The sequence below is a fragment of the Photinus pyralis genome, unplaced genomic scaffold (assembly GCF_008802855.1).
Source record: "Photinus pyralis isolate 1611_PpyrPB1 unplaced genomic scaffold, Ppyr1.3 Ppyr1.4_unclustered_Scaffold693, whole genome shotgun sequence".
Classification (NCBI taxonomy): domain Eukaryota; kingdom Metazoa; phylum Arthropoda; class Insecta; order Coleoptera; family Lampyridae; genus Photinus; species Photinus pyralis.
This window is the reverse complement of record NW_022172055.1, coordinates 1-70,618: the sequence shown is the minus strand read 5'-3', so window position 1 is coordinate 70,618 and position 70,618 is coordinate 1. Positions and strand designations below refer to the sequence as shown.

Below are 70,618 nucleotides of genomic sequence, written 5' to 3'. Positions count from 1 at the left end.
GGAAAAAGACTAAGCGCATTAGCTCAATGCCCAAGACATGAATTTGATGAATTTTTGGCGAAAACGTGGATTTTGATCAAAACATGTCAAAATCGTTATTTATGCACCAAGATCGTTGGGAAAAAGATCAAGAGCATGATCTCAATGATCTAAACATGAATTTGATCTATTTTTATGGACCACATGGATTTTGATCAAAACATGTCAAAATCGTTATTTATGCACCAAGATCGTTTGGAAAAAAACCAAGAGCATTATCTCAAAGCCCAAGACATGAATTTGATGCATTTTTGTTAACTATAAAATGTATTTTGTAAGATTAAAATAAATTGTCGTTAAAAGTGATTGTAATACTGAGGATCCTTCGATATTTCGTTGTATCGGTTTATTCATATTGTTTATCGGTTTATTCATATTGTTTGCAGTGCAAATTATTCTCACGCCTCTTTCCGCTTCCAGTGTAAACTTTTCATTCATCTCAGAGAAATAACACATTTAATCTCCAGACCTAGACATGTTCGTAGAAAATATCAATTACTATAACGGTCGCATTAGAGAAAGTACGTACATCGCTGCACGTGACGTATTTTACAAAGATTAGAAGAGATAAGTCCAAAAATAATAGAACGGGTTTGCCCATTTAGGAGAGATTCTAAAAGATTTACCGACCCTCATTATACTGGCAGCAACAGAATTGTTATCTCACGATGATACCCATAAATGCCTCTCATTCTGACACCAAAAGGTGAACGTAGAGGGAGAGGGTCATTTGTCATGAAAAATGCAAAGAACTTGTTTCGTCAAGCTAATGTTCATAGTTTAGCTTGTAGGGGTTTTACAACGGGCGAATTCTCTCGTAACTTTTATATTGTTACTCCTTATTACTTCTACGTTAAACGCGCTCTCTTGTACTCACTAAATATCTAAAAATAATTTCTCTTTTTACAGTTTAGCAATGCTGTGTCTTTTCTTCTAAGTGTTTCGAACTACTATTATACTTACCTATTTTTCTTCAATAGTAATGAGCTATAGATCGTTGAACTGCGACAATTAAAATTACATTTAGTAACTTTTTAGTGAACATCCTGGAAAGTTAAAATAACTCATCGGAACGTGATGCGCCAGCAATGCATCCTTCATTATTATTTCAGGGCACGCAATCCTCGACCGGTTTATTTTCGTAGTTTGTATTTTATAGCGGCTGTTACACTTAAAACCAAACTAAATTAAATAAGTCAATTGCAATTACGAAATACAGATACTTTATTTTAAAATACCACCGCGATGATGATGGTGTTATGCGCACGTGAGAAGATAGTTTTCGACTCTGTTTTCGGTACCTATATTTGGTAATTTCACTCTTGTAAATAAGTAAATGAGATATCTATCTTACTAGCACATTCTTCTAGTGAGGATTTCTAAAACTCATGAAAATGTGAATTTTGAAGATGAAGGTCCCTATACTACAATTCCGACATTCAGAACGAAAACAATAGTTTTCTAAAACGAAATATCACCGAAACAGTCGACTAAACACATTTTGAAAGGAAGATTACGAACCATTTCTTAAGCTCTCCCTCGTACGAGCCACGACAGATGTTTTGTTGATGCGAATCCCTTAAATAATTGTTGTGTTTCATTTCATAAAGCTAAGTAGGTACCTACTTAACAAAGTAATTCACATTGTACTGAAGCGTCGAGTGTAGAAGGATCACTCCTTTTGTAGTTTTGACTTCTATCTAGAAATTCCAAATTATATTTAGTATTTTCGACTTCGGTTTTCACTTATGAGGATTAGGACTCGGGATTGGAGACCACGTGAAAAAGCATTGCGTTGTCCTTCTATTCATATTTATTTATTCAAAAAAATAAATATAAGTTCAAATGACGCGATTCAGTATGTCCCGAGCTGAGGTTCACTCTACTTACCTATAATCGACCATTTTTTTCATCAAGTGCCTCACTTGCGTTTATCTGTCAATATTGGGCTCTCGATTGGGACTACGGTCTATTATAGGTATAGACACTCATATCGGGACATACTCGAACAACATAGATCTAAAGTCCAAATTACGAGATTTATATTGAAATTACCTCGGAAATTACGTTCTAATGTGGCAACAAATCGACATTAGCACCACATCCATCTTCAACGCCACTGTGCCACACAGGCCGGTTAAAATCTTATATGGAATGTAATTGGACCGGTAATCTTCGTTGGATCTTTAACTGCTCGCACCATGATTTACAAATTCTCCAATAAACTTCCTGAAAGGATTTTTCTCGACAACGTATGTTTCGAAGAAAGGGTTGGTTTATGCTACCTACCAACAAGCTGGCTGCTCAGGTTCAGCCTTCATTTTTTATTTCTGATCCACAAAGTACATTAAAAATAAAAAGACCCGTGTGTCCTCAATTTTCATTTGCGAGTAAAATAAACCCAAAATAAATTATTGAAAAGCTGTGTTCTTAATCCGAATTTGAAACGCTTCAGACTAAATACGTCACAAACCTACAACCAATCACGTAGAAGTGAGCTGGCAACCTTACGCGAGGGTCTGACGTTTGTCACATTTGACGTTTTGAGAGGGATGTTTAACTGCATCTAGCACGAAAGTGACAAGTGCCTGTGACAGATGACGCAATTTATAAATGCCATTCTCCTGCAATATTGCCAAGTCGTTATGTCATCTGAATGGTTCTAGGAGCTGATTGGTCGGGCTTATTACGTCACAGAGCCCGCCACAATCATATCGTTTTGAATAAACCTTTAAAATCGCACATGTTCATTATTTTTTTGCTAATCAGCCTCTATTTTTAAATAAACTTTTACTGCCCAAAAAAGTGTTTTATGGTTTCAGGTACACGCTTATTAAATTAGAACTGCGGAATTCAACTATACTGTAAACCCCCATTCACGAATTATGTACAGTACATTAAATTATAAAAGTAAGTACTTAATTAAAAAATAAAAATAAAGTGGAAGTAGCTACCACTACAATAATAATAATCATCAATGGCAACACGTTGCCTAAACTAAACTGTCTTGAAGTGAGTGAATTTCACTAATAATGGCCAGTATTTTAAACATCTGGTGTAATTGTTTTCATTGTTTTGTTGCCTCGAATAGATTTTGTTTTGTTTTTTTTATTCGTCACAGACTACTTGATTAAAATACAAAAACCGTTAATATAACTGGTATCTTATTTTCAATCTTATGTTATGATGGCTCGTTGAAAAGAGAATTAAAAAATCTATCAAGTAATCTAAAAATCCAATATGGCGCCCATTTAACTTAGGAAGTTGGTAAATGTTCCTCAAAAGTGGCCATCTTAAATTTTTTTTGACATCAATTCTAAATTAAGCGTATCAAAGACAGTCACTTTTATATAAAACTTTTTTTTATATCTCTTATACTTTCGATGATATAAGACATTCAAGGAAATGACCAATTTTAGTTTTTTTGAATTTACGGCGAACCTATGCGACATTTTGAATTTCCATAAGGAAATTTTAAATAAGCATCCAAAACTGCAAAACATTGCCTATCTTTAATAATAACAAAGTTACCCATGCAATCCCACGCGATCTGGGACACACTGTATTTCTTCTTTCATACTAGCAATCCGTCAGGTTGATATCTTTCAAATCGTATATTGGCGCTTCACTTGTCAACTCATTTACCATTTAGTCATTTCTGTCTTAAACTTTCAGAAACAGAAAGCACTGTAGTTCTCCTGATTTAACGACCTCCTCTCTCCCAGCTAAACTTCCGAAAAAACCGAGGAAAAAACTCATCCTGTAAATGTAATAAATTATAATAAATCACGTAATTTGACATGCGGTGCGCGTGTTCTGTTATAAGTGCTTTCACTATAGCTTTCACACCAAAACTTCGAAGCGTCTCGAGTAATTACCACACATAACTGCCCATCGTTTGGCCATATCATTCAATATTTCTAAAGTAACTTTGTTTCCACTAACAAGAACCGCAATTCTTAGCGTACGACCTCCAGTCGACAGCGAGACTTTTCAAATCATGTCAAGCTGATGATCATACACGAGTTAATTGTAAACACTTGTATCAGCAGAATGTAATTAAATTTGAAATACGTATAACGGAGTTTTTATTCCAATATTGCCAATGCCATCAACGACAATGTGTGCGTGTTACATTCATTACGATAATCAGTCGGCATTTGCTATAACCATTCATTAAAATTTAATCATTTATATAACTGCCAACTTCGGATTATTAACGCATGATAAACGAGAGAGTATTCCATCAATGAACATTGTAATTCTATTAAAGATTCAGATAATTTTATACGACGGTAAATTGTGCGCCTGGGGGCGTTTAAAATTAAATTAAATTGAGTTGAGAGAGATATAAATCTTGCGATCATAATTAGAGAACGCGGTTTACATTATAATAATTAGGGTAAACTGGATATGTGGTGGTTTTATGATGAAAGTCATACTTTAATGGCACATTTTGGGGCTGGATGTGCCGTCCACAGTTCTGCTGTTAAGACTGCGAGTATAACAACGTTTAATTTATGTTTAGTTTACCTAGATCATTAAAGCGTTTTTTTATCATTTCGATGGAATTTTTGATTTTCTCTAAAACCTCGTCCTATGTGTTTTCAGATCTCCGTGAAGGCTATACGGGGTGACTTGCCGAACGCACCATAGAATTTTTTTTAAATCCCAATTATTGGCTTCCCTAATTATTTTAGAAATAAAGTATTTAGCGAGGTATTTAGGTTTTTTGTAGAGAAAAAAATTACGAATCCGTAAGTACATACCTACTATTGTTTCCTGTTTTATAAATTTAGAAACGGTAAAAATTTAAAAATTAAAAACTGTCGCGTTTATAAAGTCGGTAATGCCATGGAATTATGAAATCCAACAAAAACGGCTGCATTTGTTATTAGTTAGCTTTGTTTGATATCATACTGCCATGGCACCACTGATTTTCTTAAAAGCGCCAGTTTTTAGTTATCCAATTTCTTGGATTCAAAGTACAAACAATTAAAAGCTATAGTACTTATACTCGTACATGGATTCGTAATTTTTTTCTCTACAAAAAACTTAAATAGACTGTATCTCTAAAATAATTAGGAAAGTCAATAATTAGAAATGAACAAATTACTTACTATTGAAATTCCTATGGTGCGTTGTTTAAGTCACCACCCGGTATACCCGCAAAATCTAAACTCTAAAGCGACTCTTATCGATGAAACAAAAAAGCTACAGCGTACACACAGGCTCGCATATACAGGGTGCCGATTATCTATGGAATATATTATCTCGGTAAATATGAGAATGTATAGAAAAATTTTCTATATGAAAGTTTAACATTTTAATTTCCATAATAATGCAGCATTCAGTTGTTTTTATTTCAGAAAACAAATGAGTAACGAAAAACAATTGAATATGTTTAAATAGTACCTAGTGCACCTTTTCCTCGACCTTTTCATTAGGATCATTTGATAGAGATTTTTTTTCTCTTTTCGGTGTAATAACATGTTAGTACCCTTATTTAAAAAATTTTTTTATTATAATTAGATCAATAACATTAGTCCAGCTCCAGATATCCTACATCAAAATAAAACAAATTAACGTGGACGTTTCTTATTAATTAAACCAGTACAAATGTGCAGGGAAAAAGAAGAACCGACCAAGAAAAAAATCAGCCAACAAATTACTATTAAACTTAATAGCAAAATTAGTTGTCTGTAAACGAAAGGGCACAACGAGAACACGTCGCACCGCTTTTAGCAAAGTATGTCAGTTCTGAACTGGCTGGCTAAAGCCTATGCTTCGATGTTTTCAAATAGGTACAGCTCCTTCCACGAATCGCTATAATATTTATTATATTGTTTAATTCTGCATACTCGTATTGAATATCATCCCTAAGTGAACATACTATATCTAAATATAAATAAAACACATAAATCGGTCAGTAATTCATATTGCGGGTTGGCAGGTAAAACCAGCCCTAGGAGCAAAGGGATACTGTAAATTGAAAACCAACATATTTACGTAGAAAATAACATGGAATCTTGCATTTAATTCAAAGTATGACCAGCATAAGTATAAAAAGGCAATTTGTATTTAGATTGGGTTATAAATGGCAGTACTCATGCTGTACGGAAATACCGTTAAATTGGCAAATAATATAACACGATCATATCATTACTATATGGATGCAATAGACGTAGAGATAAAAAGGAGTACGTCACTTTTGTAATTGTCAAAGCTGCACTCACTATTCGAAACGTAAGAATTACTTCTGCCCTCAACAAAAGCACAAATACATCTGCCTAAATTTCCCCTTTTTAAGCAAATCCTAGAGGAAATATCGACCTCGATATCGACCATGCTCCGAGTCGTCGGGTCGATAGGGATCATTAAGTTTTTTTTTTAAAATTTATTTATCGTGCCCAATTATAAGAGTGACCCACATAATGTTTTTTTGAGATGGCTCTGCAGAAGGTCTTCAGTTGCTCTATACTACTCCGGTATTTACCTTACGAATTAGAAAAACTGAAGGAAAAGCTAATTCGGAGTAGCCGGCAGAATGTTCGAAACTGATCTAAGGAAATTCCCATCTCTGCCACAGATTAAAAATTCTTACCTTGTTCCCGCTATGTAGCCCAACGCTCTACCACTGAGGTTTTCCTCAGACGTACGCAGCTTCTCATAATGCTACAATCTGTTCACTGAACAGAAATAGTGAAGCCACTTCCATTCAATTTTGTCCAATATAAGCGTCAGTTTTATACCCACAAAATGATCAAAAGCGAGATATTGAAAAAAGTTCATATGAACACAAGAAGTCGTGATAAATTTTCAGTCTCATTAGTGTCATGTATTCAGCATTGGTTATTTATCACACCACAGAATCTCATTTAATTTATTATTTACACCAAACATAACGTGAAATATCATTTAAAGCAAGTACAATATCATTACCGTAATGAAAATTTTGAAAATTACACGTGTATGTGTAGTATAGTACCTATAAAGAAAGATTCATTATAATTTCAAGATTACACGGCTTTCAACTCCTACAGTGATTATCAAAGGCTTCACTTTGATGTCCATTACGATCTCAATTTGCCACATTTTTTCTTCTTCGCGATGCGTTCCTCCAATTGTCTATGGTATCATTCTCTACAGCTTGAACGCAGGTCTTTAATTTAAAATGTAGTGTTGTTTCTCGGAACTTCACCTTTAAATTTGCCCCCCTATCAATTTAGTCTATGGGCCAACTGGCTAAATTTAAGGAAATGGTATAATTTGGGGGTACCAATTTTCCTTTTTACCACGGTTAGACACATGCATTAAGATTTAAAAAAACGATAATTGCCATCTCAAAGTGGTAGCTAATAGAAATGGCGGCCAATCCAAGATGGCGGATGTTGAGTTTTATAAAATTAACTATACCTATCTTTAGAACTATTGGTCCGACTTCATCATTTTCTTAAATGAAAGCTTTTGTGTGTGCTACAATATTGTCATAACTACATTTCCGATAAAATCAACAATTAGTAACTAATGCATGAAGTAAACGAACGGAATTTTTTTTAACTCTTAACATTTAATGAAAACTAAATTAACCCCATCGGTACTTTCAAAAGTTTCATATACACTAAAATCTGCTCCTTCTTCCTTTTCTTCAGTGACGTATCCACAAGTTGGCAGTTTGCATGCGCTTGTACACTTTAAGTTATTAGCATTACGTAATGGTAGTTGTCAAGAGCCAGCTTGGTAATTCTACGTGGTGATATGGAAGCCAAACTTAGGGTTATCTTTCATCTTTTTGCTGCTTCCGGAATAGCATCTCTTTGATTTTGACGTACAATTTTCCAATGTATTTTTTGTTTTATATAATCTACTTATGTCAAATTATCGGCACAGTATACACCTTTCCATCAATATTAACAAACTCTGACGTTATGGCTAAAAGCCGTATTTGATCGTATTTATTGCAAGACAGTCAGTCTTGCCAGTTGTAAAGTTCTTGTTTACCGTTAAGCGGAAACGTGTGTCATGTTTTACGAGGAAGTTAGTGGAAGTGCTGTGTTTATCGAACAGGCGTCGCTTATCTGAAGCCTTTCTTTAAGGTTTTCCCAGTACTCGTTAAAGGGAGTTTTTTCACCATTAAAGAGCCAATTTTACATCTGTAATTACAACGAACCCAGTGTCGTCCAAATTGAGATACAAGTTCAATTAAAGTAGAGAAGTGAAGGTTTAGAAACATAATCCGCACATACCAATTTCATCATCATTTGTTATTTGATCATGGCTCTTCAGCTACAATATATCTATAGACGTAACTACAATGATTTTTGTATTTAGTAATTATTTTAATTTTAATTCAATTGTTTGATCAGCTAAAGCGTTTACTTTTGGTTGTCTTATGAGATTTTGTGTATCTTCGGTTTGCAATATTTATTGCACATATAGAGCTTTCATTAAAAAAAAAGATTAATGAAATTGGATCAATAATTCCAGAGATATAGTTTACTTTATACAACTCTACATCCGCCATCTTTGATTGGCCGCCATTTCTATTAGCTACCGCTTTGAGATGGCAATCATGATTTTTTGGCATCCTAATAAACCTGTATAACCACTGTAAAAAGGAAAATTGGTACCCCCAAATTATACCGTCATGTCGACTGGCCCATGGACTAATTCATTTGGATTCAATTCACAGTGATACGGAGGTAATCGCAAAACTGTACAGTTCTTTGTACTTGCAATTTCGTCAACCACGTACTTGTGTAACAGCCGCCTGCTTGACAGCTACAGGAGTTCAGCTCTTACCATGTCCTCTTTGCAAACTATCGATTTACTTGTCAACCGAGCTTATATATCGGCTTTCTTCGTGCCTGTGTTTGGTATTTGTTCACTTCTCCGGCTGTGGTTCGAGGCGTTGTCCATCACAATAACAGATTGTTCGTCTGTGGCGAGGTCTGTGGCTTGTAATTCCCGTAAACCAGTTTTCAAATAATAAAGCTTATCTTGGGTTGCGAATTGTGACGCGCTTCCATACTTTGCTTACAGTATGATCAGCATTCACCCAAGTTTCATCTAAAAAATACAACTTCCTTCCTTCTTCCCGGTATTTTCTTATTTCTCCCCTCCAAGTAATGATCTCATCGTTTTCCCTAAGAACACTATTGCTCAACCTTTTCCAATATCTATAATGAAAACCAAAATAAGTGTATTACAAGTAAAAAAAAATGTGTACTCACTGGAAACCAATTCGCTGTATACAATGTCCACAATGTGGCCCGCTTCAATTGTACATCTTCATGTAACGCGGTTGTGTTGGCGGTCCATTTCTTTCAAAAAAATAATGTATCAAACGTCTGAGAGCACTTTTAGTTCCAACATCGATGTTGTCCAAAATTGCACTCGGTCTGTAATATACTTCAGGTGCTTGAAGTTTGTGGATCATTTTATATTCTAGAAGAATCTTGTAAACACTCGCGACATTAAGGTAAGCTGTATGTAAATAAATCTTTATCGGCCAGGTGCACAAAAAAATAATCCAGGATTATTGTTTAATTCAGTATTAAGACATTTGATTGGCATTATACTGCAGTATGCAGCGAATCAAATGTCAAAATTCTTGTTTAAACTCAGATTTGGCAAATAATCTAGGATTTTGATTATAATTAGCATAATAGCATTATGTTGAGCTACGAGGCAAATGCTGGAGCCTCGGCTGGAGCAGTACTCTTGCCTCTCCGCATCCTAACTCCGTTCCTTCCGTATAGACTCATCCTTACATTCCCGTTTTCTGGCTGAAGAGGGTCAGGCGAGGGGTCAGGAAACCCTGAGCAGCCCGCCTCCGATATACCTCGGGGTGTCGGAGGAATAAAACACGTTGACCTTTTCCTTTTTAGCGTATTTCCACAAAAATTTAAAAAATGTGCTATTGTGGCCACTTTGTCCGTCTGTCCGCTTGTTCTATGAGATAGTTCTTTATCTTAAGAGCTATTGTTCTACTTTTTTCGCTATTTGGTTCGTTATGGTGTCGAGGCTTGCACCAAGGAAGGAATTTTTTCTGCGTTCATTACTAAAAAAGTTATTGTAAAAAAAAACAAAAAAACCGTTTTTTACATGTTCCATAATTTTACACTTTTGCCGTTTATTAACGATCCTAGAGATCGTTTATAATTTTGTATTGCTGTCTGTCTGTTGGTCTGTCCGTCTGTTCCTTTGTCTGGCTGTCCCTTTGTCTGTCTGTCCCTCTATCTGGCCGTGTGAACGATAACTTTGTTTAGAAATGTCCGATCGCTTTGACATCTCCGTTAGTTATGAACTGAATTGCATGAAATTCAATATGGGCATAACTTTGGCCATATAATACGCAATGCCAAAAGTTGAGTCGAATCGATTCAAAATTCACAGTGCCCTTTTCGCATCTCGACCATTTATAAACCGAATTGCAAACTTTTTTATTTATAAAAGTATTTGAATGAAATTTGATACATAGGCACTTGGAATAAAGGAAAATCTAACGCCAGTTTCAAAATTTTAGTTTGCGCATGTGCAGTTCCAACTTTCCTATTTAGAAAAGCATTGAAATGAAATTCTTCTTATAAACAGAAATTGAAGTAGCACGTCAAAAATGGATTGCACATGTGCAACGCTATCTTTCATATTTGTGACCGGATTTTTACGATTTTAACGGAAGTTGCATCTTACAAATGGGAAATGAATGCAAGTGGAAATGCGCTTTGTGTAAATCGTTTACGATTACTTTTTAACTTCTTCATATTCCATTCTCGAATACCATTCATTCGGTTATTCACTCAACTGTTACGTTGCAGACAACTAAAGAATTTAATATTCCAGAACCATTTCCAGTTAAAATAATCGCAATCTCACTATTACAAGACATTGTGCATTGCACACCCGAAACGATTTGCGTAATGCGTATAATTCCTATTAATTTGCTCAATGGTAGAACCTATAACGCATTGTATAGCGTGGTCATGATTAGAAAACTGTTTTAATCTTTATTAAATAAGCGGCCGGCTTAAATAACTGCCAAAAGGCATAGCGATCAAGTTTCCCAATGACCCTATTTTGCGTGACATATGACAACGGCATCGATTGCTCCCCTACGGTTGTACCCGAACGCGTGTTTAAAGAGAAGGGTAGATGAAAAGAGGTCCCTATTTACTGGTTTAAATCTGTTGCAAAAATGACCGATAAAATATTTATATTCTGTCGCAGGGGCGTGAAGTGGACTTTTGTGTACGAGTGTAATGTTTGCACAAGAACCGTGAATTCGGTAATTCATGAGTGCAGAGAACGCTTTACGCACATGTTTCTGGTTCTTTTTGTATGGTTTTACCTCGGGTTTTACGCTGAACCGAGTTATGAATACTTGAAAAGTTCGCAAATGCATAGTTGTGGCGCTGCTATACTGTCATTAACTCATTATTATTAAACAAAGTGCGTCAAGTAAATTGTTTCAAAAGGATTAAATTTACGCACGACTGCGCAAAGTTAAGAGTTTTAATTTTAACTTTCTGTACCTATTACTTAATTGCTTATTATTAGATAATATTATTAGTGAGATAATTTGTAAGGCAAGCAAGTAGGTACTTCACGAAATCAATCTCAAATACCTGGTGTTTCAATCATGAACCTCGTCATGAACAATACTCACGATTTCAATGAACAGGTTGTGTATAATCGATAACGAGGTGTATAATAACGCAAAATAATTAAAATTTTAATACCAATAATCTCGCCAATAATATTAAACATGCGTCATTTGACAATATGAAAACAAATCTACCAAATTGATTGCATCCTCAATAGCACGCAATTTGGTTAAGACTTGTATCATCTTCCATTGGACAATGTTCCATCCACTTCTTGAATTTTTCTAAAAATGCGGGCCCACAACTGTTGTTCATTTGCGATTTCCTATCAGTTGGCGTAAACTTTTCAACACAGCAGCAACCAAAATTCTTCCTTTGGCCGAGCTTTAATGGTACATCGGGGGGGGGGGGGGCATCCTCGAGTAACTCTTATTTCTAATTCTATTAGTATACAGTGGGCCATGGGAGGCCTCACAGGGCACGCGCTGACACCACAACTCATTGTGAACCAACCTTCAATTATTTGTAGGTCATGTGCACCTGGTGTTCTACTAATTTGATCTATTCAATATATTAATGAAGAAAATAAGAAAATAAATAAAATGACAGCTGTCAATTGTATCTACTACTCATTTGAACTACTCAATAGATTGATGTGTTTTTTTTTAAAATCGAACATAGGGAAATTACCGAGGAAATTACATTGCATGAAAACTCCTATGTTCGCATTTAAAAAAAAACTCACTGTATATCTCTGTAAATATCGAATGTATACAAAAGTTTTCTATATGAAACTTGTTTAACATTTTATTTCCGAAAACAAATGAGTAACGAAAAACAATTGAATTTTTTTAATGGCAGTGCACCTTTTCATTAGGCTCATTTGATAGAGATTTTTTTCTTTTTTCGATGATATAACATGTTAGCCACCTTATTAAAGAAAATTTTTCAAAAAAATGTATTATAATTAAATCAGTAACATTAATCCAGATGTCCTATATCAAAATAAAACAAATGAACGTGTACGTTTCTTATTATTAAACCTTGAAGACAAAACGAAATTAGCAGTAAAATGGTTTGCATCGCATAACCTATCAATTCTATCACAAAAACCAAAAATTAATTTTTTCTACACGAGTGCTAACGTGTTAGGCGGTGTTACGTCATTGAAAAGAGAAAAAAATCTTTTTTCTATTTCGGTGTCACAATGATGATTTTGTACAACTGTTTTCGGCCGAAAACAGTTGTACAAAGACAGTGATTATAGTCGTGTTTTTTTGGTAACTCATCTCTTAAGTTGGCAGTTACTAGTTAGTACAAGTAGGTACTTCGTTGGGTACTTCCATGTTTGAACTTCAAAATGTCAGTCTTACTACGCTGCCAACCTAAAACTTAACGGCATAAAAAGTGTTCCCAACATAAAACATGTTAGTTCTAATGTTCCCTATAGTTTCTGATAATGATTTTTTTAATTAAATTAAAGCACCGAAATAGAAAAAATAGTATGAAAAACGCGTGTTACAATGCTTTATTGTAATACTTCTATCTTGTCGCATTGTAACACTTGTCTTTCAATATACTATTTCCTCTTTATAATATATTAGTTAAAAAAAAACTTACATCTATCCTGAATATGCATGCAATTTAAATTTACTTAAACTATACTCCTTAATTAAATATCTACAACCATGAATATAATGGCTACTAACTTATAACTAACCTAAACATTTTTACAATTTATACATTGGTATTAATCTCCGTTTGAGATGGGTTGCTTAGTAGTGGATGATGATTTAGCTTATGGTGTCTCGGATAGTTGACTTCTGAAGATAGTTGATATAGTTGAACAGTTTTATCTTATAACAGAGGCAGTTCGTTGTTTCCACACTCGTAATGGACCTCAAAATAATAAAAAACCTGCCGCGAAATAAATGTGTCTCCGACACGTTAGTCTATTTTTTGACGAGCGCAATTACTCAGTTTATAACACCCTCGATAACACCCATTTCGCACTTTAAATAATTTTCCGATCGAACCTTTTTCAAGTGTACGTTAAATTGACACGCAATTTATATATTCCCGGATTCGTTATTTTAGAGACCTATGTTTGTCTCTGGTCAAAATACAGGGCGTTTCAAAAAGAATCATCCGATTTTAAAAATTTATTGCTATTCATCTATAAGTCCGATTTGATAGAACAATGTACTGTTAGTAAGAGGAAGCTCTCGAGTTTCGCGTGGTTTCCGCTAGGTAGCAGTAGCGCGCTTCTGTCAACGTACATTAATTCAAAATCCAAACTCGCGACAATTCTATTCAGTTTAATTGGACCTTTTTTACTTCGGTGGCCCGTAGCCGTGTTTTCAGCAGCGACACTCGCCCGTGCGAATATCTGCGAACAATCTCTAAGTGTCCCGTCTCCGTGTTTTCCGCGGTGATATACACGCTCTGATCATTTTGTTTTTATATCGTGAGTAAACCAACGCCCGTAATTAACACTCCCAACGAGTTTCCGGAAATAAACAAACTCATAATTTTTTAGACTTGCCGTTTTATTACATATTTTTCTTAGAATCGATTGCGTTTTTTAACCGGTGACCTTTTTTAAATGACGTACTAATCATTAACTAGCCCAAAATAGGAAGTCCAAAACCAATAACTCATCTTATATTTCACGATATTTGAAACTTAATTACATCGAAAAAAAATGTTTGTTAATTTTAATGAAAACTACAACTTCCCAGAAATCTGAATCATCGATACGCACTTCTACCCGAATAATTTTGAAATCCACAAAACTTGAAAAATTTACCAATCTTCCGTTACAATACGTATTGTAATAACCCAAGTCCAGCCGATAAACCAGTACGCAACTCAAAAACAAATATCAAACTTTCCGCCAAAATGAGTGTGTCGCTATAAGGTTCGGCCAACATAAATAAAACGCAAAAAATGGGAAGAGTGAAATTTAATTAAAAACGTTACTAACAAAGACAATCAAATCCAAATTCAATTCAGGGTTGCCCTCTTAATCACACGTGACACGATCATAGCTCTAGATACAAGGAAGGAAGAAAGGTCTATTGAATTCCGGCCTCTGTGGCGCAGAAGCGTGATTGCGGTACTAAGGGTCCCTGGTTCGAATCCGGGCATGGATGTTTGTCCAAAAAATAAAATAAAATCTTTATTATAAAACAAAGTCGTGTATGTTACACCACTTATAACTCAAGAATAGCGGGACCGATGTTCATGATCTTTGATTTGTTGGATTCGTCCTCCATCCGCATAGCACAATAACTGAAATATCGAAAAAAACACAAAAAAATAAAGAAAATGATTATAAAAATAAATCAGAGAAGTAATGACATCAACCGTCAAACCAAATGTTTTCCATCTCGTGGAACGTCAAATTAAAAACTATCAAAAGAAAAAGTGAAAGGTATATGTCGAGGTATAGGTTATTCGCAAACCTCAAAGAAGGGTAAGGGGGAATTCACATGCCCTATTCGTTACTCTGAATCGTATCGGTAGTAGGCACACCAAGGAGGGCCATAGGGTTTGCCCCTTTTATTTTGGCTCGCAATTCTTATAATACCACATAATGAAGCGATATTTTCAATGGAGCTTCTACGTACATAATAAAACATTACCTATGTATTTCTTACAAATAAACAAAACTACATACCCCTCTCCTAAATACGGCCCTTATACGTTAACTTATTTTACGAACATTGCTCAATGACCTTGCAAATTCAAATCTATAAAAACAAACACCCCAATAAATCGACAAGCAAGTAATACAAAACAATTGCCCTACATCGTATGCTAATTACAGAGGAAATAATAAAAGATATTATATTAAAAAATACATATTATACATGTGTACTTGGTGACTGGGCAGCATTTAAGCTTACTGTACAGTCGCTGGACGATCAGGCCAAATGATGTAATTTCAATGGTCCGCTCAAGGACGGGCGGCGACAGCAATCCGAATGAGACCGATAAGAGCTGCCTGCAATCGCGCAATAATTCAGTGTTCGTTTTAGCAGTGTAAATTATGTTGAATTGTATTAAGGGGTCGCCACACTGAACGCGGTCTGCCCGCTGGGGGGAATCACTTGCGATCAGCCGCGCGGTCTGGTATGTCACACAGGATGCGGTCAATGCCGCGGTCCGCAACAAAATTTGATTAGTATAGTCTCGTTCGTTGCTTAGTAAGCATGAATGAATATCAAAGTTCTTTTACTGCCTGAGTGTACCACTCTGATATCTCGTTTCTGATTGGAGACCGCCAGAAACTGTTGGCGAGGCGATCCAAATCTGCCCGCGCGACGGATGGCGAGTGGACAAGTGGTCTACCGCGTCCTATGTGACATGCTTCATAAGAAAAGCATTAAACAATTCAACGCGACGGACCGCCAGCGGTTGCCCGCGCCGCAGACCGCGTTCAATGTGGCGACCCCTTTATTGTTTTGTCCAGATAAAAAAATAATATGAGCCGTTTTTTGCTTCAAATAAGTGATGATGAATTCGAACCAATATAAAGACATTTGATGAAATTAATTAATGGATTAATGAGTTTGCCTTCTGGTAGGCCATCTACTAGAGAAAATGTTACAAGAAACGTTCTAGGAATTTTCAGTTGAATGTCAACGTTAAGAGACCCAATGCATACACACCTGCATAAATATTAAAGGGAAATTAAAAAAAAATGAATTTCTTTCCACGTTGCCATGAGTCATGACACTACATGTTAAAACATAAACAGTGTCCTCCATAAATAACGCGCGCCTAACCATTAATGCGATAATTCATAAGCACTCGTGGTATTACCCCCGAATGTTAGGTAGGTATCCTTGAGCATTTTCAAATTTAATAAACGGATAATGTACATTTAATAACTACACTTCGGCACGCGTTGTTCCTCTATTTCATTTGACCAATGAAATTGCATTATTTGGCCTGATCGTCCAGCGACTGTACAGTATGCTTAAATGCGACCGGGCATTAGGCCGTCAGACATTAGCACGCGTCAATTTTTTTACAAATAAATGAACAAGCAAAACAATTCGGGCGTCACTATGCAACGGTACCGGATTCAAAGGTGATGCGACTAAACATGACATGTGTTATGTAAAAGAATCAAAAGAAATCTCAAAATTGAGACAGTATGAAATAAAATTTTGTACGATACACGGCCGTGAAGTGATTAAAGCACTCGTTTAGAAATTCCGAACTCGGCTCCTTCGTCGCCTCGTCCGTAACCATCTAAACTCGTACTTTAATAAGCCACTTCCTGGCCTTATAACGTGAATAACTAATATCGATCTGGAAACGAGTCTGGAAAGTATAAACAGAGAACAAAAGAGGCACGAGTATTGAACTCAGTGATTAAACCGAGGAGCACCCCGCATAGTCATAGTGGATTGATTTGCCAGCAGAGGGTATTTCATTGTTGATGGCCATTTGCACCGACCAATTTAAGCGGAGCTTAGCTTATCTATGACAAAGACAACCATTATTGCGACAATGGTTGTCATGGATACCATGACAGCTTAAATTTGTCAGTGCAAACGGCCATAAATGAATTAAGTAATTTTCTAACTTACCGTATCAAAGGCTTTAATGAAGTCTAATAAAATTACAACTATTACCTTATTTTTGTCCATATTCGTAATAATGTCATCTTAACTTTTAATAGCGGTTTCACAACTATATCCACTTCTAAATCCAGACAGAGCATAATGTTAAATTTGGCAAGATGTGATTCTAATTGAAAGTACAAATCTTTTCATATATTCATTCTTGTTCTCAAGTTACTTTTTGGGAAGTTGATTCACCATGAAAAATTTATCAAGTCTATAGAAACAGGGAACAAAATGAGACAGCATAACTTCAAAATTTTTAAAGATATTTCATCTCGTATTTCGTCTATTCCCGCCGTATTAGACTTAACTATTGTAACAATACTGTTTGCATCAATCAGTGTAAATTCCAATTTGATCCAATCTATTGGCACGACAGAGGTTGATCTATAAGAAGTAACTAAATTATTATTGTCTTTAGGAAATTTATTTGTATAGCACGGCGAGTAGCACGGTATATTTGCTGCTCGATTTGCTGTATTGATCAATGGCACTCCTTACTCCTATGAACAGTCTTGTAGCAAATTGTTAGTTTCCGTTTCACAAACGGAATTGTCAACAATGGAATGTTCGATAACTTCCTAAAACTGTTTTGACAGTCTAGTTTCTAAACACACAAAGAGTGCACCAATTAAATTTCATGAAATTCTAACTATTATGAAAATCGAGGTGAAAATGCATCAATAAAGGTTCGGTACCTACCTCGGTACCTACGGGTGTTCATTCGCATACAAACATTTTTGTTGTCCAAATATGTATACCACTATACCAGTAAGTTCAATTCAACATTTGGATAGCGTAAAGTATACACTTTCAGTGATGACGACTGTGGAATGCGAACTTGAGAAGTAATTAACTTTCATATGTAAATGTCTGAATTAAGTATGTTATTAAAGTATTGGCATTAACGCAATCTATTAAATGAGTACAGACGTTTATTTATGTAATTCGCCACTTGTATACTTTAAAACACTTTTTATGAGATAAACGAAAATTATTCAACAACTCCAAAATACATTTTAATAGAGCACGAACCCTAATAGTCCGAGAGCTGGTGGACATTTTTTGGTAGGCATTTGAGGCACGCTGAAAACTTGCCCAATACTTCTCCAATAATACCCAAACACAGAAATGCGGACCTGGCTGAGGAGTGGCGGAGCTAACACTGCCAGGGGCCTTCAAAGTTTGAAAAAAACAATGTCATTGATTTGTGAATCAATTTCAGACATACACTAAAACCGAGACTAAAACGCTACAACAACTATCAAGTATGCGAAATCGATAAAAAATCTTGTCTGAAATTGATTGACAAATCGATGACGCAGGCCCAAGAGACTCTTGATTTGAAGTGTATACTGGCCGCAATAAATACATGAACACCTAGTGTACTTTGATCACTTTTTACGAAAGTTTCAGGAGAATTGTCTTTATGTCGCATGTCGGCATAAGAAACGATAAAAATTTTAACATGATACAATTACAACTAAATCAGACGACACTGTGTAGATCATCCACTACTTCATACGCATTCAGATACTCGACTGGGCATACATTCTTTTTTCAAACTTTGAAGGCGCCTGGCAAGGTGTTAGCCCCGCGTCTCCTCAGCCAGGTCTGCATTTCTGTGTTTGGGTATTATTTGAGAAGTGGTGGACAAGTTTTCAGCGTGCCTCAAATACTTACCCAAAAATGTCCACCAGCTCTCGGACTATTAGGGTTCCTACTATAAGTACTGTTTGTTTGCAATTGTATTATAGTATATTGGAAGACAAGTGTTACAATGCGATCTATTGTAATACGACACTCGTGCTACAAGATGGGCGTATTACAATAAAGCATTGTATGTAACACGTGTGTTTCATACTATTTTTTCTATTTCGGTGCTTTCATTTAATTAAAAAGTAATTATCAAAAACTACAAAAAACTTTAGAATTAATGTCTTTAAGTTGGCAACACCTTTTACGTTGACAAATTTTAAGTTGGCAGCGTAGATAAACACAACACTGACATTTGGAAACTTTATTTTTGTGGATGTGTAAACTTTTGGTTTAATTTCAACTAATAACGTCCATGTACTCCCCCTGTAAGACGGCAAGCCTGATGGATTAAGTACCTTTACCTTGCCTAGGTAACCTCTAAAGTCACTCATTATAATTATAAATAACAATTATATTACTTTTATTGTTAACTTATCTACACATGACAAGAATAACTACAATCATTCACGAAAACGCTGCTTAATTTCACAATGCAATACACCGATCTATTGAACATATTATTGTAGCAAAATGATCGCATTGTATTACAATTTACATACATATATACAATCTCAATATAAAAGTAGCGGACAGAAACTAAGGAATTCTGCCAAGTTCCCCTACGAAGAAAATGATGAATTACAAGAGCAGCTTGAAATTGACTAATTTTAAAGATAGATACGAGCGAGGATACGAGGATAGATAACAATATTAACAATGTTTCTCGAAGCGAAAGCAAAAAGATTACCAAAACTAAGAGAGATGCATTTAGGTACATTTGAAGGTACACTTATGAACTCGCTTATGAATAATGGACATTGTGTTATGCTTGATCCGAGGCTTGATCTGTCAAATATTTGTGACTTAAAATAAATAACGTGATATGAGTTGTATCATCCTAATATTAACCTAGTTAATATTGACTTAAAATTTAACAAATCTAGAGACTCGGTGGCCTCGATTAACTTCTGAGAACTCCAAAGAATTTATTATACAAATTTTGATCAACACCTGAAATAATTCTTGGACACCAGTACAAAAAATCTGACATCAAAACTCCATCTAAGTTATGCAAAGATAAAGGATCCGAACAAACACAGATTACTTAATTGATTGGCAACATTTGATAAGCCGAAGAATGGCCGGCTCAAATAGATTTCAAAGCGACTCCACTTCTTTCCCATTTCTGAAAAATAACATTCCGAAGTCTTACCTAAAATACAAGAAATGCATTGTTAGTCAACCGGACCTTCTCCAGTCCAGAAAGTATGTAAAGGTCCTGTATACGATAACCTTAGGCTAAAGTTGTATTTCCAGATAAATGCAGCTAAGTAATTTTACACTCCGGCATTTACCTCTGCACAGACGCAACAGTTAAAAGATATTAAAAAAGGCCTATTCGTACACAAAGAATTGAAGTCGCTAATCAATCTGAATGAGTTTAAACATCGAGTGAACATTAGCAAATGGCTAGCCGGTGTCTCTATACATGCTAAGGGTGTCTGTAGCTTCAACTTTGAAGTCGCACATCTCAAAATCTTTCAAATATGTTCTTAGAATGTTCTCGAGCGCTCAAGGAGGCTTTAGATGTTCGCGAACAAACATTTCATATTTCTAGAATTACGTCACATCCGCCTTCCTTCTTTATCGCCGATGACTCATCTTTCATGGCGCCTCGATGCCTATCGAGATTTCTGGAATGTTCGTTACAGTAGATTGGTATCTTTTCCCTGACGATTGCACTAGTTCTGCGTTCCTAACGAAATTGGCCAAAAATTGACCACGACAGCAAGAACACATAAGTTAGTTGAGGTTATTTGTGCATTATAGCAATACATTGTGCAGTTTCCGCGACGAAATTATTAAATAAATGAAGATTGTATTCTATAAACTTAACCTAAAGGGAACTATGGCAGGAAAAGCATAAAATGTAATTCATGTGCGCCAAGCCAATGTATTTTGCCGTTTCGATATTTGTATCGTAGAGATTGCACTTTCCAGTGTTGAGAGCTCGCCCCTCGCACTGACGAACGGACGAAAAAACGACCGCATAAATGTATTTCATTGTTTCAAAACTGCGCTAAAAACTGAGGCGCCGAGAGAACGAGAAATTGGTACTACATTTATAACTACGTGAGTATTTGAAAGATCTCGTGAAGGTGAAATACAGAACTTTTGCTAAAATCGCCCTACTACTGTAGAACTATTATGAATAGGGATTTCCAAATTTTCAATAATGAATTACAAACACGTAAAGTCCACAAACGCTCAAATCCTCGGTTCTAACATTTCAGTTTGTTGTAGCTAACTTGTAATCAGTTACCGAACTAGGTAATCAGCAGTATAAGCAATTACTAACATGCAATCTCGCATGCAATTTTTAATGCTAACGTTTCAGGACTATTTTATTTCGATTACTGTTTGACAACGTACCAAAGATGTTTGCATTATAACTCCACAACTGGAAGCAGTGTCGTAGCGTAGCACGTTGGCGTCCGGGGCACAATCAAGGTTTGTCGCCCTATATACATATTTTAGGAGCGGATGAACATTTTGAGTTCTCTATCGTTTATTAAAAAAAAAGAGTTACAATTTCTTATTCTATTCTGAATTTGAGTACTTTTAGAGCCAGCGATTGTTTACGGGGAAAGGGGAATTCACCTCTTGACATTAAATCTATAAGCTTTCGTTTGATACCTATATGATCCACGTAGCAGATAAACAACACACTACAATAAAGACAGACAGACAGAAAACAGCATACAGTGGCACCACGCTCAGAAAGTCCCTGACAGGGCGTGTCCGAGGGCGCTGGAAATATAGACCGTACATTCTGATGCAAAATTTAAAAACACTTTAAGGGAGAGAAATTTACCTTACCAGATCGTAAATCCAAGCTACGCTACATGTGTCTTGAAAAAGACGAGTTTGTATAAAACTGGAGACGGAAAACGTAAAATAAAGCAAATACAAGAAGCAAAGTGTAAACTAAACTAACGTGAAGCGTCAACTGTCAAAACGGAATAATTAAGAATTATGGCGCGGAATGTATCGCGTCGTTTTGCAGACTTGCTATTGGCCAGCCTGAATTATTTCAAAATTAGTTCGCATATTTTCCGGGGCTCTTATGAGCATGGTGGCACTGTATTTTTGGCGCATTTTTGAAAAATATACGCTCATTATATTCGTTATGGCTGGCTGGCCGGCTGTCCGAGTGAGATCTCAGCAACTACAACAGCTAGAGACTTCAAATGTTCACTAAAAGCTTTCTGCTATAGTGTAGATGTGTAGGCTCCAGTCTATTTTGAGTTAGGTTACTTCTGAGATCGATAATTTAAGAAAATAATTTCGATATGGTTTTCGAAGGTGCTCTAATTTTACCGTTAGATAGCGCTACCAGTATAAAAACTTAATTATTTACATTGTGATTTGTTTTATAAAATTACGTACCCGCAATTGAAATTAAATAAAATTAATCAATTCACGCAGCCAAAATTACTCGCGAGATCGATAATTTTAAACTTCGCTAATAAAATACTGACCTGTATTACCAAAAATGCGCTTGCTGATTTACAACTTGTTTCATTTTTTTTTGTAATGCGGTAAAAAGGATATACCCGAAACTACTTCTGAAGTCGAATTAGAAACGCAAGAATCAAAGAAAATAATGATATTTGAATTGCTTGATAGATATTGCATTTAAAAGATTGGAGTATTGGGAACAGAAGTCTTTTCGTTATGTATTTTCGCCTCAGTGTTTGTCTAGTGGCACCCTGGGCGTACTGCCCCCCCCCACCCCACCCCACGCCACTGACTGGAAGTGTGTGCGAAACTACACACTAATCTTTTGTACTCCAAATAATAGTATATTAAAGCATAAGTTGCAGAAGGCGCTAGAAAGGCCTTCTGCAACATATGCTTTATACTATTTTCTCTGTTGAGCATTTTAATTGTATTAAAAAAATTAACAATTCTGACATTTTCTGTAATAAATATTTCAATAAAAAAATTAAGTTGGCAACACCAACAATTTTTCAATAAAGAAATTAAGTTGGCTACGCTACATTTTGAAAAAATTCAATTTAACAAGCGCGTCAAATACGAATTTGTGCAGTATATTTTAGTTTTTTCAATAAAAAGTGAATAATGTGCGAAGAAATTCTTCCTTCCACTCCTCCAGAGCTTCGACAGTTAGCAGAAGAGACTGTTCATAATTTGCTACCAGGCAATAATTTCACAATTATTCTAAAAGTTTATAATAATTGTACATTTAGTGACAAAGATTAGTTTTGTAATTTTGTTAGGTTATAAAACCTCATTTGTATTAAATGTGGATTTCTCTAAGTACCTACACTGAATTTTCAATACCTAATGATTTCAGTTACCCGTATCGTTAATAACTGTAACATAATGTTATAACAATAAGTGAAATTAGTCCACATTTTACTAAACCGTTAAGATAAGTATTAACGTCTAAATCATCCAGGCAGAACTTTGAATTGAACATTCGCGTATATGATCAGCCTGGATGATTTAGACGAGCATGCCAACCACTGAATACCAAATGTTCTTAAAAATCTGTCAGTTGTGGAAAATAGTTACCAAAAATAGTGTTGCAATGAAACTCATTCCAGCACTATTTTTGATATCGGAATACTGTCATTATAAACGCAAAACAGAAAATATTTTTCTCGTTCTTTACACATGATATGTTTGTCATCTGAGATATCTTTCATTTCCTATATTTACGAAAACATCTGTTTGGAGTAGTTTGCATTTTAATCGGCCATAAACGTTTCACAACGACGCGGAGTTACGTCGTATATTCATCGATTGACATTTAAAAATGCCCCATAATAATTCTAATCAAAATGTTCGGCATACCGAAACGAAAATATTGAAGGTTGACCGACTACGATTTGATTACGTTATTAGCTTTGTACTCTGCGATACACTAATAACAAATTAGCGTTGACATGTTTATGCAAATGCGAGAAACTCAAACCTTAATAAATTTATAATCGCCACGGAACGCCTGTGATAGCGGATAATTTTATTTTAATTATATACAGCTATTTAAGATAACTGTTGGATAATACATAGATAATTAGCATCAGTTGGTCTATTATAAATGTTTATATTATAATTGGTTCGTAATTAAATAGCAAGAAGTTGGTTTTTTTCATAAATTAAAAATAGGTTTTTTCGGATGTAAGTATAGTAAATGAATGGTTTGGTCAATGACCGAGAATATATTTAGTGGGAAGCTTTTTATATTTATTCGACCTTAAACATGTTTGTATTTGTAATTTATTATGAAAATACGTTTGAAATTGAATGGTTTAGGTGTGACAAACTACAAATACATAACCAGAAATGGTAATTTGGAAAATTTATGTTGTACGAGTAGGTATACATATGTAACAGTATTTTATGTAGACTTACATATGTTTTACTTAATACTTTCAGCACAATTTCTTTTTATGGCGGCAATAATTTAATCGTTCGCAGCATTTTTTGTTTATGTTTATTAAGGTAGCCTCCCCTCCTCATGCAAAAAAGACACATAGATTAATAAGTATTTCAAACGCCGTTCGTGTGCGATGTATTCAACTGAAGAAAAAGTTGATATTGTCAATTGGTATAGTGCCGGAGCGTAAGAGCTTTATTTTCAAGCAACAATATTTCAACTAATTAATACGACAGCCAGATGTTTATTTGTTTTAAAAAGTTGTTTTGGATGCATAAAATTAGACTTCGTCACACACAATACTTTTTAGAGGCGCCTCTGCTCGGGGTAGTCGGTAGAATGCTCCAAACTGATCTAAGCTCGGATGTAAGGAAAACAGATAAAAAATTCTTACCTCAGCCCAGGTTCGAAGACCCGACCTCCAGCTATGTATCCCAACGGTCTACCACGGATCTACACAGTCAGCGTTTTTAGTTTAAAATATACAGGGTGTTCTATTAAAAATGAGGTTAGGTCCCATAACTTTTTTATGTTGAATTCGCTGTTCTAAATATAATACTTTTTGATAGAATTTGATTTGTTTTATAGCAGATATTCCATGGCATGACGGATATTGGCGTAGTTTTTGTATTATAAAATTCCATGGCATCGCAGATTATTGAAAAAGATGCGGGTTTTATTTTTCGAATTTTCCGTCTTTGTTGTGCAAAAAATTGAAAACTAATACGGTTGATTGGCGTAAAAAATTTTTTTCTACAAAAAACTTTAATAGAGTTTTGCTCCAAAATAATTTGGGGAGCCAATAATCGCATGTTATGAATTTTACATTGAAATCTCTATGATACGTTACGCAAGTCACCACCCTGCATAAAGCAGTCTATGACGCCCAAGGGCATAATGGATTGCCATTTAATTATGCCCTCAAACGGCCTGTCAAATATACTGACGGAGTTATATTATGTAATAAAAAGATGCTCCAGAGAAATATTTCATTTCAATTTTCAACAGAGTAATATTTTCTTGGAAATAACTACGATAAATGTTCGAAGTGTCCTCCTTCATTTTCTAGGCAATATCTACGCTAAAAGATTAATTTATTATAGGGTTTAATCCATTACATGTAGCAAGTATGCGATTTCTTAATTCTGGTGTATTTTCCAAGGTATTTTCTATTGCAACTTTATTGTACACCTTGGATTTAGGGTGATTCCAGAGCAAGCAAGAAATCATTCTGGTGAACGGTGAGGCCAATTTACAGGGCCGAATCTTCTTCATACTACGACTAGGATTTCGGAAACCTGTAACAGTCCTGTAAAAAATGGAGGGACCCCATTCATTTGGAAGCATACATTCTCAACAATCGAGTTCTGTAATTGGAGTGCGAAACAGTTCTACAAATATGGTGGAATTGAGATTCCCGTCAATAAGAACTGTCTATTATTCCCGCCCTAACCTACATTACGATCGTGTGTATTGATTGTAAACGCAGAGAGTATGAAGAAACTTTCCTTTATTTATGGCTTTACGGTTTAAAAATATTCAAATATTTCCCTAAAAGCAAATGTGAGAAGTGCCTACTTAAATATTTAGAAACAAGATTGATAGGCTTTTAACGGCATCATATCTTTATTTCTTGTCGTAAAATATGGTATAGCTTCTTCATTTCTATCTACGGGCTCCATACAAAACAGCAAAACCTATTATCAAATTCATCTGCTCTGCATTAATTTTGCGGGTATGCAAAGAGAATAAATCATTTAAAAAAAGTAAAATTAGTAGACAGGCATGAATGGATGGTTATTAATAGATTTGTCTACAACACAAATTGGATAAAGATATCGTGCTAAGCAACTTTCTATTTTTTAATGTTACAAACTATAAATAAACCGGTACACATACCCACACGACTTCGATTTAAATAACTTCATCTTTGTTGATAAATGTTATTATATTAGGTTCATTACTTTCCCTATATTTTTAACATATTGAACAATTTTTAATTTTCATTTATATGTAGGTAATTAATTGAATGGGCGTTTATCCGTCTACCAGATGTTTTATTCGATATATCATCTTATTTCTCACGATTCGAATCACCTACCAATTAATATACGTAGGTTGGCGAACGGCCGTTCGAAATGCTTCTGTGTTGTTTTGTTACCAAACAGGAAATGTTTGCAATTAACTATTTAAATAATATACGGTCGTGTTTCTTCTGTGTGAAGTTATGATTAGTAGAATATTTATTACTAATTTCATGCTGTTATTATCTCTTTATGAGTTCGTGTACGAATCTTTTAAGTAAAAATGTTGTGCGATTATTCAAGTGTAAAACGTGACACGAAGGCAACTATACTGTATTCAGAAAATAATGTTACTTTTCTCATTAGCGCTGGGGGTGTTCCCAATAGTATTGCGATAAATGGTATTATTGGATTTGCATCTTAAATGTATTGGAAAAACCGGATTTTTAAGGGCGAAAGTCGTATAAAACAATCCTTACGGCTTGTTTAAATGAATAGAACAATAAACACCAATCACCCAGCAGTCAGCAGTTCTCAACAAATTATAAATATTATACACCAATTTCGATACGAAGGTATAACGCTTGTCTTTAAATGGTAAAATAACGGTAATTTTACGTTCGTAAAATGCGCTAAAAACTTATACGATATTCAAATGGTACGTAATACATACCTGATATAATGTAATGATATGCAAATATGTACATAATGTGCTAGGGGTATTATCGTTATCACTTTCAATACAATAATCGCTTGTTTACCTCAGAAGTTAATTATATTTAGATTTGTACTTGTACCATAATGACTTCCTAATTATTGTAATCAATATTAATGTTTTATAAGTAAAAGAAAATAAGAAAATATTTGTTAATGTCTTTAGGAAGGGGTTCTATATATATTGCAACTGAATTGTTATACTCAGTTAGTTTCCTGTACAACCTGGTCAAAATGGACGCCACTGAGGCCAAACGTAAAATTTAGTTGAACGTGTATGATTATTTTGTAAAAGAAAAAAATCATGGTGGAGTAGGTACTTACTTCAGTAATGGCAGTTCAACAAAGAACAGCGGATGCGGTGCAAGTATCGAAACAAACAGTTGTGAGGACATGTGCTATGCGAGAGATTGCGGAAGTGATTTAAAAAGAAATCCATATCGCCGTTCTAAACCACGTAGGACGGACCTACTAGAAAATAAAAAGCATACCATCCGATATCTGATTTATGATATGTACGCAAATAAAGAGCACGTAACTCTAGATACTTTGTTGGCGGTGATAAAATTGAAAGACTTGTGTGATTTGGGCAGAACAAGCTTGTTCTATGCACTGAAAGAAATGGGCTTTAAATTTAAGATGACCAATAGCAGACGGGGTTCGTGTGAACAAAGTCATGTGGTTTCCATGCGGAATGTGTTTTTGCGAAAATACATCAGAAATCTCGAATCCGAAGTTCCGCATGATTTCGTTTTTTTAGAAGAAACCTGGGTGTTTAGCAGAGGCGCAACAAAGCGTACTTGGCAAGATGACCGCGCTAAAAGTTTGCAACAACTCATAAGGCTTCAGATGGTAAACGATACATAATTATTCATGCTGGTGGCAGAAATGGGTTTACAGACGGCAGCAGCTTAATATTTTCGAGTACCAACAAATCGTTCGATTACCACGACAATATGAACGCCGAACTAGTTGAAAAACGGTTTGAAGAATCTTTCCTAAAGAAACTTGCTCAGCCCTCAATTATTGTTTTAGACAATGCATCTTATCACACGCGGAAAAGTGAAAAGATTCCAACAGCTTCTTCAACCAAAGAGGAAATTTCGAATTGGTTGAAAATGAAGAATAGACCATTTGGTACTGCGATGTTTAAGGCCAAATTGTTAGAAATTGTAAAAAATCACAGTCAAGCAACCATAACTAAATATGTTGTCGATGAAATGACATTACAATATGGCCACGAGGTTCTGCGTTTGCCGCCTTACCATTGCCATTTCAATCCCATTGAACTGGTATGGGGAATTTCGAAGAAGTTTTACGATGACCATATTGTTGGTACGCCGGGAAGACCAGAAGATGTTCTTAAAACCTGGAACGACGCGTTAGCTAAAGTAACTCCAGACGTGTGGAATCGCTGCGTAACCCATACAGAAGAAATAATCAAGGATACCTTCAATCGTGAAAAAATTATAGACGATGTAAGGGCTTTGGTTTTTACTGTAAATACAGGAAGTGATGAAGAAAGCGATTATTTAAGTGAAAGTGACAACGACGCGTGAATTCATATGAACTTAATTCATGTCGATTATTATAATAGGTAGCAATTAAGTAAATAATGTACATATTTTCATGTTTATTTGTAACAAATGTTGTAATTTTTAATGTGAACTGCTAAAATACAAGCATGATTTCGTATCGTAACTGGTGTAATATTTATATTCTGTTGAAAACTGCTGACTGGTGGGTGATTGGTGCTTATTGTTCTATTCATTTAAACAAGCCTTAAGGATTGTTTTGAACGACTTTCGTCCTTAAAAATCCGGTTTTTCCCAAACATTTAAGATGCAAATCCAATAATACCATTTATCGCAATACTATTGGGAACACCCCCAGCGTTAATGAGAAAAGTAACATTATTTTCTGAATACACTATAGGTACTGATGTTCAGTTACTTATAGATCCAGGATGTCTGTGCCATTAGACATAAATGGATTTTTCCAAACTATATTCAACAATTTGCTCATTTTCCTTATAATTTCAGTTCATGTCAATTAATTAAAAATTAACTTCACCAATGTGGTCGCTTGTAGGTACTTCAATGGGGGTTTACAGTATAGTTGAATTCCGCAGTTCTAATTTAATAAGCGTGTACCTGAAACCATAAAATTTTTTTTTGGACAGTAAAAGTTTATTTAAAAATAGAGGCTGATTAGCAAAAAAAATAATGAACATGTGCGGTTTTAAAGGTTTATTCAAAACGATATGATTGTGGCGGGCTCTGTGACGTAATAAGCCCGACCAATCAGCTCCTAGAACCATTCAGATGACATAACGACTTGGCAATATTGCAGGAGAATGGCATTTATAACTTGCGTCATCTGTCACAGGCACTTGTCACTTTCGTGCTAGATGCAGTTAAACATCCCTCTCAAAACGTCAAATGTGACAAACGTCAGACCCTCGCGTAAGGTTGCCAGCTCACTTCTACGTGATTGGTTGTAGGTTTGTGACGTATTTAGTCTGAAGCGTTTCAAATTCGGACTAAAAACACAGCTTTTCAATAATTTATTTTGGGTTTATTTTACTCGCAAGTAAAAATTGAGGACACACGGGTCTTTTTATTTTTAATGTACTTTGTGGATTAGAAATAAAAAATGAAGGCGGGATGACACCATTCATGCCTAAAGCAGTATTTTTATTGCAGATTTTTTAGGATTACGTTGAATATTAGTAGCAATTTTTGCGTTCAACCTGTGAGTTGGCAATGAATTTCTAGAGGGAGACGAAAAATGTGTACTGTCAAATTTAAGCAGAGATTAAAATTAACCGAACATGTTTGTCATAGATGTTTAGATCGACATAAGCGTTAAGTACTGATTAGTTTATGCAGTGGCAAATAGGGATTAGATGCAAGAAAGGGAATAGGGAATATCCTCGGGAATATCCAATTTTAATAATATGGAGATGGCCGAATTTAAGTTCATACAAAGTATACAGGACCAAACGACATTGTATTATGTTTTATTCAAATTGTTTAACTAGGGATTTTATAAGTTCCAAAATGTTCGGTATATCGATGGAAGGATGCGCCTTGTGATATATTTTGTACTTTTACTAATGCATATTTCTTGTTTCAGGTAAGAGTAGGTGTTGAAGATTATGAGCCTATCGATTGAAGGTATTATTAGATTTATTAATTCATTATAACACTAGAACATAATTCTCATACTAACAATTAATAAATGAATAAACGGCAAACGATTGTATTCTCGTCTATTAAGCTTAATGCACAAATAGATTATGTTAATAAATCACTGCGGGAGATATTTCGGGGAGTTTAGCGACCTTTTTCAGGTTGAACTCGTTTGCCGTCAACGTTGTTCAATCTACCGGCATAGATCCGTGCTAGTAATGGGATAAATTTAAATAATTTAATTGGAGTTATTGTGCCAATATTTTTAGTTTAGGTATAGCAGATGTTAAATTGACATTTTAATAGAATTTGAATGAGTAGGCAAAGACGCTCTATAACGCTTTATTGTATGTTCCGAGGTATATTCTAATAACATCTGTCATTATTATTTCAAATGGGAAGCGAAGCACGAAATAAAATAAAGTTCAGAACAGAATACAATATTATTCTCATGGAAACAACGGGATAACCTAAGCTTGCTATTTTTGTTATTTTGGTTGCATAAAGTTAGGCGTCCTTCAGAAGACTTTTTATCAAGTTAATTTTAAAAACGAAACAGGTTCATATAAGTCTTTTGGGTGTGACATAGCACACGACATGCTAGATTTCATATAGGTTTTCTAAATATTGAATTACGAATTTCTTTGTATATCAACAAGCCTCGTAGTTTAACCAGGTAATTTCTAAAATAACCCGCTTCTACTATAAATAACTATATTATGTGAATTTTATCAACTAGCAGACCCGACGAACTTCGTAACGCCTTTGGGAAATCTCGTTTTCTTGAAGAATAATGCTCGGTGAACTACCTACCGTCTATGAGTGAATGTTTTCTGGGGGGGGGGGGGGGCAATACGTTCGGTCACCTCGAACTTAATACCGATTTATTTATATAAAAACCTTTGCGGACATACATCTCAAACCATTTCCCAAAGTTTTGGCGTAATCGTATTTTTTTGCACTATATATATATTTTTTTAGGTATCATTTTAAGTTTTAAAAGAAGTCCCCTAACAAGTTACTAATGACAAAAATGTTTAATTAAAATTATGAAATAAATTGGAATTAGTAGATAGTTTCTTTTCATATTAGCTTTCAAAATTTCATGTTATAAATTGATTTTTATTTTAAAATTTATTGCAATTTAAAGATTATTTTGGGGCGCATATGTTTCGGTGTGCCTAGGGGCGCAAAAAATTTAAATCCGCCACTTCATACATATCCATTTTTATTTGTGGGTGGTCCATTAATCACGTGCAAACTAACCCCCACCCCTCTCCTCTATCCAAAATCACCTGAACTTTTTTTAGTAGTAATTTAAACATTTCCAGAATATTATCTTTAAATACAGGTAAGTACGTATGATCTAATTTAATTTTGGAAAATTAAGGTCCGCGATAAAAATGTCAAGACATGTTGCAGGTTTGCGCGAAAAATAAATACACCTAATTATCTCTCAACACCCTCTTGTAATATTTCGTGATTTTTTCGAACTCCACCCCCCTCTCTTCTTGGGGCAGCTGTTGACAACCCTGAAATTAGTGTGCGTACTCTTCAAAAGTAAGTTCCATCCGTTTAAGATCCAACTCCAGCAGCAATTGCCACCTCAAGACTTTCAAGTTAGGCCATTATTACGTACGAATGTCTGAGGTGGCATACATCTTCTAAGTGTTTTAACCCATATATATTTTTTTTTTCAAAAAATGGCAGATTGAAAACGTTTTTCTACAAATCGACGTTTCGACTTGTTTATTTCTCTGAAATGTTCTTATGGTATGTGTAAATTTTTTTGTAGACAAAGGAACCAATTTTTAGTGCATTTTTTAAGAATGAAAAAAAATGTGCTATTGTTTGCGGTTGGTCCGCCCGCCCGGACCCACTTCTACCGTTTTGAACTTCTTCTAGGGGAATGGTCCTAGAGTCCTGGAATTTTTTGCAGTAAGTAGCCTATACCTTGAAGGTGTGCCAGACGGCCATGAAATTTCGCTGTCTAAAAGGGGGGGCCCCCCCACGAATTATTTCCTGATATGTTGTTTTTGAAAGTACAACGTGCATAACTTTTACATACGACAACCAATTGGTCTCAGATTTTGCATACGCATGCCTTTAGTGGTGCCAAATTAAACTTTTGAAAATGGGGGGGGGGGCACATGTTCTATCCTTCATAGGTCATGGTATTCTAATGAAAGGTCTCATCGAAATAAATTGGTTTGTACAAACTATAACTTTCCCGTGCGACTCTTTTCTGAGATCAGTGAGCGACAGGGCCTGAGGGGAGAGGGTTTTTCTCCTCTTTATCAAAGTACGGGGGGGGGGGGGGGGGGGTGGAACTAGTTTTATCCTTCATGGTACTCTTATGAAAGGTCTCAACGAAAGGAATTAATTTATACTAACCATAGTCTTCTTCCTCGATCCCTTGTCGTGATCGGTTATAATTCCTTATATCTTAAGAGTGAATTGTCAAAGGAAAGTACCTTCAAAGGGCGATTGGGACGTTTGGAAGAAATATAACCATTGGGCATTTAAATAAAATTTGAACATAGCCACTTGTAATAAAAGCAAATGTAGCGTCATTTTCTAAATTTGGTTTTGCGCATGCGCAGTGCCAACTTTCTTATTTATGGAGGGATTTAAATGAAGTCTGGTACATAGCCACTTGGAATAAAAGAAAATTTAACACCAGTTTCGAAATTTGGTTTTGCGCATGCGCAGTGCCATCTTTCTTATTTATGGAAGAAATTTCGTAGGGGTGTTTAAAAAAAATGCGCTTACCTGCACAAGGGCTGTGCACAATTTGTACTTGTTTTTTAAATTTATTGACCAGTTCTGTTGGAAAAACAGCAAAGCGGATTAATTCGATTGGGTGGAACTAAATTATACCTACTACTAGTAGCAAAGTATTTCTATCGCCGACCTGCATCTGTAAATGTAATATATCTTGTCAAGGTCTTCATGTATATATTTATGGCGGCCAGTCGGTATACATTTTTTCAAACTTTGGAGGACCCCGCTAATTGATCTTATTCATTTTTTCGCTCTTTATATGTTAATTCAAAGATGTAAAAATTTGGAAAATGCCTCAATGAACATTTTTTCAAAATTCGCATCTTTAAAAACATAAGAGTTGATTTAGCCTCGCTACTTCTCAACCAGGTCTACAATTCTGTGTTTGAGTATTATTGGAGAAGAATTGGACAAGCGTGCCTCAAATACCTACCTAAACACGTCTACCAGCTTTCCTACAATTTAGCTCTCAGAGATGCACGTAACAAACGATATAGATTTGTTAATGAAGGTGTTACAGAAAACGTTGTGCTAGTCTAGAAACGGCAACATGCGTGATCGCTGTAGAAGATATCGCCTACATTTTAATTCCACCCACATACACATTGCAACCAGTTGCTGTATAAATTTAGAATCGCATACGGATTATGCAAATTATTGCCATTCTTACAAATTTGTGATAATCATTATTTATTTAACTTAATGCAGGAACTAAACACATCTATTGCGAATGCACGCTTAGAAACAAACTTAAATTATTCAACCGATTAGCAACTTTAATAATCTTCTCCTTCTTCTCCCACACCGGAATCCATGCCAACTTCTTCATAGTCTTTTTCCAATGCAGCAGTGTCCTCTCGTGCCTCAGAAAATTCGCCTTCTTCCATTCCCTCTCCAACGTACCAATGGACAAAGGCTCGTTTGGCGTACATGAGATCGAACTTGTGATCCAAACGCGCCCAAGCTTCTGCGATCGCTGTCGTGTTTGACAGCATACACACAGCACGCTGCACTTTTGCCAAATCCCCTCCGGGTACCACTGTCGGCGGTTGATAGTTGATTCCCACCTTAAATCCGGTAGGACACCAATCTACAAATTGAATAGTCCTCTTCGTCTTGATAGTACCGATTGCGGCGTTAACATCTTTGGGAACGACATCACCTCTAAATAGCAGACAGCAAGCCATATACTTTCCGTGGCGCGGATCACATTTGACCATTTGATTCGCGGGTTCAAAACATGCGTTCGTAAGATCGGCTACCGTAAGTTGTTCGTGGTAAGCTTTCTCGGCGGAGATAACAGGTGCGTAAGTGGCCAAAGGGAAATGAATGCGAGCGTACGGGACCAGGTTTGTTTGAAATTCGGTCAAATCGACGTTTAAAGCACCGTCAAAGCGAAGCGAAGCAGTGATCGAACTCACGATTTGTCCCAGTAACCGATTCAAATTGGTGTATGTGGGTCGCTCGATGTCCAAGTTTCTGCGACAGACGTCGTAGATCGCTTCATTGTCCACCATAAATGCACAGTCCGAATGTTCCAGAGTCGTGTGGGTTGTTAAAATTGAGTTGTAAGGTTCGACTACCGCTGTCGATATTTGGGGTGCGGGATACACGGCGAACTCCAGCTTGGATTTCTTCCCATAGTCGACCGACAATCGTTCCATGAGCAGCGAAGTGAATCCTGACCCTGTTCCGCCTCCAAACGAGTGGAAGATGAGAAAACCTTGCATTCCCGTGCACTGATCGGCCAATTTACGCACTCGATCCAGAACCAAGTCGATGATTTCTTTTCCGACGGTATAGTGCCCACGGGCGTAGTTATTCGCAGCATCTTCCTTTCCCGTGATCAGTTGCTCGGGGTGAAATAGCTGCCTGTAGGTTCCAGTGCGTACCTCGTCAACTACCGTCGGTTCCAAATCGCACATCACCGCTCTGGGGACATGTTTTCCAGCTCCCGTTTCATTAAAGAAGGTATTAAAGCTATCGTCACCTCCACCCACGGTTTTATCGGAAGGCATCTGCCCATCAGGTTGAATGCCGTGCTCCAGGCAGTACAACTCCCAACACGCATTTCCTATTTGCACACCGGCTTGTCCTAAGTGAATCGAAATGACTTCACGCTGAAAAATAGAATTGTATGTAAAATTCGAAGAGTAAAAACTGATTAAACTTACCATGCTTCTTGTCTCGAGTACAACTTTTTATCGAATGAAATGTTTATTTGGTCGTTTCCAAGCACCAATTTGTTTTATTTTTTCAGGTAATGCGTTTATGAATTAAATTTCGTCCTTAGTCAGCCAAACTTCAGGATTCCTTTGTAGTCTTATGACTCAACTAAGTCTTCTGTTTCATCACTAGAGCTATCGTAGTGGCTTCTTGAACTGGCACACAAAATTGCATTCTAGGAACACAAAATAGCGGTCTGAAAATGTGACAATATCCAAAATTAGCCCAGCCTCTTTATCCTTTTTATTGCACTGGCACCTTCCTCGTGCAACAACATCTACCTGCTGAAACCAGGGAAGGGCCCCTCATCCAACACTTTGTTCTCTCCAGCGCTACTGAAACATCGGCACTTTTTCGACAGGAAGTTAGTTAAAGCCCTGGAGAGCAATCGACAGTTGCGGGATGTCCAAGGCTTTCAAAACCTTGATGCATCCCAAAATGAGGTGGTCAGTGCGGGGGGAAAGTTCTTGGTTAGAATATACGCTGGCAGGGACTCTTGATTAGTTGCGATACAAGATGTTCCGTGAAAGGGAAAAAGACTCCCTTGATTAGGAGCAGAAAACGAGGACTGGTTTGACCCAATAACCACCTCAAAGGAACCTGCCCCCACCGAGGTACTTCACTTCATCTTTTGCAATTGTAGGATGGGGTGCAGGGGGCGGTGCACCTGTCGAAAAGCGTACTCCAACGGTCCTGTTAAGGAAGAAGCATTCACCTCCTCTTATACATTGGGGGAAGAAAAGGAGGATCTCCCCAACGAATTGATGTAGGAGATGGAAGATGATGGGGTTGAGCACGATGAGAAAGAAAGTTTTAACATTTATTAGGATATTCCAAAACTGTTTTTAGAATTTGCCATATGGCAGTATGGTACAACTTTGTCGAATCTTAAAATTTAGGGGTTTTTTGAATTCGCCATTAAATTCTCTACAACTGTGAGTACAAGAATATGTTAATAGGACCAGTACCTTGGATGCTACAGACGACCGTCAAGGGGTATATTTAAACGAATAAAACTTGTCGTCATTCACCCGAATTTCGAAGTTTTTTTGGACACCAAAAGTTAAGCTCAACCCGAGCGTTACAAAATCAGATTATTCGTTTTCAAGACTATGTTAAGATTTTAGAATCGTTTCCAGCTTCCCCCATGTGCCTTTCAGATACCACTCCTCTCATGTATAATTTAACTGGACTATGTACTCGTATATTCTGAATTTGAAAATTAACAGCTATTTCGACTGGAGAAACAATCACAAGAACCAAAATAATCTGAAATAAACAATCCCTCTACGAACCAATAGGAGCTAGATGCGAAATGAACTGTAAAAGGGCCAAATTTGCTAAGTGGGTAGACTGCTAAAGTGCAGCTAGATCTTTGGACAAGTGAATTAGTCGTAGGAATGAGTTCCTTCCTCGGCGACATAATCGTACTGTTAACATGTGTCTTTGAAATACTAAGAATATCTTACTGGAAACAATTATAATAATCTATTTAAAAAACCTACATGTTCATGTTTAGAGATACTTGTATTCATAAACAATATTGACCTAATAATAATAACAAATGTAAAATTAGAAATCTTCTCCGCCCTCTCCTTCTCCCTCCCCAGAATCCATACCAACTTCTTCGTAATCCTTCTCTAAAGCCGCAGTGTCCTCTCGAGCTTCTGAAAATTCGCCCTCCTCCATACCTTCACCGACGTACCAATGGACGAAGGCTCTTTTGGCATACATCAAATCAAACTTATGATCGAGTCTCGCCCAAGCTTCCGCAATTGCCGTAGTATTGGACATCATGCATATTGCCCTCTGTACCTTTGCCAAGTCGCCTCCCGGCACAACCGTCGGAGGTTGATAATTAATTCCCACTTTGAAACCGGTCGGACACCAGTCGACAAACTGAATTGTTCGCTTGGTTTTAATCGTACCGATTGCGGCATTGACATCCTTGGGAACGACGTCGCCTCGATACAGTACGCAGCACGCCATGTACTTGCCGTGCCTTGGGTCGCATTTTACCATTTGATTCGCGGGTTCGAAGCACGCGTTGGTAAGTTCGGCGACGGTTAGCTGTTCGTGGTACGCCTTTTCCGCCGAAATTACGGGAGCATAGGTAGCGAGTGGAAAGTGAATTCTGGGGTAAGGTACAAGATTTGTTTGAAATTCTGTCAAGTCGACATTTAAAGCGCCGTCGAAACGCAAGGAAGCGGTAATCGAGCTGACAATTTGGCCCAACAATCTATTTAGGTTGGTGTACGTGGGACGTTCGATGTCCAAATTTCTTCGACAGACATCGTAAATTGCTTCGTTATCCACCATGAATGCGCAGTCTGAGTGTTCCAGCGTTGTGTGAGTGGTGAGTATGGCGTTATAAGGCTCGACGACAGCTGTGGAGATTTGCGGCGAGGGATAAATGGCAAATTCCAGCTTGGATTTTTTCCCGTAATCGACCGACAAGCGTTCCATGAGCAGCGACGTGAAACCGGAACCCGTTCCTCCACCGAAGGAGTGAAAAATTAGAAATCCTTGCATTCCCGTGCACTGATCTGCTAACTTTCTTAATCGATCCAGCACTAGATCCACGATTTCTTTGCCGACTGTGTAGTGTCCACGCGCGTAGTTATTTGCCGCGTCTTCTTTTCCGGTAATCAGTTGCTCAGGATGAAACAGTTGTCGGTACGTACCGGTTCGCACTTCATCAACGACCGTCGGCTCCAAATCGACCATTACTGCTCGAGGCACATGCTTACCCGCTCCCGTCTCACTGAAAAACGTATTGAAGCTGTCGTCACCTCCTCCAACAGTCTTATCGGATGGCATCTGGCCGTCAGGTTGAATTCCATGCTCCAAGCAATACAGCTCCCAGCATGCGTTCCCAATCTGGACTCCACCTTGACCGACATGGACGGAAATCACTTCACGCTACAATAATTTGATTGTAAATGAAGTGGAAATTTCTCATTTAACCTTTTTCTTACCATCTTGTTTAGCAGAAAATGTAAAATTATAGCGAAATGTAAATTGTGAGTATATTGCAAATATTTATGCAAGTAACTATGGCGATTTTTTTTCAATTTTTTCCTTAACCTACTAGAACGTGCCGAATTTTGAATGCGATCTAGCAAGTTGCAAATTTTTTCGGCCTTAACGAGGTCCTTTCCTTATAACCTCATTGTCCACGGGGTTCTTGAACTGATGATGCGTACGTCATCCAAGTTGCAAATTCGTACACTGTGATGTATGATTTTTTCAATCCGATTTTGATCTTCAGTAGCTAAGGCAGAAACAGCCATCAGTGTGTGTTCCCAAACTCAAATAACCTTCGCTAGCATTCGCTTGGCATGGTACCAGTACGGTGCTCGTGTGTCGATGGTAACCTCACGTTTTGGGGAAATGAATGGTGTTGATAGATGGGCGGTTATTTAATTGGTGGTTGCCTAAGATCTTTTCAACCTCACTGATTCCATTCCACCCAGTCCGCTCTTGTATAGTCAGCGTGTTTTAGGAATTAGTGGGCTGACTTCGGCGCATTCTTAGTGTAAACATTGAGGGGATAGACAACTTTACAGAAGAATAGCAGCATCGACCTGCATGGCGTGTGATGGTTAATTCCTTCGTCGTAAAAGATCTTTGTATGGCATAAGTTGACTCCAGCTGGCGGCATTTTTTGTGTTTGAAGGAGTTAGTCAACCAATCCTCCTTTTATACTTTGCTGAATGCATTTTCAATATTGCGCCTATTCAAGACGTGCCACCCGTCTTTGTAACTCTTAGGGCCGAGAAAAAAATTAAAGAAGAAATGCAAATTTCACCACTTTTAGGGTGGTTCCCAAACGCAACACGTTGGGCCCTCAGTTTATTTGAAAAAAGTGCTTGTTTTGATCTCCTCTATACCATCCATTTTTTTTTACATACATACTTATATTTTGTAACACCGTGTATAAATGAACTTATTAACGAGCGACAAGTTCGTTCATGATTTTGAACTAGAACGGTTCCGAATTTTCTAATTCTGTTTCCAATAATAGGTAGACGATGGTCAAGGGACTAACTCGTTTAAAACAGTTTATTTCGTATCAGCACCTACGGTAATGTTCTATCACCCTGTATGTGTTTAATTTAATTTATTTTTTACGTTAAATATGATCGCTAATTTAAAATGAACACAATTTCGATCATGTTTCGATCTGTAAATAATTACATTGTTATTAAGTTTCTCCGGTCATTGCGAGTTTTTTATCGCTACGTAAAGCTGATTAAGTTTGAAGATAAGCAGGTTTCGCCGATAAATACAGGTGTTTAAATTAGAGATGGCCAATTTTTGCCCAAACCGGTTTCAACTAAAGGGAAAAGCCCAGGTAACACCCAGGTGGTTACAACAGAACTCAAATACCTACCCTGGCCCAGCTCCGTTGAAAAAGATGCAGCAGAAAACCGAAAATTCGATTTTGAAGTCTGGTATCGGGTGGCTAAAAGAAAAGACACATAACACTGGCTTAGACTGGCTAGGCAGAAATTGGATTTATTGGGAATAAGAAAAGAATTAATTTGATTGTTTTTATTCAAATAAAGTATAAAAGGCAACGAAGAATAAATAGAGAACAAATACCTATCATACTTTTAAACTGTTTTTCTGATTCCAAAATTCAAATAACTAACTAATAAAATAATAACAAATAAAATATAATTTTTGTATTGTTCATGCCTATATTCCATAATAATTGCGTTGCATGCGTGTAAGGAACATACTAGGAAGAATGAACGAAAGAAAAAAAAAATGAATTTCATTTCAAGTCGAATTTGCCTCGATATTATTTCTTCACAGCAAAGTATCTGTAAATTTTTACCAACTTTGCTGCCTTTACATAGCTGAGTTTGTTGCGTAATTTGCTCCAAATATTTCCAAAAGTGGAAAATACACGTTCAATAGCTGCTGAACTAGCTGGACAGCTCAGCAAATTGGAGATGAATGTACAAAACTCTAAGAGCTTGTCCCTGTGTTGCTTCTGTGCTTCGTCTTCACCCTTGGCTGGAGCTAACTGTTTCGAAATTTTATCTTTCACGATGTTCCACCACTTGTGGCCGTTTAACTTCTTCACTACAGTCTCTTTCAATATGATTGAAGGATAAGTATCATCTTTAACTTTGAAGGAAAGCAAGTATATTAAGTATTCATCCGGAAATTTTTCGGATACAAACTCCTCAACGCTTCTTTCTTGTTTAGGTGTCAAGTTTTCTCCAGAAAACTTAGGATCCATAGTATAAGCTAGTAGGTGGTATTTGGTAACAGCTTGGTCAAACCTTTTTTGAACAATGTCGCGATATGGTAACAAAAATTCGTTGTTGAGTAACGATATCCATACGTCGGTAGCTTCGGATAAAGTTACTGTATCACTCTGCAAAACATCAAGCGACTTTCCCACAGAACGTAGTTGCCTTTGCATTTATATGGCACTTGCATATATTCCGATATGGTTGATTTTATCTTTGATATCTTTAGCATCACCTTGGTTGAAGTAATCTTCATTTTCAGTTAAAATATCTCTGTAAATGAGATAGTAATTAACGAATGTATTGATGCAGTCGATCTGGGAATTCCATCTAGTGTCGTTTGGTATCTGGGGCATTTTAGAGTTCGGTTTTGTTTTCAACCATCCGTGGGGTTTATGATGGTTTCTGAAGAACTTCTGTATGTTAACTACATGTTTCAACACTGTCTTCGGAGTAATCTCATTTTCCATCAAATTCACGTAATGAGCTAAACAGCCATAGGTAACGAGTTCTGGATATCTTTCATTCAGCTTTCCGCGCATTTTTTCCATCTTCTTCTCATTGTCTGTGCAAAAGGCAAACACCTTTTTCTTGTATTTTTCTTCACATTCTTTAATGGTGTCCAATGCTACTTGATAACAATAATCTGCATCTTTTTTGTTAGCTTCACAATCGAGGACTGATAACAGGTATGATTCCTTGCCAGTGTGGATTGTGGTAGCAAGAATGGGGTCGTTCCTTACGCTTGACCAACCATCCTGCAGTAATGTAATCGGCCTACTATTGTTGATGTTGTTGTTTCCCTCGCCCTCAGACAGATCAGCAGTGATTAATCTTTCAATTTTTTCGGACACTTGATCCAATAGCTTACCAGATAAAGCCTTTCTGTTTGGTGGTCTATGGTCAGGTTTTAACAAATTAATCATTCTCAAGAAACACGGATGTTGAGCTTTTTCAAATGCAATGTTAGCAGCATAAAAAACTCTGCAATTGCTTCATCAAAAGTTTCTGCATCTTTTGGAGAAGTGTGTATTACAAAATTAGACATGTCATTTAACTTTGTTCCCCTGGCCAAGACATTTACTCGTAGAAGTTGAAGTTACACCACTTCCAGCATCAGAACTTAGCTCAGCCTGCGTGTCAGAGTCCGACTCGGAGCATTCTAGAAAAATTTAGTAAAAATAGACTGCCATGTCGCAGACACAGAGCGACTATTATTAATTCATTACCTATTGCATCCGCATCGTCCGTATGATCTTCAGCTAGGTTTTTTTTAGGAACAGGACCACATTTCTCGAAATGCTTTCTTATCCTTTCAATTTTTGGGCTAAGTTGACTCTTACAATATTTGCAGAACACCTTCCCCTCTATGTTCTTGTAAATTGCACCATTCTTTTGATATCTTAGGACCACCTTTATTCATTTCTCAAACGAACAGTCAAATATTGATCGAAATCAAAGCAAAACGCAAATCAAACCCACCATATTTATATAAATAACAAATATCAGGTGGAGTGGAAACGTTTTTAGGAGTTGGAAGATAGGATGTTTGCTTTTGCGATAAATTGTTCACTAAATTACAGGTTCCATGAATGACTGTAGACGTTAGAGATTTCTAACATGGCTATTTTATTACTTTTTTGCGCGATCGACACATTACTATTTACCATGGGTGTTTCCATGACAGTACGTAGAATTTACCAGTTGCTATGATTACGACGACGTCAAAATTACTTACCGATCTAAAAACAGAACAGAAATATTATTTTTGTACTCATTGAATGGAAAGATAATGTTTCCAAGCATCCTCGATGCACGGGAAAACGACTTTCCCGCATCGCGGTGTTTTTTAGTTTCCGCTGGAAAGAAGGGGTTATGCGCGTTCTTCAGTTGGTAGTACTTATTGAAGTCAACGAACGTCATGTCATGGTTAACTGTCATCTGCTGTAAAATCAATTAAATACTTATACTTTTGTTAATTAAGTGATTTGTTTTAGTATTCGATGTGCCTTATAGTTTACATTATCACATTTTTAAGTTAATTTCAGTTTAGAAGCTTGTAGAGGGGGGAGTAATGGCCTTTCGGCTTTTCCTTTATGTCCCTAAATAAAGATCGTTATTATTATTATTATTATTATATGTGGAATCTTACTAACTAATGATCAATGAATCCAGAGATGCCGTAGTATGATTTTAACCCAACAGTAGGTATTCCGAATTGTACGTAAGTTACAACTTTGAAATAAATTGCATTTGTACTACAAGAACAGGTTAGTTAAGTTGGAGGCCCAGACGTAACAATAGAGAGTTTTAGCTATTTACAGAGAGGCGCTTGGCGAGATTAATACAGACTTGATTATCTTATAGAGTGTTAAACAAATTATTATGTTCATTGCTGACGTTACGTAGCTTTTACTTATTCATTTAAGTTTTAACCATAATTTTCATGCTAAAATTTTTTGGTTTTAAAGGGGGAACCAAATTTCAAATCGACGCTTAAGATTTGTTAAGTACATACCTACTATCCATTTTTTTCATAGATCGGTTGGCCTTTTTCCAAGTACACTCATAAGTCCACTAGTCAGTGCAATTGTTTTATGAATTAGAAATTGTATCTGTTGCGAAACAGAAAATTGAAAATTTGTTCTTTTGAGTTACTGCAGCAGAAGAACGGGCTAACGCCCGCTACAAAAGCCACTAACAATATTATACAATGTCCAATCCAGTATGGTATCACCGCAATACTATTAAGGAAACATCTTAGTAATGAAATACGTATCACACTCAAAAATATAGGTAACCTACAACCAGAGCTGTCACAAATCGTTTAAAAAACGATTTAAATCAAAGATCAAAGATGCATTTCATTTTAACAAATGATTTAAATCAAAGATACTTTTGTCAATAAGAAAGTATTTAGTTAATAAATCATTTTGAGATTTAAATATTTTTTGTGATTTAAATCTTTTTAGAAAGTATTTAAGATACTTTCAATGTATTTAATTCATTCAAAAAGGTTTAAATCTAATTTTGTTAATTTAAATCGCGTATAAAGATTTAAATAATGTAATGATGTAATGATTTAAATCTTTTCCGATGATTTAATCGTTTTGTGACAAAAGGTTTGTAAAGGATTTAAATTCAATAAAACTGATTGGTCTGATGATCTTGCTCGAAACCCATTCATCAATATACCTACCATTTCTACCGTATTTTATTGTTATTATTTATTAAATTAAAATAGGTACCTATTTTTTTGCGAAAGAACTTTTAAAAAAACCAAGACATCGTCAATCTCAGTAGGTATACTCGATTTTGTAATAAATACATATAAACGTCTACCGAAATAAAACCCGGGTTAATTAGCTTAGTCAGGTTGAAATAAATCAAGAGAATTTGTTAGTATGTATTAATTAAATCGTCTCTAAAAGATTTAAATCACTCGGAAACGATTTAAATCTTTTCGAAAGTATTTAAATCTTTTTAAAAGATTTAAATCATTTTTTAAGTTCAAAATCAAAGATAGTTTTCATGAAGATTTAAATCTTAAATCAAAAATCATTTTCCGTAAAAAGATTTAAGATCAAATGATTTAAATCGAAAAAAGTATTTAAATCATAAAAAAGATTTAAATCTTATTAAAAGTGACAGCTCTGCCTCAACATAGAAAATGTATTTACTGTAATGGTCATCCCTTGGAAAATCTTTCGTTTGATTAGGTATGTCTGTATATTAGAACTCTTTATATCGTTCCTTAGCCGTTTGTGGATGATGAATAGATTTCGAAGAGAAAAATAGGCTTCCATTCCCAAAATAATTAATTAAGTAAACGAAAAAATTCCTAACAATCATCGGAACTATGAAAAGCACTTTAAATCAACAAATCTAAAGATCTAAACTTCTTGTTTTATTTATTATAGGTTTACCGATATCTTGTGGATAATTTCGGAGATACAATATTCACTGAAAGTGCGAGTTGGGATTAAATGCACAGAATTAAATTACCAAATATTATTCAGCACCTCATCTCATGTAATTCACTTACCTAACAAAAAGTTCATGTGAGGGTGGGTATCTAAGGATAACGTGAGAGGAATCGCAAATAGCACTAGAGACGGCTAAGAAATCCCTAGCGGCTGCATTACATGCAATACGCGAATAAAAGCAAATATGTTCTTACAAGAACTGTATAACAGGTAATGTCGTAAGGAAATGTTATTTTTCGTTTTAAATTAGTTCACAGTTTGTAGCTTTGCACTATATGCGAACACCGAAAATATTTGTTCTAACTTTTGTACATAGAATGAGAGTTTTCGGGAGTATTCTTAAATCATATACAGGGTGTTAAATAAGTATGTCAACAAAAATTTGGTGGAAGACGGGATCAGGACAAGCACTTTTTCCAAATAAACCGAGGGTCCAGTGTGTTTCGTTTTGGAGCCACCCTCAAAAAGTGGCTACTTGTCAAGTAGTACACCACAGCAAATTTCGTGGAATTCGCTCCATTTTCGTAGTCCGGTTAATAATTGCAGTGGAATTATTTTTTTTCGAATGTTCAAAAACCAGTTTCAGATTCGCGATTTCCATGTTCAAAAATACCCAGATGCCACATTTCTTCAAAATCAGAATCAGAATTCGTGGAAGGAATTTTGAACTTTTTTTGCAAAATCGGAAAGGACATACCACAAAACCTATTCCAAGACGTGCCACCAGTCTTTCTACCTCTTATTGTTGTTGAGAAAAAAATTAAAGAAGAAATGCAAATTTCACCACTTTTTTTAGGGTGGTTTCCTAGGTGGCTCCCAAAGGAAACACGTTGGACTCTTGGTTTCTTTGGAAAAAGTGCCTTTTTTGATCGCCTCTACCACCCAATATATACTTATATGTAACACCCTGTATCTCCCATAGATATAGCGTTCAGCCATTAAATCTGTGCCAGCATATGTGAGAGAGATAATTATACAGTAGAATACCGAACATGTGCACTAATTTATCTGTCCAATTGACATTCCCGGCGTTTCAGTGGCGTGTTATTTCCGGCATTTTATGTGATTTTACGGTGTTGTAGATCGCATTACTAGCGTCATCTGTCGGTGGGATTTTCCGCGCAGACCTCAATGCGTATTCTTTGTTTTTCAACTTCCTCTTCCGGGATCTTTCTAAGACCACCACGCTCTAGTTTGGCACATTGGTTATCTGGCGATTGACCCTGTCGTTGTACTAGTTTCGATATAATCTGGAAGCGAGATTAGGCATGTATCTCCGATGTAGAGGACTTTTTTAATTTGTGAATGCGGTCAGTGTATTTTCCAGGTTTGGATTTCAGTCCATCGTTGCGGTGCCAGGTCGACCTTCAGTCAACCTATGATCTCGACGCGTGGGCGTAGATAAGAAACATTTCATCTACTCGAATTAAAATAAGTAGTAATGAATTACATACTTCCTCTTCAAGGAACATTATAGCGATTGCTTTCGTAAAAATTTAGATCAGTGTTTACTTGCAATTCATAATTTTATATTGTTACTTGTACTTTCATTATCGATGCGAATTTTGAACGAGATATTATTCTACTTTTTGGAAATCATTGTGAAATTCATCACACTAATTTTCTCCATCATCATTGAGTTAGGGGATTTATTTGGGTTCAAATTCAATTTCAGCGTGATAGATTTGATGTATTTATGGATTTATTTTGCACGCACAGGGAAAGTGCAATTTAAATTTTATTGAGCCATTTAATTGATTTTGATTATCATTGAAGAAGAATATATCAATATTTCCTTGTCGGATTTCATTGTTACTTATTGTTTTTTCCCAGTGTTATACAGAGAGAGTTAAACATTTAAAAAATCTGGGAGGCGCTCAATTCTATGGTAAGTTGCAGGGAGGTTACGAAGATGTATGCCCAGTCGAATTAACCGCTTTGAAGAATTTCAAGCCTTTTTTTATTTGCAACTCTGAACGAGCTGGCCGTCTATGCGTCGGGTTTGAGTTAACTGCGAGTTAAGCCAGCCTAGCCCACTGTTATAAGGTGACACTATAAGATGGTACATGAACTTGACGTGACAAAATGGCCGCAATAGAGTAGGTAAGTATAGGAAAAAATTCTCCTCGTATTAAGGGTAACTTATACTGCTATTAGAAAGCATTCAGTTAGTTTAAGTACCTCATGTATAAAAATAGGTATCAGATCAAATGCCGTTTTAATAAAGTTTTATTCTACAATAATTACTCTAGTACATAATACCTTTATGCTAAAAATAACGCAAAGTAAACATTTATCTCAAACTTTTCCTTCGCGCGTCGTCAACAGCAATTAGCATTTAAATGAAAAAACGCACGTTGTCCATGACAACAACAAAACAAGCAAAAGTTAGTGAAGTTTCACTTACAAAAAATTAATTGGTGTAATTTAGCGTTATGTCGTTACTTTTCTACTTAAAAATGTATTTTACCTTCAAAATGTACAAAAATAAGCCCAAAATTGCATTGAAAGTTGCACTTTACACCTGCTAATTTCTTTACACGTGTTGTTTGAAAGTAGAACTAGAATAGATTAATCTAAATGTTCAATAATAGGATTGTTATTTAAAAATTATATTTTGTGTAATATTTGTAGTTGACTTAATTTAATAGCGATTATACTTCTTATAGGATTTCTGTAAGTGTATCATCTTCTTTTTTCTATCTCATAACATAAACTACCACGACATGGTTGAATTATATTATAATAGTTTCCGCATTATATACACTGCGCCCTAAAAAGTTTGATACAAATGGACAAAAAGCTTACATTGCACAAAAAAGTATTCTTGATAAAAAGCTCTGCATGACTTGTAGATCTCAGTCTCAGACTTATGAGTAGGTACGGAAAATATCTAAATAAAAAATTAACACTTACGTTCTTAAAATATTCACATTTAATAATGTAGTACATAAAGTCACACTAAAATTGAGCAATGAATCGAAATATGCAATAATATACAGGGGGTTCCATTTAAAAAATTCAAACTTTGATATAAATCGCCATATATAAGAATCGCAATGTTGTTGAAAATATCTTTATATTATGTTATAGGCTTAAGAGTTCTTCGTAATGAATTCTAAAATGCGTTAATAAACCTACAATCTTCCACTCACGCACTGAAAGCCACCCTGTATACGGTACCGATTGAATTCGTCACATCGCACGATACCGATGTATAAAGCAAAGCGATGCATTAATTGTGTAAGTTGCATAATCCTCATCCTTAATATTGGTATTTTTTTGCATAAAAAGAAAGTAAGGAAAAAAATGAGAATGCTGTAGGGAAATAAAAAAGACATGTAAGGAACAAACCTAATTTAAATTCAATTCGTATTGACAAAATCTAAATGAAAAAGTCGACGTATTTTGCTTTTGAGCCAAAATTAAATTATAACATTTCGAACGTGTTCAAACAAAAACATCAAATTGCAAAGGTGTTATATTAAATACGGTTCTATATGGTTGCTCGGAGAGATTGATGTAAAACAATATCGTATAAATGATCAATATCTTCCAAGGAGTCGGCCAAGCACAATCCCGGGTAATGTGCTTTCCGAATCGAAATGTTACACCAAAGTACCGTAGTACATCAAGGGTTTAATTTAACAGACTGTTAACTTGACGTCACACAAATCCCTTATAGATAAAGCTCACTTGTGCTTAAAGTTTGAGGGAATTTTCACCGTTGACCGTTGTTACGTCACCCTTGTCATCTCACGTTTTGCCAAATAAAAACCAGGATTTTAATTTGGGCGAAAGTATTGGTTCGATATAAAGCGTGAGGCGGCGAAGGATTTAACAACCCTTTAGAAATTTCCATTTGACGTACTAAAAAGCAATTAACTTCAATGTAAGAAAATCACAAAAAAGAAGGTAGAGAAGTAATTAATTCGGAGACGTTTTTAAGCACAGCGTTTTCGTGTTTTTCGGACTTTATTATGTTGTAGGCTCTTTAATATTTAAATGCGTCGGTATTAAACTTTAATTAACGAGTCGTGCTTTTTTCCAACTCTATCTGTTTGTTAATTACGCGGCGTATATTATAATTCGTTATAAATCGTACCGGAGAATTTAATATAAATTGTAATTATCTCGGTTACGCTTGCACAGTTGGTGAAAATTTACACTAACAAAATTGATGAAAATTAATTTAAAGTGTATTAGGTAGATCTGAAGATTAATGAAAGCGCGGGTAATCCAACTAAATGAAGGCAGGCAGCAAAAGAGAGTCCGCGTTATAAAATTTATATGGATATGTAATGGTTTATGTCAGTATGCGAGTATGTTTTCGGGAGGCTCAACATTATTTAAATGTAGACATCTTTTATCTTTTAGAGCATTATGTAAATGTAAGTATATGAAAACCCTTAACGATTATTATCCCCATCTTCAATGTTAAGAGAGAGGTACTTGTATACCGCGCGTTTTCTCTCACTAATTCGATTTGAAACTAATTAAAAAGAACTTAATACATTACTTGATATTAAGTGCATGGTACTTAATTACTTGGTATGGGTAAATAATACTCCCAACTACGAAATTAAACTGTAATAACGTACAAAAATCCGCCTTATTATTAACCCTAGCGTGAATTCCAAGTAGGTACTCATATTATACGAGTCTGATCCACGACAAGGGCGACAAAACCAAAGGATTGATCCTGACATAGTTGTAGGATAGTGTCCCTGCTGGAACTAGCCCACCGCCTCCTCCGAAAAAAAAGGAAATTTACTGTAATCAACACCGGAACTGATCCTCCCCACAGCCATGTTCTTTCCATGACTACCTTGATCTACTACGCCTATGTTGATCTGATTATGACCGATGACGAATCATATCTAGGTTTAGAAACATAAGATACGGTACATGCCAAAATCAATACTACCATAAATGCTTTCATCGAAATAAACAAGGTTTTAAAAGTCACCTTCATTCTTTTAGATAAATCAACAACTACCCTCGCTCTTCAAGCAGCAAATAAGGACCAGGATGTAAAAGGTAAAATATGCATGTCCACATATTTAGCACCCATCGACACTTTCGTCTAGGAAAGAAACTAAATATCTATTTTAGCTCTTTCTTTATAGAAAACCAGTGGGAGAGCCATCATTTAATAACGAGAATATTCATTTCAATTGTCTTTATTAGCGTACAGGTTACATTCATTCATCACCTACTATAATGATGGGTCACCCTGTATTTTAATTTTACTTAAACCTAAATGTGGTCGTTAAATTGAGATTGAACCCAATTTTCATCATGGTATTTGAATTTGAAGTCAATGTGATTTTGTTTAAGAATTATTTGTTGCTTAATTTTTTCAAAATTGCGGAAGAGATGCAAAAAATGTATTCATTATTGCATCCTTATTTGCAAAATCATAAAAATACATATATGAAATTCTGCAGAGATCGCTGGAAAATTGTTACTCGGGGATTTTTGGGGACATAGATATACCCTCAAAATTACTCGGGGATACTCAGACGTGGCGCTACGGAGTGTCGTAGGATGCAGTGGGGTTAGAAATTAACCGTACCGAGAAATTTCTCAAACCTCGTTACTTGTGCATTTTCGCGGTCGGTGAGTTCAGATCTGGCCCCGAAATTGTCTGGAGATGTACAGGGGTGGCGATACGGCGATGGTTGGATGGTGTGAAAACGTAACCGTGTCGAGAAATTTCTTGGAAAGCGTTACTTGGAGTTTGTTGGGTGTATTATTACAAAAAAATTCAAAAAACACGCCCGCTTCCTCAGTATCGCCACCCCGGGGCATTCTCTGAGGATACGGAGTGCAGATCTGAACTCTGTGACCGCGAAAACCCTCGGGTGACAATTTCATAGCAATTTTTCGGCACGGTTAATTTTTCATTTCATTGTACCCCCGGCACTCCGTAGCACAACGTGTAAATATCCCAATTTTGAGGGTATATTTGTATTTGGCGACCACGAAATCCTCCGACTTCCAAGCGATTTCTCCACCTTTTTATATCTGCACCCCTTGCGAAATTTTCAAAAAATGGCCCACCCAGTATTGAACAACATTTTTCTTCGTACTTTTCTGAACAACTTTTTTCCTTATTTCCCTGGTCTAATAGGGCCAAGGAGATGACCAACAAATTATCTAGGATACTAGCCAATAAGAAGGGGCCATGAGCCAGCAAGAAGAGGCTACTAGCCAAGGCGGTAGATAATATGGTCCTCTACGTGGCGGAGGCGTGGGAGGAGGCGCTTAAATAGGAAATAGTTAACAAATTGTACTACCAGGTACAGAGGCCACCTGGCGATTAAGATCTGCAGTGCATACAGGACGGTGGCGACTGAGAATCTAATTGTAGTGGCAGACCTCCCCCCCCCCCCCCCTCTAACTGCTAATTAGACAAAGATTATACAAGTAGGGCGAGGACAAGTTACACTGGAATATAACCAACAGTACACGGGAGGAAGAAGGTAAATTTATTCCGAAACAGAAAAAATGGAAATAAACACAAAATTCCTAAAAAAACACAAACTTGATGATAAAATCAGCCCGGTCGTTTAGGATGAGTTCATTCACAAACAATGCGCAATTTCAAAGATTCTAAAAGGAAAATAACGCCACAGAAATACAAAGTCAAATGAAATAAACCTAATTTCGCATGTAGCTAGTTGAAAATGTCGCAAATAACAAAAAAATAACGATTTAAGTTGATTTATTTATTTATTTATGAGTGTAATTTTGTTCCTTAACTCATCTAGTATGTACACAACAAATTTCCTGTAATTCTCTCCATTTTCGTTATCGCGCCAAGAACTGCAATGAAACAAACCCGAAGACCTACACAGTGCAAAGTATTTGTCCATAAGCATCTTCAGGAGTATACCAACCTTTCAGATGTTATGTATTTCTTTTTATGCTCCAACAGGTAGTCGCTTAGCCAGTTACAAAAATTTTGTTTACCGCTTCACAGCGCACATAAGAAAGTATATCTGGCGATAGATAACAAGTGATAACAAGAAACGTATTGGGGAAGGTTTACTATTCGTTTAAAAAGGTACGCTAGTCGAGGTTATTGCGTTCAGAAAATGGGTTCCGTTTCAGAACGTCTAACGGGAGAGATTTGAATAGCGAGAGAAGTGGAAGAGCGATCACGTACTGATTTGGGTACGCTAATTATTATTATTCTTGGTTTATTTTAAGTAAAAATGAAAGATTTTTGTTTAATTTCAAGAGCGACCACGTACAAATACCAGTGTGTAAAAAAAATGATTCGCGGACGACATTTTTAGCGGAGTTGCGAGAAATACCTTCATATATCTGTGAAGATTTGCGGTTGCGTGAGTGAAATCAATCCGGATAGTAGTAAAGAATTAGCAGTTTAACTTCGAGTATTAAGTGGCGGGCATTCCTAAATCTCGGGACGAAGGAAAACTTCTTAACAGCCAGATTCGAAGGAAGGCTTTTTATTTACGAATGGTAAAATATAGGCGAAGGAACATTTTCGAGTCGAAGACCCGCTTTTCAAATAAAAATGGAAAGAAAAGCTTTTTCGGATCGCTATCAGTAACAGCTGGTTAAGATCAGATTTCTTAGTCGGTGACTTTTGATAGGTGTAGGAAAAATGGCATTGAACTGATTTTTTCTGTGGGGGTATTCCGTACCTCCCAATGTTACGATATGATTGACAACGTTCAGTCCTAAGGACTTTCCTGACGAAGATTACGTACCCCACATACTCCTGTATAGTGTAAGTGCTAAGGCCACGATACGTTGCCGGCAAGAATGTTTCGCCGGGGGGTTGGGGGACTAAAATTGCACGGGCAACATTCAGTACAGGTATTATAGACACCAATATTTCAGCTTCATTGTGCAAACATCCTAAATCGTATTGGTGCGAGAAGTCCCCAATACTCTTGGCATTCCCGAGAAATGGAGGCTTTCTATTTGTTAGTTTGTTTAATATGGATAATTTAAATTTCCTTGGACAGAAACGTTCTTAAATTTAAGTGATCACATAGAAAAGGACGCAAATATGTCGTACTTGTTATTCTGTACTTCTCCACCTTTCCACTTCGAAGCACATAACCGTTTGAGCAATTCAATTAAAGAGAGATGCCCTAAATGATATTCTGTTCATTTTCTAATTTTGTCACACTCCAATTTAATACTCTTGCATTAACGAATTATGGTTCGTCATACGTGGACAAACACCAATGCATGCTTTTATAATTTTATTTACTCAAAGAATAAAATGTATAAACGAAATAATATTCAAAAAAGAAATTAATTAATGGAAATTAATTATGAATAAATCAGTGAGTTTTTCCAAAGGGTGAAGCTTATTTTTCACGATAAAAAACGCGACTTTGTTAAGCTTGCTCGTGTGTTAAGCTCGTCGATACAAAGCTCCCACTCGTTTATTCTAAAGCGAATGGTGTTGCGCTGAAATCTTATTTCGCTAATAAATCTTGCTAGATTTATGGAACAATGGTTGTATATAAACTGAAAAATGTGGAAAAAACATACAATAGTCGACGGTTTTACAACTTTGCCACCGCCACAAATTTATGACGTATCGTTAGAGGCTTCTAGCAACCACCATATTTTCTCTTTATTTCGAGCTTTATGTTTATTACTTTTTAAAATTTATCCCGATGCAATTTATAAATGAAAAGGGTCTGTTCATTATTATTTATTCATTTTCTATAGTCGATGGCCGTATTTGCATTTACAAAGTAGGAATAAAAAGAACGTTGTTAGACGTGACTACGAATCGTAATCAAGAGCAAATGCCGAGAAGCGTTCGAACATGCATCTCGAAAATTGAGAAAATAATTTGGTTCAAAAACCGCATTATCGCACTTTGTAAAATGTAGATGTGCTCGCATCTAAATTCATGAATACATGTTAGATTTATGTGTGTACACATTATATACTTACAATTTAAGTAATTATATTTACGTTGCTTCATGCATGAAAACGAGCAATACTCGTAATTACTATTTACCAAGAGTTATAGACTTATTGGCGTGGAATACACCACCTTTCATAACATAAGTAAATTACATAGATATTACTTGCAGATTTTATGGTCTCAGTTATTGCACAGAAGCTAAATTTTAAGATGAGGGGAAATATACAGTAATATTAATTACAACTGGTATTCAAAGGTAATGATATAGTGATCTGATATGGACATGTGCAGTGTATGTTGATATTTCATTATTCCCAAGGCAATTAATCTTATGTGCAAATAAACCAATTAATTTTGTATTTTTACCAAAAACAAATTCTTTATTCTGTATCATACTTCACAATATCAACGAATTTGTCACAATTTGCACATTTACAAGAAGATCGCTCTAGCGCTGTAACGAATACGACATTGCTCGAAATGATAATGAAATAGTCGCAGTATTTTAACTGTGCGTGATAATTAGTTTGTTAATTATAGAAACTTGAATCAATGATTTGAGGAACTCAAAAGGAGTCTGAATTGCTTTGTAGGTGCTACAAACTCATTTACAATTAGAACTTTTAGACATAGTATTAAGTTACTGCACCTAGAATACCTACCACACAGTTAACATTTCAATTATTGGTACAAATTTAGTTGTGGTGTACCTACCGATCACTTTCTTTTTTAATGGTTATAATGTACTTCCAATAGATAATTAGAGGTTTATGGCAAGTTATCTGTCACGACGATGTCAAATAGTGCGCGATAAGGATCGGTAATCAACATCTACATCATTTAATAAATGGAAATGGGAGGGTATTTCTTCATTGAGAATGTTTGTATTTGCGTATTATCTTTTCGTTTTAATTTTATTGCGGTTGTAAATTGTTTATATAGATTTGTGTATTTAATTGTAATTGAAATTGAAATTACGTGTGAAAATATAGGGACATTTGGATCGTTTGCGAGAAGGACCAAATTTAACTAACGCACGTGTTCTTATCGCTGTTAATGCATAACGTGTGTCGAAGAGTTGCGCGTTATTTCGGCGTAAGTGAGGGAATTTTGTGCGTTCGTTCGAAGCTCGCGGTATCACGTACAAGCCGAATATGGGAATTTATTATCCACATCAGGTAACTTTGTATGCAAAATCGGGTCCATTTTCAAGAGTACTTGTGATTTTTTAAAATGATTTTTACGAAAGCAAAAAATAGGTAACACCGAAAAGATGTCTTTAAACGTACTTTTTTTTCAAGCTTGGCCCATGGCGCTCGTGAAAAATGTTATTTTGGCCCACTGGAAAGAAAGGTGGCCCATGCCCGCTGTAGAGTATCGAATACTTTTCGGAAAAGGAAGATTCTAACGTTCTTTCCCGCAGATGTGTCTTTAAGGCTGAACGCTTTAATGAGGGGCTGCCTGGGGCATGAAATACCCCATACGGAATACGTAGATTCGATTAAACAGGGTTAGCACTAAACGTTTGTGGGCAAAACGCAGTACCGGAAGGTCCGGGAGGTATGGAATACTCCGCAAGAATACTTTGCAGCATACGAGAACGCGACACCTCATCCCCTCTCCAGGGGTAATATTCGGGAAGAATGAACTGAATCTACCTCATACCCTCCAGCCCCCCACCCCCGATGCTACGTTCCCCTACAGTATTTACGGCAATCAACATGCTCATGTTTATTTTCTGGGGACCGCCGTAAAATTGTCATTATTCGGGAAATATTCCCTATACGTGAATTCTAAGGGTTTAACGTTTTGAAAGAAAACGTAGCACCGGGAAAGAAAATTCGGTGGCCCTTTTTCGAAAACTTTCATGAGATAACCTGAGCACTTTCTACCTTGTATGGGGAAACGTAGCGCCGATGGGAATACTCCCAAAAAATTAAAATTTGGCGATGAAAATGCATCAGTCCTTAAAAAACTTCTCTGAAACTTTATTAGGCTTAAAGAGTGCTTTTTGTAATTCTTAGGTCTCTTATTTAATTAACAGCCGTAAGAGCTTTCAAAGATATTTAGGAATCTTTAAAGATTTATTCATCTGCATACAACTTCAAAACCTCTACTATATAGACATTTAGTTTTTAAAAGCCTTTTAAAGGGTTTCTGAAATGATTAGGTGCTTCTAAGACTCTTTAAGAGAGCTTTACGGGCATTTAAGGATTTTTATGAGTATTTAAAGACTATTGAGATTTTTGAATACTATTAAGGTCCTTAGAACCGTTCCAGTTCCTTAACGTCTCTGTTGTTTTTGAAGTATGTTGGGTCTTTAGGAGTCCTTGACGTCCTCAAAGGCGTGCCTGGATGGTACGAGACTAATACCGAAAACGGGCCTTGTGGTATTCCACAGACAAGATCTTGATCTAAGAAAACGCAAATTTCGATAGATGAAACGCTCATAAAAGATATATTATTGCAACCTTTATGAGAGCTTCCACTAAATGGTCCTATAAAATGGATATGATTCTTATTTATTTTGCGGTACTCGATCTTCATTTCTCATTACTACAATTATTACAATGATCGATTCTACCTCTTCATCATGATTTTCAGCGCAAGTATTGCAGAGGTTTTGTTTTAATTGTTTCATGTGTTCCGGAATAAGTCTCTGTCATTTCATTATCAAAGAATTGTGTATTTATTCGAATTCTTTATGCATCTTCATGTCAGATTTTGTTTTTTGTTTTAGGTGTTAATCAAAATTTATGTAATAAATTCTTTGGAATCTTGTGAAGTGGGCCGAAGCTACCGAGTCTCTTTGTGCACCAGGAGAGATTATAAAATTCATAAAGTTTCAATTTTAAATTGATTTAGCTAACTAGGCAGAGGTGTTTTGTGGATGGTGTAGTGACCGCACGCCATTGCGTCCCCAAACGTTAATTTCATTTCCGAATATTGGTACACATTTTTTTAATTTAAGATGTAGCGATGATTAAAAGGTACATCTCGTACACACATCATGGAGGTTAATATTCTAACAGCGTAGGCACGCAGATGTTTGTATATGTATTTAGTAAAAAATATTAATTTCGTTATAAAACGAAGTATAATTTACGAGCGCTTACCGTTTCATCAGGTTGGGAATGGGCGCACTTACCTGAAACAAAATAAAATATTAATAGGATACCTCACTCAAGCGTCTAAGTACGCACGTTTTCCTCGTTGTGGAGGATATAATTGAATTTGGTGAATACGTAAGTACGCAGCAATTACATCATAACCACATGATACTTTGCGCGTTTAAGACTTTTCGTTTTAATATGGAGTTTGAACTAATTAACTTCTAAACAGTTGGCGTATTATTATTATTTAACCCTCGTATTAATCGGAAGTATGTGTTTGACGGGAATTTAACATGTAATTTCTTTACAGGATTTTAGTTTCAAGTCCGTATCCAATTTCAACTTATTAATTTTAATTACAAGCATATATAGATGTGTAACAAAGGGCAGCATCTTACTTGCAGTAAATAACGCTTAGAGCGAAGATACCGAAATTGGGTCAATTATGTTAACATTTCTTTTCTGGATTCAATCAAGCTTGTGATTAGTGTGTAATTCCACTTCAAGACATTATATCAATGCTAATTTTCTTTAAGCGTTAAAAGTCGTTTATTAGTAATTACTAATTAACTTCTATTGATATAATGATCGATTCGATTTTGTTATGAATTCTCGTAAGCTTTTGACAAAATTCGACGCTCAGGCAGTGCTTCACATCCCCCAGGTGCTTCACCTCGAACTATTCTGTCAGAAGTTCTCCGATTTCGGAGATCTTATTTCAATCCCTCGACGCGATCAAGATGTCGTTCACGTACATTGTAATTAATGTCACATCTCTACTGTCGCCAATACGAAAAATGCAGGGGCCCTATTCGTTGTAGGGTTTGGCACAGATTATTGTACCAGCTTCTATCGGCATGTCGTAATCCATAGAGCACCTTCTTCAGCAGTCACGCCTTGTCGCCTTTATCAATTTCGCGAAGTATTTCGCATTTTCCGACCGGGCTTCCATACTTGACCTTGATGATGTCTCGCAGCGCTTCGTCAAATCGCTTTGGGGGTTCCATAAAAATTTCTTATCTTAAAAAATTAAATTAATTTAATTAAATAATCTAAAACGAGTATAAATTTTTGTATAGGAGAAAAAATCAGCACTGAACGTAAAAACAATGGCTTTTGTTTGAATTCGATACGAGCAAGTTACAACGGAAAATCCTCATTTTCTCCGATTCGAAAAATGCCTCGAAGTTGAGGATTGGTGCAAAACGAGCGCAATACTTTAATAAGTTAAAGCCGTTTTACAGTTAACAATTTTTCTTGCGTGCAATTTAACTTGCTGCAAGTTTTAGGTGCAATTAAAATTGCCAGTGGCTTTACAGTTGGCAATTTTTGTGATGCAACAATCATTGCAAGCGTAAGTACCAACCCTACCCTAGACAAGTACCAACCTTTAGGAGGTAAAAGCAAATGTCTACAAAGATGGATGAAAATATAAAGGTTAAATTATTCATTATTATTATTATTTTGTTGGGATCTGCGCTGCTTCTGCAAGATGGAACGAGAAAAAAAAGGCAGTGGTGGGTCAAACCTTGGTTAGGAAAATTTTTGAAAGGTTGGTACGTCGTAATATACTACAAAAGTTACTAAAATTGCATGCAAGATACAGAACTTTTGGCGCAAAACACGACATTTTTCTTGCACCATAAAAATTGCAGCAAGTCGACGCAATATTCGATTTGCGCATGCGTGCAATAAAAATTGCAGCAATTTTTCTTGCCGGAAATAAAAATTGCGAACTGTAAAGTGGCCTTTAACAAAGTGGTCTATCGATGCAAGAGTGTCACATTAACTCACCCGAATTAAGATCAAGTGTACAAAAACGTAAAAAATATAAATAATCCCCGTTAGGGAAGTTAGAAGTAATCGGAGGCGTAGGTATTAGACGTGTCTACTCCGGGAGCTAGTGCGGGGGGAGTAATAAATTTTTCGATATGTTTTAAAAGAGTTTTTTCTATAAAATTCACTATATCATTTTACGCGCTGGAGGAGGCTATAGGTTATCCACAGAATAGAAACCTACACAAAGGTTTGAATATTTAGGTGCACACGAGTTCGTTTAATTTAAGGAAACGTGTGGAAACCGTTTATAATGAATAACAACGATAGTATCTGAATACAGATAACATCTTTCATAAAATAAATGGACTCCATTTAACATTGAGTGTACCAGATTTGAATAATAATTAGCTTCAGAATTTCTACCACGCTTCCAAGTTGCAATCTTAGCACTTCGTACTCTTTTCAATTTATATTTTTAACTTTTATGGAAACTAATCGTATACCCAGCAAGTTCGATATAAGCTACAATATTTGGTGTTTTGTTTGCCGTAGGTTTCTAACTCTAGCTCTACTATTGGGTAACAGCACAGTTGTACACCTGTGGTAATTGTTTAATACTTACTGAAACTACAGATAAAGTGTTCTCTGGTGCGAATTGTAGCACCGGCTTGGTCAAGTAAACCGACCAAACCCCTTATAATAACGCTCTAAAATTACAATGTCTTTGAAATTTTGTGTTTGGGTTCAGTTTCTTTATCGTTCATTCAACTAAGTTCCGAAAACCGCTATAATCAATCCACGCCTGACACGATTGTTATATTGCGTGAGCTTTCCCTATACGTTTTCTACCATTATATAGTACTTTTGCAAAGCAATCAAGCGATGAATTTATCTAACCACCTCTAAGAGAAAAAGTTAGTTACGTTTCCATATAGGTACAGACTTCAATTTCCGCTTTACTATACTCCTACCTTGAGTGCGTAATAAATAAGGTTGCTATATTTGTAACTTATCATTTACTTTAATTAGTAACGAAACTTTTACAACACCAAATTTAGAAACGCTACATTTGGCGAAGGGAGAAGAGAAAACGACAAGACAAATGTAATCAAGTTTCCATGATCTCATAAATTAAGAGTTAAAGTAGATATTTTGTATGATACTGCAATGCAAGTATTTTAGTATAAATTAACGCAATATTAATGATCGCCGCTACAGAATAAATTCCACAGCAATAGACTTTCAACTTTTGCACAGATAAATTTGGTGTTTTATCTGTGGCTTTAGTAATACAAATTAAATAATAAACTTTTATTTCTTGACTATAAGACTACGTGATTTTTTTTATTAAGATAAAAAATTGCCCTTACGTTTCAACTACGCAAGTGGAAAGTCTTAGTCCCGTATGCAGTTGCAACAAGAACATAATTTACTTGGTAAAGTTCCAAATTAAATATTAGCCAATAGGCTCTTTCCCATTTTCACTACACATGACTTAATCTCAAATGCATATATTATATTTTATGATTGTAATTTGTAATTTTGATAAAAATCAAACATTGTGAAAAGAAACCTTCATTTGCATAGCTAAAATTCAAAAGTTAAATTGAAGGTAAAAGATGGACGCTTTGCCGTTTCAAAAATTTGGATTGAATTTTGTATTTTGTGCAACATAGGAAATTTCCACCGCTTCATAGCGAACGTGAACAAAAGTATGTCTGGCGATAACAAGAAACGTATTGGGGAAAGCGAACGCGGTTGCCACGATACTCATATCTTCAGACTTAAAAGTTGCGTGCATTCTATGAGTCGGCTGAAAAAGCCGGAATGCGGGTTTGTTGGTTGTTAAAGTTCGCTAGTCTAGGCCATTGTTCAGAAAGAAAGACTCGTTTCGGTTTTTCTAACGGGTAAGATTTAAAAAGCGAGGACTAATACCACATACCAATTTGGTTACGCTAATTACGCTAAGTATTATATTCTTGGTTTATTTCAAGTGAAAAACCAAAGGTTTGCGTTTAACTACCCGTGTGTGAAACAAAAAATTGAGAGAGAAGAGAGAAGTACCCTCACGTATCTGTGAAGATTTGCGGTTGGAATTCAGCAACCGAAACGTGCAATTGGTGAATGAAATCAATCTGAATAGTAGTACAGAATTAGCAGTTTAACTTAGGGTAAAAACATTAAAGTAGTAGGTACATCTGATTTCATTTCTAACATGGGCTCTTATGGAATAACGTCCTAGCCTGGCGCAAACGGGTCAAAACGGGTCAACTTCACTACCAAATTGTAATTTAAAAATTAATATGAATGGTTTAAGCTCGTTATTTTTGTACATTGAACCTTTCTTAAATGATTTAAATATTATATAAAACACACCTTAATTTTATTTTGCGAGTTTTGAATAAAATAAGTGAGAATTCGTGATCGGTATGGACATTCACTCCCAAAATCAGATGTACTACTTTCAGTAGCGAGAATTCCTAAATTTCGACTACATTGTGGAAGTGGAAGTATAAATTGTGCACAACTCTTGATAAACTCAGATAAAGCGCATTTTTTAAAACCGAAATAGCTTAGTAAATGGTTGCGTTATAAGGTAGTAGCGTGGTATATTTATCGATGTTTTCGTTTTTGGTAGATGATTAATGGAGAGACTTCACCAATAATAAATTAATCTCGTCCAGACAATTCATTTTGCCTTTGTGGGTACTTGTCTCCGTTAAATAGTTTTTGAGATATTCGCTCGTACAGTTTTAACATCACCAATAGATATATTTCTTCCAGACCTCCCAATCTCCCTTTGTACCATACTCCGACAATCCACCTACTGCTCTTAAAAAGGAGCCGCGCAGGAAAGATATAGTTTGCACAAACCAATTCATTTCGGTGAGACCTTTCGTTAGAATACCATGAAAGGTAGAACATGTGTTCACCCTCGTCCCCATTTTCAACAATTTTACTTGGCACCACTGAAACTAGTTGGTTGTTGCATGTAAAACTTTTTTTAAATTTGATATTTTTGTGAAGAGAATTTTATGACCTTTACAAGGATGTCACTCGATGAGGGGTTGATATTTTAATTTTAAAGTGGAGTAGCTGGAGATGCGAAGGCGAATGCTAAAACTAATAGCTATCTAAATAGATGTTTCCTTAAGCAAAAGAGAGAAGCCTGCGGAGTTGTGGTTGAGGCAGCTTTAGCTTGAGTGAATGTAGTGGTTCGCAATGTAGGGTAATGTTTTCTTCATTTTTTCATTGTAAATTTATCATTGGATGGGTAGAGTGTAGGGTAATTGTTTGTGGCACTAGCTGTCGATTTGGCGAGTGTTTAATATTATAAATTTGAACTGGCAGGGCCATTATGTAAAATGGCGCAATATTTTGTGTAAATGTGTACAAAACGCTGCGCATGTCTGAAGCATTTTTATAGAAATTTATTTAAAATCAATTACGATTTTTGTGATCGGCTTGTGCGATGAGTCGGGGTGTATTGCTTGTTTTAGGTGGGGTCGTAATATATTTGTTGAATTTGTTTGCAGTAGTGTTTTTCTACTATCTAATTCTGCATAAATGCCAAATGTGATTATTTTTCATGACTCCTGAATATTTACGATATTTTAATACTGATGGATCTCGAAACTATGGTTTGACAGGTAATCGAAATATCGATAATTATCGACCTCGATCATCGATATTCATCGATAATGTTCCGTAGCCCTAAGCGGAATGTATATATAGTGAAAAATTCTTCTTATGCGAATCTCCTTTTACAAGAATTTACCCTTCTTGCCACATGTGGTCATTTTCATAATAACAATCGACAATGTGGATAATTGACAATATCTATAATCAGCAATATCGATAATATCTATAGCCGATAATATCGATAATCGATATGGAATTTCTATTATAATGAGATAGGTTATGTCCTAGCAAAATGCAGGCGCCTGAGCTCTACCAATTTATATATTATGTGTATTCTTCGCTTTTGGTGTGAGTGTCGGGTTCTGTTACATAACAGTCGTAATAAATACATTCATTTCCGAAGATGGCGGCAGAGTATTTTAAATATCAATGTACAATGATGATGATGTTATCGTACAGGTTGAGGACTTTTATAGTGCAATTGTAAATTGAAAAAGAAATAGGAACATTATTCAAAATAGGTACATTTCCTGGAAGGTTTTCAGTAGCTCCTTTTTCTTCCTTGTAATAAATTAATTCCCTAGAACTACTATCGTGGTAATTAGAGGGCCACTCTGGTTTGTATTTTGAATTTGAAATGAATCTAACGTTTATTGAAATTTCACGTTCTCCCATTTGTGGTGTTGTATTTATATTGGTTTAATCCATCTTTACACATATCTTCGAGTAACTCGTTTCACAACACAACGTAAGTGAGGTAGACAGGTTTATTACTTGACGACCGTAGGCCATGGATTTCAGGTAGTTTTGGCGGGAGTTTGATTTTTGGCTTTGAGTTGCGCGGTCGTTTCTCGGACATGGCAAGGCATTTGTCCACCAATGTGAACGTCTACCTTTTGAAGATTTTAGTTTATTACTGTTTCTTTTGTCCTGTTTGTCCGTTTAGAAAAATGATATTGATGGATTTTGAACAGTTGGACAATTAGGTAATAAACTAACGGCCGGTATTATAAAGCATACTTAACTATGTTGTCAGGCTAACAATGTTGTTAAGGTATGTGATTGATAACAACTTAACAACATCGTTAGCCTGACAACATAGTTAAGTACCTATGCTTTATAATACCGGCCGTATGAGTGCATTTGTATCTTGAATGTGTAATATTTTTGAAACTAAACCATGAAATCTACAAAAATGTAGTCTACATTTAAGAACCATTCACCAGAAGTGATAAATTGTGTGAGAAGATAGTGGTACCTCCTTCGCATGACGAGAGAAGAGAAATCTATGCTTGTTACTGTAAGGGAACTATAGTACATTATTATTAACGCGTGTTTTGCCTTTAATTAATGTACCTATCTCATTTTCCATTCGTTGCCAAATATACCTACGTAAATGAATAAACTATCTAATTACGTTTGCTGATACGGGTGAATGGTATTTGTTTTCAATTACACGTATTCAGGTAGAATATGATCCACTCTTCGCTGTGAGTCGTTCTTATTAATATTTACCAAATAAGCCTTCGCTTCGCAATACAATACTCTTAAGTTTCAGAAGATCTAAAAAGCGTCAGACGCTTCCAACGTAAAAGCAATATTATGTTGTATTGCGCTGCAGTTAATCAATCTTCCGAGGGTGGTTAAAAAGGAATTATAGAAGTGACGCGCGCTAAAAAGAGACTGCTTCGTCTACATCCTAACCTTATACAAATAAACGAACGATATAAATTAATTGCGTATACAAAATCAGCATACCTTACTCAGTTTTTTTGGTACATAAACGTAGAAAAATGCGCAAAATGTTGGTTCGGTATTACAGACGACGTTTCCGAACTTTTAGTTCTGCCAACTTGTCAAATCCACACTTTATAATCTTTACAATTTGTTCGTTATAATACAGACGTTATAGATGTTATCAGATGTTTTCTTTAAAAAACTGCATTTGGAAATTTGCCGATAATGAATTCTGCTGGTAATGGTCTACTTCAAAGTCAAACTCTTTATTATAATAGGATCGATTTTGGTGTTTTTTACTGGCATATGGAAATTTAACTTTCAAGAAACTGCTTGTCGTACACTCCATTTAAAGACTTTGCTACTGTTTAGTTTAGGTGGAGAAAATCCTCAGTAAACACATGCACAAAATGATTTCAAAGACGAATTGAACTAAGTTTATTGTTGAAATTATCGATCGTTTTAGTTACAAATTCGCCACTCTTATGCACTACTCAATGAAACTTATCTCGCGGTTTAGGTAATACGCCACGAAACCTACATACAGTTTTTCAATAACGCGTAATGTGGAATTCGTTCGGTGAGCACTTTTACTTTCGTATTCGGTTAATAATTCGATGAAAAATTTTACACTACAACTTTATTTTTTCCGAACTGCCGCCCTTATGATTCAAAAACTATCGTTCCGAAACTAAAACAACTAATTCCAATTTTTCACATCGAAAATCTAAATTCCCTTATAATTGAAATCTTGCGATCTCTCCTCTATTGCTGAGAAAAAATTTTAATCCAAACCTAAATGCCCTCGTTACACCGAAGAGCTTTAATAACACCCAATAAGGTCATCAACCCTGCCAACTATTGTTGTTTTAAACTTTAAATCAATGTTAAACCAAATTATTTATATTTATTTATAAACAATCGTCAACAATAACACAAAATAATTAATACAAGTATCACATTAAGTAATATAAATAGGTTCGCGTATAAAGAATATTTTGGAATAATTTTCGAGTCGGTTTCATACCTATCGCTGACATTTTAGAAAGCAAAACACATTTTGTAACGGCGCAGTGTCATTTGGGCTTTATCTCTACTTTTTTTACATCTTTCTTTCCCGCAAATTTATTCTTTATACTCATCCAAATGTAATTATGTAAGGTTTCCATACTTTATTAAGATAAGAACGAGGACGAGCAAGGTATATGTGCAACTATATAGATAGAGTACAGTAGCATAAAGAAATAAATGAAGATGGCGCTAATAAAAATGAACGTAAAATAATAAATTTTCCTAAAACAGCTACGGTTGGAGCAGTGATTTGAAATGCAGCCTATATATCACCCCCTTATGTATTATTCATAACTTACAAGACATCCTGTGCATCCCTCTACAGTGTTTGACTAAACTATTCGATTAATTTCTGTCTACATAGAACCAGAGATTTTTTTCTTAGCTATATTAATTTATCGTATGTTTATTACGTGATGATAAAATGGATAGGTGGACATCATTGCCTCAAAAGACAAACTTGAGAGAAATAAGTAAATTTACAAGGTGCTGAAAGTCAATATTCAGCAAGTTAGCGGCTAAGAGCAACGCGAGAAAACGATTTCACCATAATTCACAACTAATTATTTCTTTTCGTGGCGAAATCGACGTTATATGGAAACGTAGGAAATAGGTAAAGCTTACGTACCTAACCATCAAGTTTACATTTATCGTCTACTTAAAAACTGTCAGTATTAACACCCTTGCTTCGTAGTATTTTATGCTGTGGAAAAACACTATAGTCATGTCTCGAGTGATGAATTTCCTACGGGAACCTCATCGCGTAGGTATAGAATTTTATTCAAGTGGCTGATATAAATGTCATCGCAAGTTCGATTTGTTGTTTTACTGAATTAATTATTTACGTAATGTGGCGGCGCTATTAATCCGTAAACGGGTGCGAGAACATGAGAAAGTTCTTGAGAATAATGGAAAGAGGAGTGGTAATAGCTTCCGTTGGTTCTAACTTCGCAAACATGCCAAGAATCTGTGAAAGGCAATAAATAAAAATTGAATACGAAGGAAAACGTTAACAAAATTGAAAGAGTGATTTATAGTTGAAAAATAGTTACTCTTTTGGTAGCAAAGCTATAGGGAAATTTCCTATGAGAGTTAAGCAGGGATTGCTCTTTTTCCTCATTAAAGCATCTATACGGATAGTCGGGTAAAGTAAAAAGCAATATAAAGATATTGTTACCAGATGATGGAATAAAAGGGGATGCGCGCATTACATTTAAACTGCAGTGGTGCATTGAAAACTTTACACAAACCTTAAAATTGAAAGGAACTGAATTACTTAATGCGCGTAGAAGTTTCTTAATTACGCCAACTTCGTGATACGTTTTTTACGATGCCGTTATTCATCTCGTACTTGGAATTGTTTACAAGACCATCACAAGAACTACACCACTTCTAACTTCTACTTACAACTACTAATGCAATCTCGTTAGTGAACTAAAATGCTATCTTCCGAATTCAAACTTTACACGTAAACCGCGAGCACGAAACTGTATAGAAGTTTAATAAAAATAACGAAGAAACGGACAGTACTATTTTAGATCGGCCTATTTATATATCCACGGATAGTAAAAGCAGCACTGTTTCTGTATTCTGAGGATATCTCTTTAATATGTCTAGACTAGCGCTGTAATTTTTTATCAAAATAGACGATATCGTTGTCATCTATTGTGTACCGAAAATAAATGCAAAACATAAACTGGAAGCATAGAAGAAAAATCCGGATTCTCTACCTATACGCAGGAAATTTATACACGAATTCGGTTTATTAAATGGTAACCCAACAGAAAATATGTAAATTGGGATACATATACATACATAAAAGCAAGAAAGTTTGGATTTAATAAAATCGGTAGCGGAAGAGCTGCATTTGCGTTGGCGTTTTCGCATTTGAGCTGATAAAATTATGAATTTTTCCAATTTAGTTCCTTTTTCGAGCTAAAAAAACTGAATGGAGTATAAAATGATGGCGAAGAGAGGGAGAAGGTCGTTAGTATAATATTGTAACGTTATTTATTAATTCGGGTTCGATTTATATCAATATTTATTAAACAGAACTAAAACACTATAAAATCCGTACAATTGATATCGATTATTTATATCACTCACACTTCGCAATTTATATTTCCGCGCTCGATGTTTACGTACTCGTTCGGTAGTAGACTCCCCCGATGTTCGGTCCGCAACCATTTATACACGCAAGCAATGTAAGTCCAGTACATTCTCGAATGTTCCTACTATCGCGCGCGTAGAAAATTCCAGAGCGCCAAAGGCGACGTCATATCTGGAGCATTTCCGTTACACTGCCCCCTTCTTAATTCTGGACGTCTCGTTCAGAAACTGCGTTAGTATTACTTTTTAATGCCTCGTGTCGGAATCTGCAGTCAGAGCCTGCTCGACAAACACCTTTCTTGAAAAAGTAACAGTCCACAGTTTTGCGGAGGGTCGTCCCCTGTGGGTTGAAGCAGCATACTGTAATTCGAACGCTAGTGTTTCTAAAAATCACTTCGATCATGGTTCGCACTATTTTCCAGTCCAACCCATCTAAACCACATCCAATCTTCGGGATCGCCAAGCTATTTATGTCATAGTATGCCATGAGTTTCTTTAAGTTTTTTAAAGCAGACCAGAGGTTTTCATAGGTGGGTTTGCCTTCTGACGTTTTCCTTGAAACCAAGTAGAACAAAGAGCGTTGATTATCTTCCAAGCGCAGTACTTTACCCACTCGTGGTCTTTGCTTTAACAACTCGTCTATTCTTCCAAATCTTTTCCGGAATACGGAAGCTATACCTCTACCCATGCGAAGGTCTTCGGCGACACAATGGGCGATGGAAACGTTAACCGGAAGCTCAAAAATATTTTGACAAATTTCCTGAGTAACGCCAAATCGAGCTTTCTTCCGCTGGGCGTAATTTGACATAAAATCGTTAAAGTTTGGCTCGATCCCAAAGCTGCGTTCCTCTTCTCGAATACCTCTAACTTCTTCGTTGTTGTTGGATCCGGCATATCGTGCGAGTCGATTAATGTGGACAACTTTCGGTTTCCGGTGGTTCATTCTGATACAATATATCACGTCATTTATTTTCTTGATCACCTCATACGGACCTTCCCATTGCCTTTGTAGCTTGGGAGAAAGACCTCTTCGTCTCTGTGGATTGTGCAGCCATACCAGATCTCCAGCTTCAAAAGTTTCATTGGCCGAGCGGAGGTTGTATTGATTTTTCATGCGATCGCTGGCAATCTGAATATGACTTCTAGCCAAGTCGTGAATGTCGTTCATCTTCGCCTTTAGTTGGTCAACATAATTTTCACCTGCGACATATTCTTCATGGGGTTTACGCCCAAACTCGAGATCACATGGAAGGCGTAGTTCACGACCCAACATAAGGCAGGCAGGAGTCTGACCCGTGGTCTCGTTGACGGCTGATCGATATGCCATAAGGAACAGGTGGAGGTACTGGTCCCAATTTTTCTGATGTTCTGCCACGACTTTTGAAAGATATTTACCCATCGTTCGATTCATTCTCTCCACCATTCCATCTGACTGAGGATGCAAAGGTGTTGTTCTGGTTTTATTGGCTCCTACCAATCGACAAACATCTTGGAACAAAGCCGATTCAAAGTTCCTTCCTTGGTCTGAATGGATTTCTATAGGAACACCAAAACGTGTAAAGAACTCCTTTACCAACACTTCTGCAACTGTTGCTGCCTCTTGGTTTGGAATGGCGTAAGCTTCAGTCCACTTTGTGAAATAATCCATAGCCACTAGGATATATTTATTTCCGCCATCTGTCTCGGGAAACGGTCCTGCGATATCGATAGCAACTCGTTCCATCGGACTACCAACGTTATACTGCCTCATGGGTGCCTTCTTCTTGGAAACTGGTCCGTTTCCAGTAGCACATAACTCGCATTTTTGACACCATCGCCGGACATCTTCTTTACGGTTGACCCAATAGAATCGCTCACGTACCCTTTGCAACGTTTTCGTAATACCAAAGTGTCCTCCGGAAGCGCCGTCATGCAATTTTCGCAATACTTCCGACACTTTGCTTCTAGGTACTACTAATTGCAGCGTCGATTCGGTGCCATCTTCACTTTCAAGGGTCCTATACAACAGGTTGTCTTTCAGAGTCAGGCTATTCCATTGGCCCCAATAACTCTTTACTTCAGGACTTGTGGCACTAATGTCTTGCCAGTCTGGTCTTTGTCCGTGGCGCATCCAATTCAGAACAGATTTTATACTTGGGTCGTTTTCTTGGGCCGTTTTGATTTCGCTTGGCTTCCATTCCTCACTCTCTACAGTTGTTCGTCGCAGATGGCCAATCTTGTCTTCTATTTTAGAACAATGTGTGCAGTTGTCCTTGCACGGTGTTCTTGACAAAGCGTCTGCATTATTGTGAACTTTTCCAGACGACGAAATGTTTACAGTGAAGATCGGGGCTTTGTTTCTGCAGGTCGACGATAGCCCCTTCCTGTCGACCTTTCTTAGTTTTCCGACTGCTGAATGGTTTTTGGCAGTTGCGGCGAACGTGTCCAATCTCGCCGCAATTCCAACATCGTGGTTCACGTTTCTTTGCCAGTGACTGTATTGCTTTATTGATCTTTTCTTCCATTACTTTACTGACCTTTTCTTCCACTTCTTTACTGACCTTTTCTTCAAAACTTTCAGAGCCACCTTCCTCTTCGATGGTTCTTACCCGGCTCTCACTGCGAGGTTCCACCATACGTACTCGCGCACTTCCATGACTAGCTTTCTTGGCGGCTTCGAATTCTAACGCATGGGCCAAAGCTTTCTCAATTTTGTCGTGCCTAGCCAATCTCAAAGCCTGCTGGGCATCTCCATCACGAACGGCATCGATAAATGTTTGTACAGCCAGTTGATCAAGAAAGCTCTGCGGTGCCGTAGGGTATGCCAATCGAATCAGTCTAGCGATGTCCGCTTCAAGTTCCTGCAAACTTTCTCCAGGTTTCTGCATTCGGTTCTTGTAAACTTGCTGAAGGTGTTTATCGCCATATCGCATTTCGAGTCGCGCTACTATTTGTTGGAAGTTCTGTTGATCCTCGGGGATGGTCCGCAACACATCCAGAGCATCTCCTCTCAGAGCAAGAATCAGGGCTGTAGTTTTATCTTGAAGAGTCCATTTATTTGCCGCAGCCGCTGCTTCAAACTGTCGAACGTACGTGGTCCAAGGAATCTTACCATCAAAAGTAGGTGGCTTTACTCGGGCTTGCTGAACGTCGCCTTCTACTCTTGTATTTGTTTCTGTGGCACTACTAGTACGCTCTTTCGTAGTCAGTCGCACGATTTGCTCGCGCAGCTCTTCATACTTGTGCTCAATCTCGACGAATGTTGCTTTAAATGTTTTGGAAACTTCCGTAATTCTATCTTCAACTTTTTCTTCAATTGATGTAGAGACTTCTTCGATAATCTTTCTAGAATTTTCCTCCATCTTCTCGAATTTCTCTTGAATATTTCTAGAATTTTCTTCCAACTTCTCGAACTTCTCTTGAATATTTCTAGAGTTTTCTTCCATTTTCTCGAACTTCTCTTCAAAATTTCTAGAATTTTCTTCCAACTTCTCTTGAATATTTCTAGAATTTTCTTGGGTGCTTTTCATTTCTTGTTGCAAC

At 36.3% G+C, this 70,618-nt stretch overlaps 3 protein-coding genes across 3 annotated transcripts; 1 reads left to right on the top strand and 2 right to left on the bottom strand.

The window, feature by feature from the left end:
• The first annotated feature begins 28,209 nt into the window (after positions 1-28,209).
• On the top strand, positions 28,210-28,812 carry LOC116182695. Its single transcript, XM_031503236.1, has one exon. It carries the CDS (start codon positions 28,210-28,212, stop codon positions 28,810-28,812), a length of 603 nt encoding a protein of 200 aa, XP_031359096.1.
• A 5,092-nt stretch (positions 28,813-33,904) lies between these two features.
• Positions 33,905-35,464, bottom strand: LOC116182694 (tubulin alpha-1 chain-like). The gene is made up of 2 exons (XM_031503235.1): positions 35,406-35,464; positions 33,905-35,351 (listed from the first exon to the last, which is right to left on the bottom strand). Exons 1-2 carry the CDS (start codon positions 35,406-35,408, stop codon positions 34,008-34,010), a joined length of 1,347 nt encoding a protein of 448 aa, XP_031359095.1. The 5' UTR covers positions 35,409-35,464; the 3' UTR covers positions 33,905-34,007.
• A 1,499-nt stretch (positions 35,465-36,963) lies between these two features.
• LOC116182692 (tubulin alpha-1 chain-like) lies at positions 36,964-38,577 on the bottom strand. The gene is made up of 2 exons (XM_031503234.1): positions 38,436-38,577; positions 36,964-38,379 (listed from the first exon to the last, which is right to left on the bottom strand). The coding sequence occupies exons 1-2, from the start codon at positions 38,436-38,438 to the stop codon at positions 37,030-37,032; spliced, it is 1,353 nt and encodes a 450-aa protein (XP_031359094.1). The 5' UTR covers positions 38,439-38,577; the 3' UTR covers positions 36,964-37,029.
• Positions 38,578-70,618: the final 32,041 nt, after the last annotated feature.

Coding starts and splice junctions, on each gene's coding strand:
- LOC116182695 (XM_031503236.1), top strand. CDS start 28,210: ATGAACGCCGAACTAGTTGAAAAACGGTTTGAAGAATCTTTCCTAAAG.